This window comes from Loxodonta africana, unplaced genomic scaffold (genome assembly GCF_030014295.1).
Source record: "Loxodonta africana isolate mLoxAfr1 unplaced genomic scaffold, mLoxAfr1.hap2 scaffold_63, whole genome shotgun sequence".
In the NCBI taxonomy this organism is placed as follows: domain Eukaryota; kingdom Metazoa; phylum Chordata; class Mammalia; order Proboscidea; family Elephantidae; genus Loxodonta; species Loxodonta africana.
This window is the reverse complement of record NW_026975359.1, coordinates 999,852-1,071,940: the sequence shown is the minus strand read 5'-3', so window position 1 is coordinate 1,071,940 and position 72,089 is coordinate 999,852. Positions and strand designations below refer to the sequence as shown.

General features: G+C 41.5%; 1 long non-coding RNA gene across 1 annotated transcript; it reads left to right on the top strand.

The window, feature by feature from the left end:
- Positions 1-18,237: 18,237 nt before the first annotated feature.
- On the top strand, positions 18,238-58,177 carry LOC135229921 (uncharacterized). Its single transcript, XR_010320588.1, has 3 exons — positions 18,238-32,326; positions 49,440-49,940; positions 56,698-58,177. It is a non-coding gene; the product is annotated as an uncharacterized LOC135229921 (long non-coding RNA).
- The last annotated feature ends 13,912 nt before the right edge of the window (positions 58,178-72,089 follow it).

The following is a 72,089-nucleotide window of genomic DNA, read 5'->3' as shown; positions in this document are numbered from 1 at the left end:
ACAGCAATCAGAAATTCAGAAAATTAACAATAAAAATAAAGAAATAGACAACTCAATAGAAAGCCAGAGAAGCAGATTTGAGCAAATGGAAGGCAGAATTTCTGAACTTGAAGATAAAGCACTTGGCAGTCATATGTTTGAAGAAAAATCAGATAAAAGAATTTTTAAAAAATGAAGAAAGCTTAAGAATCATGGCAGACTGTATCAAGGGAAATAACCTACGAATGATTGGAGTATCAGAACAGGGAGGGATAACACAAAATACAGAGAAAATTGTTGAAGATTTTTTAGCAGAAAACTTCCTTGATATCATGAAAGAGGAGAAGATATCTATCCAAGATACTCATCTAACTGAACATGAGGCAGATGTCAAAAGAAAGTCTCTAAGACAGATTATACTTGAACTTGCCAAAACCAAAGATAAAGAAAGAATTTTAAGAGCAGCTAGGGATAAAGGAAAAGTCACCTAGAAAGGAGAGCCAATAAGAATAAGCTTGGACTACTAGGCAGAAACCACACAGGCAAGAAGGCAATGGGATGACATATAAAAAGTTGAAGGAAAAAATTGCCAGCCAAGAATCATATATCCAGCAAAAATGTCTCTCAATTATAAAGGTGAAATTAAGACATTTCCAGGTAAACAGAAGTTTAGAGAATTCATAAAAACCAACGCAAAACTACAAGAAACACTAAAGGGAGTTCTTTGGCTAGAAAATCGATAATATCAGGTATCAACCCAAGACTAGAACACTGGGCAGAGCAACCAGAAGTCAACCCAGATAGGGAAATCCAAAAAAACAAAGCAAGATTATTAAAAAAAAAAAAAACCCTCAAAACAGGGTAACAGCAATGTTATCATAGAAAAGAAGACAACATTAGAATAATAAAGAGGGAGTAAGAAATGTTATCATACACCTTCCATATGGAGTGGAAAATACGGCAATACAAAGAAATAAAAGTTACATTTAAATTTAGAAAATTAGGGGTAAATAATAAGGTAACCACAAAGGAGACAAGCTACCCTACTCATTAAAAAAAAAAAAATAGAGACTCAGCAGAAACAAAATCAACAACAACAGATATGAGGAAAGGACAATATATAAAGAAAATCTACTCAGCACATAAAATCAAGTGAGAAAAAGAAACTGTCAATACACAAAAAAAGACATCAAAACGATAGCACTAAATTCACACCTATCCATAATTACTCTGAATGTAAATGGACTAAATGCACCAATAAAGAGTCAGAGAGTCTCAGACTGGATAAAGAAACACGATCTGTCTATATGCTGCCTACAAGAGACACACCTTAGACTTAGAGACACAAACTAAAACTCAAAGGATGGAAAAAAATATATCAAGCAAACAATAAGCAAAAAAGAGCAGGAGTAGCAATATTAATTTCTGACAAAATAGGCTTTAAAGTTAAATCCATCAGAAAAGATAAGGAAGGACACTATATAATGATTAAAGGGACAATACACCAAGAAGCTATAACCATATTAAATATTTACACACCCAATGACAGGGCTGCAAGATACATAAAACAAACTCTATCAGCATTGAATAGTGAGATAGATAGCTCCACAATAATACTGGGATACTTCAACACACCACTTTCGCTGAAGAACAGGATATCCAGAAAGAAGCTCAGTAAAGACGCGGAAGATCTAAATGCCACAATCAACTAACATGACCTCATAGACATATACAGAACACTCCACCCAACAGCAACCAACTAAACTTTCTTTTCTAGTGCACATGGAACATTCTATAGAATAGACCACATATTAGGTCATAAAGCAAGCCTTAGCAGAATCCAAAACACTGAAATATTACAAAGCATTTTCTCTGACCAGAAGGCCATAAAAGTGGAAATCAATAACAGGAAAAGCAGGAAAAAGAAATCAAACACTAACTAAACAATACCCTGCTCAAAAAAGATTGGATTATAGAAGACATTAAAAAAAAAAATAAGGATGGAATAAAGAAATTCATAGAATCCAATAAGATGAAAACACTTCCTAACAGAACCCTTGGGACACAGCAAAAGCGGTGCTCAGAGGCCAATTTATATCAATAAATGCACACATACAAAAAGAAAAAATGGCCAAAATGAAAGAATTATCTCTACAACTTGAAGAAATAGAAACAGAGCAACAAAAAAAAACTCACAGACACTAGAAGAAAACAAATAATAAAAATTAGAGCAGAACTAAATGAAATAGAAAACAGAAAAACAATTGAAAGAATTAATAAGACCAAAAGCTAGTTTTTTTGAAAAAAATCAACAAAATTGATAAACTACTGGCCAAACTGACAAAAGAAAAACAGGAGAGGAAGCAAATAACCCGAATAAGAAATGAGATGGGCGATATTACAACACACCCAACTGAAATTAAAAGAATCATATCAGATTACTCTGAAAAATTGTACTCTAACAATTTGAAAACCTAGAAGAAATGGATGAATTCCTAGAAACACATTACCTACTTAAACTAACACAAACAGAGGTAGTACAACTAAATAGAGCCATAACAAAAGACGAAGCGAAAAGGGTAATCAAAAAACTGTCCCCCCCCCAAAAAAGCTCTGGCCCGGAGAGTTTCACTGAAGAGTTCTACCAAACTTTCAGAGAAGGGATAACACCACTACTACTACAGGTATTTCAGAGAACAGAAAAGGACAGAATACTCCCAAACTCATTCTATGAAGCCACCATATCCCTGATACCAAAACCACATAAAGACATCACACACACACAAAAAATTACAGACCTATATCCCTCATGAACTTAGATGCCAAAATCCTCAACAAAACTCTAGCCAATAGAGTTCAACAACATATCAAAAAAAAATAATTCACCATGACCAAGTGGGATTCATACCACGTATACAGGAATGTTTCAACATTAGAAAAACCATTAATGTAATCCATCATATAAATAAAACAAAAGACAAGAATCACATGATTTCATCAATTGATGCAGAAAAGGCATTTGACAAAGTTCAACACCATTCATGACAAAAACTCTCAGCAAAATAGGAATACAAGGAAAATTCCTCAACATAATAAAGGGCATTGATACAAAACCGACAGCCAACATCATCCTAAATGGAGAGAGCCTGAAAGTATTCCCCTTGAGATAGGGAACCAGACAAGGATGCCCTTTATCACCACTCTTATTGAACACTGTGCTGGAGGTCCTATGCATAGCAATTAGGCTAAATAAAGACATAAAGGGCATCCAGATTGGCAAGGAAAAAGTAAAAGTATCTCTATTTGCAGATGACATGATCTTATACACAGAAAACCCTAAGGAATCCTCCAGAAAACTACTGAAACTAATAGAAGAGTTCAGCAGAGTATCAGGATACAAGACAAACATACAAAAATCAGTTGGATTCCTCTACACCAACAAAAAGAACATCGAAGAGGAAATCACCAAATCAATGCCATTTACAATAGCCCCGAAGAAGATAAAATACTTAGGAATACATCTTACCAGAGATGTAAAATACCTAAACATAGAAAACTAGAAGACACTACTGCAAGAAACCAAAAGAGACCTACCTATGTGGAAAAACATACGTTGCTCATGGATAGGAAGACTTAACATTATAAAAATGTCTATTCTACCAAAGGCAATCTATAGATTTAATGCAATTCCGAGCCAAATTCCAACTTTTTAAAAATAATTTGTATTGTGCTTTAAGTGAAAGTTTACAAATCAAGTCAGTCTCTCACATATAAACTTATAATACACGCCTTACTACACAATGAGACAGCCCGCTCCCTCCTTCCAGTCTCTTTTTTGGTGACCATTTTGTAAGCTTCTAACCGTCCCATCTTCCCTCCAAACAGGAGATGCCAACATAGTCTCAGGTGTCCACCTGATACAAGTAGCTCACTCCTCATCATCTCTCTCTCCAATCCATTGTCCAGTCCAATCCATGTCTAATGAGTCCAATGACATTTTTTAATGATAAGTAAAGCATTACTGGAAAAGAAGAATAAAGTGGGAGGCCTCACTCTACCTGATTTTAGAACATATTATACTGCCACAGTAGTCAAAACAGCCTGGTACTCCTACAATAACAGATTCATAGACCACTGGAACAGATTTGAGAATCCAGACATAAATCCATCCACATATGAGCAGTTGATATTTGACTAAGGCACCAGAACAGTTAAATAGGGAAAAGACAGTTTTTTTTTTTTAACAAATGATGCTGGCATAACTGGATATCCATCTGCAAAAAAAATCAAACAAGACCCATACCTCACCCCATGCACAAAAACAAACTCAAAATGGATCAAAGACCTAAATATAAAATCTAAAATGATAAAGATCATGGAAGAAAAAATAGGGACACTGTTCGGAGCCCTAATACATGGCATAAAGAGTATATGAAACATTATTAATAATGCAGAAGAAAAACCAGGTAACTGGGAGCTCCTAAAAATCAAACACCTATGCTCATCCAAAGACTTCACCAAAAGAGTTAAAAGATTACCCAGACTGAGGAAAAGTTTTTAGGTATGACATTTCCAATCAGTGCCTGAGCCCTAGAATCTACATGATACTGCAAAAATTCAACTACAAAAAGACAAATAACACAATTAAAAAATTGTCAAAAGATATGAACAGACACCTCACTAAAGAAGACATTCAGGTAGCTAACAGATACATGAGGAAATATTCATGGTCGTTAGCCATTAGAGAAATGCAGATCAAAACTACAATGACATTTCATCTCACTCCAACAAGGCTGGCATTAATCCAAAAAACACAAAACAAGAAATGTTGGGGAAGTTGTGGAGAGATTGGAACACTTACACACGGTTGGTGGGAATGTAAAATGGTACAACCACTTTTGAAATCAATTTGGCGTTTCCTTAAAAAGCTACAAATAGAACTACCATAAGATCCAGCAATCCCACTCCTTGGAATATATCCTAGAGAAATAAGAACTTTTACAGGAACAGATATATGCACCCTTATGTTCATTGCAGCACTGTTTAGAATAGCAAAAAGATGGAAGCAACCAAGGTGCCCATCAATGAATGAATGAATAAATAAACTATGGTATATTCACATGACAGAATACTGCGCATTGATAAAGAACAGTGATGAATCTGTGAAACATTTCATAACATGGAGGAACCTGGAAGGCATTATGTTGAGTGAAATTAGTTACAACAGAATAAGTATTGTATAAGACCACTACTATAAGAACTAAGAAATAGTTTAAACAGAGAAGAAAATATTCTTTGATGGTTAAGAGAGATGGGAGGGAGGGAAGGAGAGGGATATTCACTAATTAGGTAGTAGATAAGAACTACTTTAGGTGATGGGAAAGACAACACACAATACAGGGGAGGTCAGCACAACTGGACTAAACCAAAAGCAAAGAAGTTTCCTGAATAAACTGAACGCTTCGAAAGCCAGAGTAGCCGGGGCAGGGGTTTGGGGACCATGGTTTCAAGGGAAATCTAAGTCAATTGGCATTATAAAATCTATTAAGAAAGCATTCTGCATCCCACTTTGGAGATTGGCATCTGGAGTCTTCGGCCCTAGCAAGCGGCCATCTAAGATGCATCAACTGGTCTCAGTCCACCTGGATCAAAGGAGAATGTAGAACACCAAGGACACAAGGTCATTAAGAGCCCAAGAGACAGAAAGGGCCACATAAACCAGAGACTACATCAGCCTGAGACCAGAAGAACTAGATGGTGCCCAGCTACAACTGATGACTGCCCTGACAGGGAACACAGAGAACCCCTGAGGGAGCAGGAGAGCAGTGGGATGCAGACTCCAAATTCTCGTAAAAAGACCAGACTTAATGGTCTGACTGAGACTAGAAGGACCCTGGTGGTCATGGCCCCCAGACTTTCTGTTGGCCCAGGACAAGAACCAACTCTTCAGACAGGGATTAGACTGGACAATAGGTTGGAGAGGGATGCTGGTGAGGAGTGAGCTTCTTGGATCAGGTGGACACTTGAGACTGTGTTGGCATCTCCTGTCTGGAGGGAAGAGGAGAGGGTAGAGAGGGTTAGAAGCTGGAGGAATGGACATGAAAAGAGAGAGTGGAGGGAGGGAGTAGGCTGTCTCATTCGGGGAAGAGCAATTGGGAGTATGTAACAAGGTGTATATAAGTTTTTGTGTGAGAGACTGACTTGATTTGTAAACTTTTGCTTAAAGCACAACAAAAATTAAAAAAAAAAAAAGAAAGAAATCAAAAGACACATTGCATTGGGCAAATCTGCTGCAAAGGACTTCTTTAAAGTGTTGAAAAGCAACTACGTCACCTTGAAGACTAAGGTGTGCCTGACCCAAGGCATTGTGTTTTCAATCGCCCAATATGCATGTGAAAACTGGACAATGAATAAGGAAGACCAAAAAAGAATTGACGCCTTTGAATTGTGGCGTTGGCAAAGAATATTGAATGCACTGCCAAGAGAAGGAACAAATCTGTCTTGGAAGAAGTACAACCAGAATGCTCCTTAGAAGCAAGGATGGCGAGACTGTGTCTTACATACTTTGGACATGTTGTCAGGAAAGATCAGCTCCTGGAGAAGGACATCATGCATGGTAAAGTACAGGATCAGTGGAAAAAAAGGAAGACCCTCAAAGAGAGAGATTGACACAGTGGGTGCGACAATGGGCTCCAGGACAGTAACGATTTTAAGAATGGTACAGGACCAGGCAGTGTTTTGTCCTGTGATACATAGGTTGGCTATGAGTCAGAACAGACTTGATGGCACCTAACAACAATCAATTTGAAAATGATACCTTCAGTTCTTTTTTACTCCAATTTACTGAACGCTCTGTAATTCTGGTTGACTCATAGTGCCACAGTATTTCAAATTTATTTTCCTAACTTTTTTCAGATTCTTCGAAATCATCCTACTGAGTGATTTGGATAACTTTTATATACAACTTCCATCAACCTAGTTGCATGGTACATTCAAATATTAACAAAAAAAAAATTAGTCAACCCATTTATTTAAGTCTGATTAGAGCCACTTCATTTCTCACAAAAAGATTTAATAAATATAGAATTATTTTACAAATAGTTGTGTTGACATTTGTAAACATATTCCATTTTCTCATGCTGTACTTGAGTCATATTAAGCCCTGAGAGTGGAGAGGCAATTAAGAATAATCCACAGCTGGCTCCAGTCAGGCATCTCCTTTCCATGAACCCTTTCTTTATGATAAAAATCTCACATGAGATGATTCTAGATGATGTAATTATCAAGGAAGAGTAAAATTCCCATGTTTCCATATGAGGTTTCATTTCACTGAGAATTAAGTTACCTTGATTAGTGTTTATTTTCCTCGTGCCACACACAAGCAGTTGCACCTAGAAGATATTGCTTGTTTAAGATATTTCTGTTCATTTGTTTAACTTTAAGAGTCTTCTTTGGGACCCAGTCAAGACAGCCAAATTGCATTTGGTTCTTTTTCTGGTCTTTAGGAGCCAATGATGTAACCACCAGGAAGGTAAGTAGCTATAAAAATGAATGTTTCTGCACAAATGAGTTCAAATGCATGACTGCAGGACATCCGGAATGTTCTGGATGAAATATGATGAATATGTTGTTGCTTCTAAGATTTTGTGGAAACTCTGGTGACACAGTGGTTAAGTGCTATGGCTGCTAACCAAAGGGTCAGCAGTTTGAATCTGCCAGGCGCTCCTTGGAAACTCTATGGGGCAGTTCTACTCTGTCCTTTAGAGTCGCCATGAGTAGGAATCACCTCGACGGCACTGGGTTCGGTTTGGTTTTTTGGTTCTAAGATTTTGCAGGTAAGGATAAATTTTCTTAATCTTTTTATTCCCATAAATGATTGTCTAATCAAATATACATTATTCTATTTTAAACACCATTGTAGAAGCAACCTTCTGTATGTTCCTGCTATGAACATATTTTACATTTTGTTTGATTATTACTGTTCTAGTCCTACCCTTCTGAGAACCAATCCTTTTGAAATCCTCACCTGCTCTTCATATTAGGTTTCTAACTTACTCTTCTTACATTAATAACAAAATATTAATATCTATATTTATAAATTTATCACTTCAACATGACAGTTAAATTATCTAGCCTGATGTATGGATTCAATAGATAATAAGTAACATATTTATATTTTCTTACTATTTTAAATAACTTTCGCATGCCATGTGAGGCAGGCAGTGCAGGAATTATCTATATTTTAATTTCAGGAAGGTAAATTGCTTACTTAGATGCATACCCCCAATAGCATATAAACACTGAAATTCAACCTAGCGTTTGTGAATTCACAATGAAACTGAAAGGGAAACAAAAAGAGGTAGCATAGAAAGAAAGAAGACGGGAAGGAAGGAAACGTATCTGAGCAAACTGTCTAGAAGCTTGGAGTGAGTAAAGAAGGCAGGTAGAAGAAATAGCAATATTTGTTAGTATTGGCTTTGTTTCATCCATTGTCAGAAGTAAGTTTCATACGTATGTATATATATATATATATATACACACATATATATATGTGTGTATATATATATATGTATATTCTTTCCAGATGAGGGTCATCATCCCATTTTGTGGGAGAGTAAATCAAGGCTACGGAAAGTAAAGAAGCATACTTAAAGTCATCAGCCAATTAAGGGCAGAGTGGGATTACAAATACAAATCTGCGTAATTAAAAAGCCAACATTGTATCAATGATATTTCCCTTAACGTTATAATGGCTCCCACTTTATACTTACAATGTAAGCATTGCTGGACAGTATAAAATACCTATTTGATTCCTGAGTTTCCTATACAAAAAAGTAATGATGAAAGTGGTGAGAAATTTAAAGTATTGAACACTACAAACACTCTGGGCTGTACCATACATAATACGACATGAACAATTGACTTCGTTCTCCAAAAGTAAAAGATAAGAAATATTAGACAGTAAAGATAATTTAAATCTATTAGCCAGCAAAACATGTGAAAATAGTAGCCCAACCACTCCTGACTGTCTACTGTGTTAGTATCATAATCACTATTCAGAGACTGATGCTGAGTTTGTGCCATTGAGAATGGGTGAAAACAGGAGCACCAACTGGTCTCAAAGGCATTTAAACCCCTACTGAGAACTGGAGCTAATCACTTTATCTTACTTATTTGGAATTTATTATAATTTTTGATCAATTCACATTTAAAATTTTAAACATTACATAATTCTCTTTGACATATTTCATGCACTAAATACATAGCTGGAATATAAGCTTATCAATTTATCTGACTTATTACAAGAAAGGAATCCTGGTGATGTAGCGGATTCCAACCTGGCTGCTAACCAAAAGGCCTACAGTTCAAATCCACCAGCCACTCCTTGGAAGCCCTTATGGGGCAGCTCTCCTCTGTCCTACAGAGTCGGTATGAGTTGGAATCAACTTGATGACAACAGGTTTGGTTTAGTTTTTTTTAACACAAGTAAAATCTAAATGTTAACATCATTTTTGGTGAATTTATATTTTGAAATTAAAAAGAAATGTATATATCTAAAAAAAGCATAGATAGATTGTAACCTGTTTTACAAATGTTGAAATTAAGTTTTATAGTCAGTAAGTATTGCCGATATACAGCTAGTCAATGAAGGAAGTAAAACCCAGGTAATTGAAACTTGATTCTAAATCCCATTCTGTCTCCACAAAAATGTAATTACTTTTTAATCATGCCTGAACTCTGAGTGGACAAGAATATAATAAAAGAAAAAAACAACAGCAAATAAAATGAAACACTGTTTTAAGTGTTAAGGTAGAGAAATAAGAAAGACATTTAAAAGTAAATAACAAGGCTTCAACAACAGGTAAAGAGCGCAATAAGGCAGTAAACATGTTGAGTCGACAATAGTGACCATAGTGCTATAAAAAAAATATATATATATACGATGTTAAAAAAAAAAAAAAAGACTTCACAGGGACACACAGTGATCAGTATCACATAAAATGGTGGTGGGACTAGAACTTGGGTTTACAGCACTGTGAAGATTTTCACAGCTATTTAGGAAGTGGTAAAGCATTCAGAATGGGAAGAGTTGTGAGCAAAGCTATGTTTATGTAATGATTTAAGCATTTTTTCTACAGCATGGGACTTGTAAAATGATTTATTGCATTAAAATAATACTTGAATGACATGGACAACTAGTTTAATTCCAATAAATCAGAAATTGCAACACCTGCTAAAGGGAAAAGCTGCTGGATGCACATTTTGAAGCATCTAGCTATTTTATTTCCGTGTCAAGATGCTCCTCTCTTTTACATAACGCTGGTAACCTCTGCTGCACTTATTTTTTATTCTTTGTTTTCTGTTTGTATCTGTCATGACAATAGGTATCTATTGACTTATTCTGCTGTTTAATGTGTTTTTATTTGTTTTTGTCTTTTTTAACCATCCGAATTATTACATTAAACATTTACCTACAAGTACACCTATAGTTATGGAACATATTTGTTGTTGAAACTTTCATGTCAAAATATTTTTTGATTCAGTATTCTGTAGCCACAATAGTCCCTCCAACTCTTTAAACCATTGGAACATCACTTTATAATTTGAAATGTAATGATATACACATTATTACACACCTGATTGTTGTCTTAAGCCACATAAAAAAAAAAACATAGTGGTGAAAAATTTATATAGAGACGATGATTTGATGAAATAGTGGTTTGCCTAATAATAAAACTTAACATTTTTATAAGATTTTTCACTGTACTTTTCAAGGAGAGATTTGGAGCCAATTCTTGAACAATGCTCTTGGCAGGCTGAAGAATTTTTACCTTAGTAGAAGGTGAAGAGCAGTGGCAAATATTGAGACAAAGCTGTCTGTCTTTCTTCCTGTGCTGAGATGAAGGTCCGTGTTGCTGTGTGGAACTGCATCAGGTAGAGAATTTCTAAAGGGAGCCAAGACCCACTATGCAATTTCTTCATCCTTAGAGTTAAATAACCGTAAGAATATTTCCTATACTTCAATTTATTCTTGAACATTGAGTGAATGGTCAAAAAAATGAATGATATTGGGTAATATTTGTGAGAAACCTACGTGTAGAATGTTCGTTATATGTACACAGAGCTCTGGGTATATGGAGCAAGAAAAATATCTACAAAAAATATGAATTAATCAAGAGAATTAGATTCCGGCAACCAACACAGAACCAATATGCACTTATGTCTTTAGTGATGTTCAATAGCCAATGCCTTTATTTTTAATTGACTTGCTTACAGAGCTGTGTTTTGTTCTAGAGATCAGTGTTATGAAGGCAAGTGGGACTTGCTGAGGCACCGCAAATGCAGTCAGTGTGATTGTGTGTATCCAACTGGGGATCCGTCACCAACACTGCTGGGAAACTGCTGGTAAGGAAGCACTTTTATTCAACCTGTTTCTGACTAAAAGAGCCAGTCCCCAAAATATACTAAAAGGTGGATGTCATGGATTGTATTATGTCCCCCTCGAAAAATGTGTGTATCAAGTTGGTGAGGCCATGATTCCCAGTGTTCTGTAGCTGTCCTCCATTTTGTGATTGTAATTTTATGTTAAAGAGGATTAGGGTGGGATTGTAACAAAAACATTACTAACAATGTACAAGTACCCAAAGAGAAATTAGATAACTCCTAAAAATCAAACACTTATGCTCATCCAAAGTCTTCACCAGGAGAGTAAACTGATTACCGACAGACTGGGAAACAGTTTTTAGCTATAACATTTCTGATCAGCAACTGAACTCTAAAATCTACATGATATTGCAAAAACTCAATAACAAAAAGACAAATAATCCATTTAAAAAATGGGCAAAGGATAGGAATAGGCACTTCAACGAAGAAGACATTCAGGCAGGTAACAGATACATGAGGAAATGCTCACAATCATTAGCCATTAGAGAAATGTAAATCAAAACTACAATGAGATACCATCTCACTCCAACAAGGCTGCCATTAATCCCAAATCACAAAATAATAAATGTTGGAGAGGTTGTAGAGAGACTGGAACACTTATTCACTGCTGGTGGGAATTTAAAATGGTGCAGCCACTTTGAAAATCAATCTGGCACTTCCTTAAAAAGGCAGAAATAGAACTACCATAGGATATGGCAATCCCACTCCTTGGAATATATCTTAGAGAAATAAGAGCCTTTATACGAACAGATATATGCAAAACCATGTTCATTGCCGCACTGTTTACAATAGCAGAAAGATGGAAGTAACCAAGGTGCCCACCAACAGATGAATGGATAAATAAATTGTGGTACATTCACACGATGGAATACTTCACACAGATCAAGAACAATGATGAATCCGTGAAATATTTCATAGCTTGGAGGAATCTGGAGGGCATTATGCTGAGTGAAATTAGTCAGTTGCAAAAGGACAAATATTGTATGAGACCACTATTATAAGAACTCAAGAAATAGTTTAAACAGAGAAGAAAATATTCTTTGATGGTTATGAGGGTGGGGAGAAAGGGAGGGACAAGGATATTTGCAAATCTAGATAGTAGACAAGAACTATTTTAGGTGAAGCGAAAGACAACATACAATAAAGGAGAGGTCAGCGTAACTGGACTAAATCAAAAGCAGTTTCCTGAATAAACCAAATGCTCCGAAGGCCAGAGTAGCAGGGGCAGCAGTTGGGGGACCATGTTTTCAGGGGACATCTAGGTCAATTGGCATAATAAAATCTATTAAGAAAACATTCTGCATCCCACTTTGGTGAGTGGCGTCTGCAGTCTTAAAAACACTATCAAGCGGCCATCTAAGATGCATCCATTGGTCTCAACCTACCTGGAGCAAAGGAGAATGAAGAACACCAAAGATACAAGGTAATTATGGGTCCAAAAGACAGAAATGGCCACATAAATCCAAGACTACATCAGCCTGAGACCGGAAGAACTAGATGGTGCCCGTCTACAACCGAAGACTGCCCCGACAGGGAACGAAACAGAGCATCCCTGACGGAGCACGAGAACAGTGAGATGCAGACCTCAAAGTCTCATAAAAAAATCAGACTTAATGATCTGACTGAGACTAGAGGAACCCTGGAGGTCACGGTCCCCAGACCTTCTGTTGGCCCAAGACTGGAACCATTCCCAAAGCCAACTCTTCAGACAGGGATTGGACTGGATTATAGGATAGAATATGATAGTGGTGAGGAGTGACCTTCTGGTCTCAAGTGGACACATAAGACTATGTGGGCAGCTCCCGTTTGGAGGGGAGATGAGAAGGAAGAGAGGGACAGAAAGTGGCTGAATGGACACAGGGAATTCAGGGCTGAGAGAAGGAGTGTGCTGTCTCATTAGTGGGAGAGGAACTAGGAGCACATAGCAAGCTGTATACAAATTTTTGTATGAGAGATTGACTTGATTTGTAAAGTTTCACTTAAAGCACACACACACAAAAGATGCAAAGAATACACAGAGTCACAGTACCAAAAGAAATGGTCGACTCTCAGTTGCTTCATGAGGTGGCATATGATGAAGAACTGGTAGTAGTGAAGCAAGAAGTCCAAGCTACACTGAAGGCACTGGCGAAAAACAAGGCTCCAGGAGCTGACAGAATACCCACTGAGTTGTTTCAACAAACAGATGCAGCCCTGTACATGCCCACTCCACTATGCAAAGAAATTTGGAAGCTAGGTACCTGGCCAACAGACTGCAAGAGATGCATGTTTGTGTCCATTCCAAAGAAAAGCGATCCAACTGATTGTGGAAGTTATCAAATGTAAATCATAGTATTAGTAAATATGGTAAACAAACAGACAAACTATCTACTCCACAGTGAATATGACATTCTATCCCCAGGAGATCTAGTGAGTTTATGATGTTGTTGTTAGGTGCTGTTGAGTCAGTTCCAACACATAGTGACCCTGTGTACAACAGAATGGAACAGTGCCCAGCCCTGGGCCTTTCTCATTGCTATGTCTGAGCCCACTGGTGCAGCCACTGTCTCAATCTGTCTCACTGAGGATCTTTGTCTTTTTCACTGACCCTCTACTTTACCAAGCACGATGTCTTTTTCCAGGGACTGATTCCTCCTGATAATATGTCCAGAGGACGTGAGACCAAGTCTTGCCACCCACCTTTCTAAGGAGCATTCTGGCTGTACTTCTTCCAAGACAGGTGTGTTCATTCTTCTAGCAGTCCATGGTATATTCATTATTCTTCACCAACAACATAATTCAAGTTTCAGTTCTTTTGTCTCCCTTATTCATTGTCCAGCTTTAGCTGCACATGAGGCGACTGAAAATATCATGGCTTGGTTCAGGCACACCTTAGTCCTCAAAGTGACATCTTCGATTTTTAACACTTTAAAGAGGTCTTTTGTAGCAGATTTGCCCAATAAAATATGTCATTTGATTTCTCGAAGTCTGCTTCCATGGGTGTTGATTGTGGATCCAAGTAAAATGAAATCCTTGGCGACTTCAGTATTTTCTCTGTTTATTGTGATTTTTTTATTGTTCCAGTTGTGAGGATTTTTGTTTTCTTTATGTTGAAGTGTAATCCATACTGAAGGCTGAAGTCTTTGATCCTCATCAGTAAGTGCTTCAAGTCCTCTTCACTTTCAGTAAGCAAGGTTGTGTCATCTGCATGTCTAGGCTGTTAATGAGTCTTCCTCCAATCATGGTGCCCCTTCTTCTTCATAGAGTCCAGCTTCTTGGACTGTATGGATTATATGTTTTTTTAAAGACACTGAGTTTTTGGTAATTTACTATGGCAGCCCTAGAAAATGAATACAGAGCCCTTCACCAAGGACAAGTCAAGTTAGCACCAAAAATGCTCCTGTAAGGGTAGCCACGTAACATGAGACATGGCAGTTTTTAAAAAGTATGAAGTAAAACTTTCAGCTTTGACAAAGAAAGGGCTCCTCTAAGTCCAAGTTCTAAGTCCATTGCTGTTGGGTCAATTCTATCTCACAGCGACCCTAAAGGACAGAGTAGAATTGACCCATAGGGTTTCCAAGGAGTGGCTGGTAGATTCGAACTGCTTGAATAAGTATTGTGAAAAAATACAATCCTGACACACAACTTTTCTGAGCTTAGTATTAAAACAAAACAAAAAAAAAGTCGCTATTGAGTGGATTCTCACTCATAGGGACCCTATAGGACAGAGTAGAGCTTCCCCACAGGGTTTCCAAGGAGCGACTGGTAGATTCAAACTGCAGACCTTTTGGTAGCAGCCAAATGCATAACCACTGCACCACCAGTGGCTTTCAAATCAGCTATAGGCTGATGATCTTCAAATTCTTAGAACCCAGAAAACTACTCTACCTCAGAGTGGTAGCCACAGCTGGGAACTGTTCTCCACACTTGGATGACCTCAGACATCCAAATCTAACATGTCCAGAAAAAAATCTTTTGGTTATTTTCTCAAGTTTGTTCCTCCATGGTTTTCCACATGGTAGAGAATGGCTCTGGTGACCATGCGCTCATGGTAGCCTGAATTCTAGAAGTCTCCTTTGATTCTCCATTCCCCTCATCCCATACGTCTGATTGACCAGCAATTCTTGGCAGCTCAAGCTCCAAAGTACACCTCAAGCCTGCCCACTGTTCCCACCTGCACTACCACCATCACTGCTCACCCTGACCACTGCAGAAGCATCCTGACCGGTCCTCTGTATTTGCTGTCTTCAAGTTCTCCTGGGCTACAGTTAATTCCTGGGACACATTCTTTCTCAAGACCATTGAACAATAGAAGTAGAAGGGCATTTAGTTGTATGCTACCTCCTCCGCTTGAGCTGCACGCCCCTCAGAAATCACTTTTCAGTGTGCAGTCTATAATGTCTCTATCCCAATTTCCTGTCTTTGGCCGCACTGCTTTGATAGCGTGCATGCATATGTGCTTCAGGGGTCATGTAGGCAGATGCTTGGAGGAATTTTTCTTAGTACAATCATGGTTGTGTGCCATCAAGAGATTCTGACTCATATCAACCCTGTATGACAACTTAGAACTGCCTCACAAGGTTTCCTAGGTTGCAGTCTTTATGGCGCAGCCCTGGTGGCACCATGGTTAAGAGCTCGGCTGCTAACCAAAGGGTGGACAGTTCAAATCCACCAGTTGGTTATTTGCAGAAAGACATGGCAGTCTGCTTCTGTAAAGACTTATAGTCTTAGAAACCCTATGGGGCAGTTCTACTCTGCCCTGTAGGGTCACTATGAGTCGGAATTGATTCAATAGCAACTGGTTTGGATTTTGTTTGGTTAGAATCTTTATGGGAGCCCATCTCCAGATCTTTTCAACCCCTGAGCTGGTGGGTTCCAACGGCCCACCTTTCAGTTAGCCAAGCACTTAACCGTTGCACCTCCAATACTTAACTCTGCACGCGAGGGGGCCCTCTCCTGACGTCTCCCGTCTCCTCACCCCGCACACCTTGGCCTTGTCCTTGCTTCTAGACCCCACTCTCCCCTCTGGAGGCCCAACCCCCCCACGCCCGCCCCACACCCGGGCCGCTGGGCGGGGCCGGCAGCCATGTTCCTCGCCGTCCAGCCAGTTACTCCCGGAAGCGCCCGGACGGGTGGTGAGGGGCCCGGGCCGGATGGCGCGCCTTAGAGCGGACGGTGTTCGTGCTGTTTTCTGTGCAGTGGTTTCTGAAAGGTAGGAAACTCCGGCAGGTGGGTGGAGGGACCCGCTCCCAGACTGAACAAGCCCGGCCCCTCGAAGGTGTGGAGGGAAGGCGCCAGGAGGGTGGTTTCCAGTGCCAGCATCCCCTGGGCTCCAGAGGTTGGGGAGTCCGGACGTTGGGTTAGCAGCTGGCATCGCCCCCTCCGGCGTACCCCGTCCCGAGTGATCCCCTGGGGCGGACGCGGCGCGGGGCCGGGCGGACGCAGCCACTCTAGGGGCTGCGAGAGGGAGCCTCTGGCCCGGGGGACGCAGCTGGTCCGCGAAATTTGCATCCCCATGGATTTGCGCGGAGGGGGGGTCCAGCCGCGGGATCCGGCTGCGGAGTGCCCTCGGGCCTGGGGGCTTGAAGGGCTTGGGGAGAAAGGCCGTGTCCAGGGCTGCGCCAAGGTCCCTCCTCTGCCCGGGGCGGGTTTGCGGGCCAAGCTGGGTGATGGGCTCCTGCCCCCCCGCCCCCCACCTGCTCCCTCTGCCAGGGGGGGAAACCAAGGCCCAGAGTTCGCCCAGGGGGGTGAGACTCCAGACTGAGGACGGGGCACTCGCCCCCGTTCGTCGTCCCACCCCCACCAGACTCCGTAGGGTGCCAGGGGCGGGGAGAGAGCGATCCCCCGCCCAAGGCCCCGCTGCCCCTTACTGTTTTGGGCGCTGTGCCTGGGAGGCTGAGGCACCCCGCGCCCTCGCCCGCGCCGGCTGGTCTACTCTCGGGGCTGGGGCGTCGGCGCGGCCCCGGCCCCACCTGGAAAGGAAGGGGTCCTGGGAATCTGTGGAGCAGCGCGGGGATCCTACTCCTTGTGGAAGCAGCAGCGATTCAGTGTCTGTTAACAGTGTGGATGCCGGGTCCCGCTCCCCTCTGGGTGGCGGGGTGGGGGTAGCAGGAAGGGGTCCTGAGCGCCCATGTTGTTCGTTAACTTAAACGTTTGTGCGGCGCTGTGTAGCGGTAGCTGTGGACGCGGTCTCTGGTGCTGAGGGGATTTGAGGGTTCCTCAAACTGGTGGGATTTGGAGCCTCTACCCTGGTGGCAGTGGGTTCAGTGGGTTACCCTGGTGGCGTAGTGGTTAAGTGCTAAGGCTGCTAGCCAAAAGGTTGGCAGTTTGAATCCACCAGGCGCTCCTTGGAAACTCTGTGGGGCAGTTCTACTCTGTCCTATAGGGTCGCTATGAGTCAGAATTGATTCGATGGCAACAGGTGTGGTTTTTTTTTTTAGGTTGGAGATTAGGTGTCTCTTGGGCTGACATTTGAAGGTCTGGAGCTGACGGTTTATGAGGGTTTGTTAGGTTTTTAAGCGCTCCGGCCATGGGCACCAACCCGATCTTCCAGCCCCTGCGGACGGACCGCCCCCCCCCCGGGGGGGATTGGCTGCTCTGGGACCCTGAGCCCCGAGGGCGGTGAGAAGCTGACAAACGTGAGTGATGCCCTGCAGGCTCCAGTCGGCGGGGCAGCCCTGCTCACACGGTCTCAATACGGGTAGTCGGCTTCGTGCCTGGGGGGTGGTTTCCGAATGTTTCCTCGTGGCCCCCCCCCCCCGTGCGGGGCGACAACTCTCCCCTGGGCGGGGACCTAGTAGAGGCCTGCAGGGCATCAGGGTATGGAGGGGCAGAGCTTGGGCGGGGAGGGCGCGGCCCTGCAGGTTCCTGTACATGACCACGGCAGGGGGCTGCGGGTCCTGAAGGCTGGGCCTGGTCGAGGACCCACTAGGTCTCGCAGAAGGAGTGGGTTAGGATAATCATAGCATTAATGGGAGTATTGAGAGAGCACCCTGGGGCGTTGGGTCCCTCGGGAAGAAAAGCCTCTGCTGTCGCCACTGGAGTGGTACCCAGGTCGTCCCGGCTTAGGTCCAGGAGGTTCCCATGCTCGGAGGGTCTGGTGGGCAGAACAGAACCGGCGGTGCGCACGCCCTCTCGCGGCCTTGCGCCGAATCGCTGAGGTTCAGTGTCAGGTGATTCTAAGCCATGGTTTTGGAACTCAATAGTGAAGCAGAGCAAATAAATGATGCAGTGCCTTGATGGGACCGGTGGAGACAACAAGAAGCAAAGCACAGCTGAAACTTCAAAATTCCGCTGAGTGTTAGTAGGATTTGGAGGGAGAAAATAGACGGAGAGTCGAGAGGCCCAGAGATGCAGAAGGGTTAGAGGATTAGGGGTTAGGGTTTGGTGTTAGGGGTTCAGGTTGGGGGGTTAGAGGTTTGGGAGTTAGGTTTAGGGGTATAGGTTTTAGGTGGCTGGGGGTTGGGGTTAGGGCTGGGGTTACTAGGCTAGGGCACAAGTGGTTTAGGGTTATGGTTAGGGTTAGAGTGAGGCTGAGGTTGATTCCCAGTCTTGTGTACCGTCTCTTCCTTCACCAGAGTTACCACATATCTGTCGTTTGGTTGGAAACCCTGATGGCATAGTGGTTAAGACCCACCAGTGCTAACCAAAGGTCTGCAGTTCGAATCCACCAAGCGCTCCTTGGAAACTCTATGGGGCAGTTCTAATCTGTCCTATAGGGTCTCTATGAGCTGGAATCGACTCGACGGCGGTGGGTTTGTTTTTTTTGGTTATTGTTTAGTTAGCTTTTCTCTACCCACTCTCCGTCTGCCTGGTGAACATCAAGGATTGTTTCTGTGTGTAAATGTTTTCATGAGTTTTTATGATAGTGGTCTCTTAGTGTATATGTCGTTTTGTGATTGACTTAGTCAGCATGATGCGCTCCAGATTCATCCATGGTGTGAGATGTTTCGGAGATTCATCATTGGTCTTCATTGTCGTGTAGTGTTCCACTGTGTGTATGTACCGTAGTTTGTTTATCCATTCCTCTGTGGACGAGCACTGAGGTTGTTTCCATCTTTTTGCTACTGTGAATAATATCTCAGTGAACACGGGTGTGCATATGTCTATTCCTGTGACTGCTCATGGAAACCCTGGTGGCTAGTGGTTAAGTGCTACAGCTGCTAACAAAAAGGGTTAGGGTTTGAGGTTCGGGATGTTAGGGTTAGGGTTGTTAGAGTTCTGGTTGTTAGGGTTTGGGTTTAGGGGTTGGGGTTAGGGTTTTGGGGTTAGGGATGTTAGGGTTAGGGTTGTTAGGGTTTGGGTTAGGGTTTTTCGGTTGGGGTTAGGTGTTAGGCTTAGGTTTAGGGTTTGAGGTTAGAGTTTGGATTTACAGGTTAGGTGTTAGGGGTTGCAGTTTGGGGTTTACAGTTTTGGGGGTTTAGGGTTTTGGGGTTTAGTCATTAGGGTTTGGGTTAGGTTTTAGGGGTCAGGATTTAGATTTAGGGTTGGGGTTGGTGTTGGGTTTGTTTGGGATATGTGGTTTGGGGTAAGAGGGTGGGTGTTAGAGGTTTGGGGGTTAGAGATTGAGGGAGTTAGAGGGTGAGGGGTTAGAGGGTGAGGGGGTTAGAGGTTGAGAAGATTATAGAGTGAGGGAGTGAGAAGGTGAGGGTGTGAGGGGGTGAAGGTTAGGGTTTAGGGTTAGAGGGTTTAGGCTTAGGGTTCAGAGGCTTAGGGTTGGGGGTTAGGGTTTCAGAGTTCAGAGGTTGGGGTTGGTGTTGTGGTTAGGGTTAGAGAGTTAGGGTTAGAGGGTTAGGGTTGGAGGTTTAGGGTTAGAAGATTAGGGGTATGGTTTAGAGGTTTAGGGTTAGGGGTTAGGGCTAGGGTTTAGGGGTTCAGGTTTAGGGGTGTGGGATGGGTCTGGGGTAAGGTTTTAGAGTTTAGGGTTAGAGGGTTATGTTTAGGGCTTAAGGCTTAGAGTTTAGGGTTTTAGGACTTAAGGTTTAGGGCTTAGGGCTTAGAGCCTAGGGTTTAGGACTTAAGGTTTAGGGTTTAAGGCTTAGAGTGAGGGTTAGGGCTGGGGGCTGGGGTTAGGGTTTAGGGTTTAGTGTTAGGGTATTAGGGTTAGAGGGTTAGATGGTTTAGCGTTTAAGTTTAGGGTTTAGGGGTTGGGGTTAAGGGTGTTAGTGTTTAGGGTTTTGGCATTTAGGATGTTAGGGTTGAATGTGTTAGGGCTAAGGGTGTTAGGGTTTTGTGTGTTAGGGTTTTAAGTGTTAGGGTTTACAGTTTAGGATTAGGCTTAGACCCATTCTTAGGTTTAGGGCTAGGGATTTGAGGTTTAGGGTTTGGCGTTGGGTTTGGGGGTTGGGGTTAGGTTTAGGGCTAGGATTAGAGGGCTAGGGTTAGAGGGTTAGAGTTTCAGGTTAGCGTTAGAGGGTTAGGGTTCGAGTGTTAGGGTTAGGGTTAGGGTTAGGGTTGTTAAGGTTAGGGTGGTTAGGGGTTAGGTGTTAGGATTTAGGGTTTAGGGTATAGGGGTTAGAGTTTGGGTTAGGGTTAGAGTTTAGGGCCTTGGGGGTTAGGACCTAAGGGCTTAGGGCCTTAGGGGCTTTGGGGCTTAGGGCTTAGGGGCTAGAGTTAGAGGGCTAAGGCCAGAGGGCCAGGGTTATGGTTTGATTCCTGGTTGGCAATTTTTTTCCTTCAATATTTTGTATAAGTCATCCCATTGCCTTCTTGCCTCCATGATTTCTGCTGAGTAGTCCAAGTTTATTATTATTTACTCTCCTTTTTTGGTGACTTCCTTTATCCCTAGCCTCTCTTAAAATTCTCTTTATGTTTGATTTTGGCAAGTTTGATTATTATATGTCTCGGTCACTTTCTTTTGAGATCACCTTATGTGGAATTTGATGAGCATCTTTCATGATATCAGGGAAGTTTTCTGCCAACAAATCTTCAACAGTTCCCTGTGTATTTTCTGTTAGCCCTCCCTGTTCTGGTACTGCAATCACTCATAGTTATTTCTCTTGATAAAGTCCCACATGATTCTTTGGATTTCTTCATTTAAAATTCTTTTATCTGGTTTCTTTTCAAATATATTGGTCCCAATAGTTTTATCTTCTATCTCAGTAATTCTGCCTTCCAGTTCTTCAGTTGTGCTCTTCTTACTTTCTATCGAGTTTTCTAACTCTGTAATTTTATTGTTAATCTTCTGAATTTCTGATTGCAATCTCTCTATGGTTTCTTGCAGCTTATTAAATTTTTAATTATGTGCTTGAGTAACCTTTTTAATTTCTTCAGCTGCTTTATCTTTGTGTTCCTTGGCTTGTTCTGTATTTTGCCTCATTTCCTTCCTGATATCTTTGAGAGCTCTGTATATTAATCTTTTGTATTCTGTATCCGGTAATTCCAGGATTACACCTTCATCGAGAAGATTCCTTGAGTCTTAGTTCTGAGAGCTTGTTGAAGCAATCATGGGTCAGCTTCTTTTTTTTTTATTTTAATAATTTTTATTGTATTTTAAGTGAAAGTTTACAAATCAAGCCAGTCTCTCACATAAAAACTTATACACAACTTGTTACATATTCCCAATTACTTTCCCCCCAATGGGACAGCCCACTCCCTCCTTCCACTCTTTCTTTCCGTGACCATTTTGCCAGTTTCTAAGCCCCTCTACCCACCCATCTCCCTTCCAGGCAGGAGATGCCAACATTGTCTCAAGTGTCCACCCAAACCAAGTAGCTCATGCCTCACCAGCATCCCTCTCCAACCCGTTGTCTAGTCCAACCCATGTCTGATGAACTGGCTTTGGGGATGGTTCCCGTAGTGGGTAAACGGAAGGTGTGGGGGCCATGATCACTGGGGTCCTTCCAGTCTCAGTCAGACCATTAAGTCTGGTCTTTTTATGAGAATTTGGGGTCTGCATCCCACTGTTCTGCTCCCTCAAGGGATCTCTGTTATGTTCCCCGTCAGGGCAGTCATTGGTTGTGGCCCGGCACTGTCTAGTTCTTCTGATCTCAGGATGATGTAGTCTCTAGTTCATGTAGTCCTTTCTGTCTCTTGGGCTCGTTATTATCTTATGTTCTTGGTGTTCTCCATTCTCCCTTGATCCAGGTGGGTTGAGAATCATTGATGCATCTGAGATGGCTGCTTGCTAGCATTTAAGATCCCAGATGCCACTCTTCAAAGTGGGATGCAGAATGTTTTCTTAATAGATTTTATTATGCCAGTTGACTTAGATGTCCCCTAAAACCATGGTCCCCAAACCCCTGCCCCTGCTTTGCTGACCTTCGAAGCATTCAGTTTATTCAGGAAACTTCTTTGCTTTGGTTTAGTCCAGTTGTGCTGACCTCCACTGTGTTGAGTGTTGTTCTTCCATTCACCGAAAGTAGTTCTTGTCTATCTCTTTAGTAAATACCCCTCTCCTACCCTCCCTCCCTCCCCCCCTCATAACAACAAAGGAATATGTTCTTCTCAGTTTAAACTATTTCTCAAGATCTTATAATAGTGGTCTTATACAATATTTGACCTTTTGCTACTAATTTCACTCAGCATAATGCCTTCCAGGTTTCTCCACGTTATGAAGTGTTTCACAGATTCGTCACTGTTCTTTGTTGATGTGCAGTGTTCCATTGTGTGAATATACCATAATTTATTTATCCATTCATCCATTGATGGGCACCTTGGTTGGTTCCATCTTTTTGCTATTGTAAACAGTGCTGCAGTAAACATAGATGTGCATATATCTATTTGTGTAAAGGCTCTTATTTCTCTAGGATATATTCCGAGGAGTGGGATTGCTGGGTTGTATGGTAGTTCTATTTCTAGCTTTTTAAGGAAGCACCAAATTGATTTCCAACGTGGTTGTATACCATTTTACATTCCCACCAGCAGAGTATAAGTGTTCCAGTCTCTCCACAGCCTCTCCAACATTTATTATTTTGTGTGTTTTGGATTAATGCCAGCCTTGTTGGAGTGAGATGGAATCTCATTGTAGTTTTGATTTGCATTTCTCTAATGGCTAATGATCGAGAGCATTTCCTTATGTATCTGTTAGCTGCCTGAATGTCTTCTTTAGTGAAGTGTCTGTTCATATCCTTTGCCCATTTTTTAATTGGGGTGTTTGTCTTTTTGTGGTTGAGTTTTAGCAGAGTCATGTAGGTTTTAGAGATCAGGCACCGGGTGGAGATGTCTTAGCTGAAAACTTTTTCCCAGTCTGTAGGTGGTCTTTTTACTCTTTTGGTGAAGTCTTTAGATGAGCATAGGTGTTTGATTTTTAGGAGCTCCCAGTTATCTGGTTTCTCTTCATCATTTTTGGTAATGTTTTGTATTCTGTTTATGCCATGTATTAGGTCTCCTGATGTCCCTATTTTTTCTTCCATGATCTTTATCGTTTTAGATTTTATGTTTAGGTCTTTGATCCATTTGGAGTTAGTTTTTGTGCATGGTGTGTGGTAGGGGTCCTGTTTCATTTTTTGGAGGTGGCTATACAGTTACGCCAGCACCTTTTGTTAAAAAGACTATCTTCTCCCCAATTAACTGACACTGGGCCTTTGGCAAATATCAGCTGCTCATATGTGGATGGATTTATATCTGGATTCTCAATATTGTTCCATTGGTCTATGTGTCTGTTGCTGTACCAGTACCAGGCTGTTTTGACTACTGTGACAGTATAATTTGTTCTAATATCAGGCAGAGTGAGTCCTCCCACTTTGTTCTTTTTTAGTAATGCTTTACTTATCCGCGACTTCTTTCCCTTCCATATGAAGTTGGTGATTTGTTTCTCCATCTGTTTAAAAAGTGTCATTGGAATTTGGATCGGAAGTGCATTGTATCTATAGATGGCTTTTGATAGAATGGACAATTTTACAATGTTGTCTTCCTATCCACGAGCAAGATATGTTTTTCCAATTACGTAGGTCCCTTTTGGTTTTTTTGCAGTAGTACCTTGTAGTTTTCTTGGTATAGCTCTTTTACATTTTTGGTAAGGTTTATTCCTAAGTATTTTATCTTCTTGGGGGCTGCTGTGAATGGTATTCATTTGATGATTTCCTCTTCAATGTTCTTTTTGTTGATATAGAGGAATCCAACTGATTTTGTGTGTTTGTATTGTAATCTGAAACTTTGCTGAACCCTTCTATTAGTTTTCTTGAGGATTCCTCAGGGTTTTCTGTGTATAAGATAATGTCTTTGGAAATAGAGATAATTTTATTTCTTCCTTACCAATCTGGATGCCCTTTATTTCTTTGTCTAGCCCAGTTGCTCTGGCTAGGACCTCTAGCACAATGCTGAATAAGAGCAGTGATAAAGGGGATCCTTGTCTGTTTCCCGTTCTCAAGGGAAATGCTTTCAGGCTCTCTCCATTTAGGATGATGCTGGGTATTGGCTTTGTATCAATACCCGTTATTACGTTGAGGAATTTTCCTTCTATTCCTATTTTGCTGAGAGTTTTTATCATGAGTGGGTGTTGGACTTTGTCAAATGCCTTTTCTGTATCAATTGATAAAATTATGTGGTTCTTGTCCTTTTTTTATGTGGTGGATTACATCAATTGTTTTTCTAATATTGAACCAACCTTGCATACCTGGTATAAATCCTACTTGGTTATGGTGGATTATTTTTTTGATATGTTGTTGAATTCTACTGGCTCGAATTTTGTTGAGGATTTTTGCATCTATGTTCATGAGGGATATAGGTCTGTAATTTTCTTTTTTTGTGTTGTCTTTAGCTGGTTTTGGTATCAGGGTTATGCTGGCTTCATAGAAGGAGTTAGGTAGTATTCCGTCCTTTTCTATGCTTTGAAATACCTTCAGTAGTAGTGGTAAGTCTTCCCTGAAAGTTTGGTAGAACTTTGCAGTGAAGCCATCAGGGCCAGGGCTTTTTTTTTGTTGGGAGTGTTTTGATTACCTTTTCAATCTCTTTTTTTGTTATGGGTCTATTTAGTTGTTCTACTTCAGTTTGTGTTAGTTTAGGTAGGTAGTGTGTTTCTAGAAATTCATCCATTTTTTCTAGGTTTTCAAATTTGTTAGAATACAATTTTTTGTAGTAATCTGATATGATTGTTTTAATTTCAGTTGGATCTGTTGTGATATGGCCCATCCCATTTCTTATTCAGATTATTGGTTTCTTTTCCTGTATTTCTTTAGTCAGTCTGGCCAATGGTTTATCAATTTTGTTAATTTTTTCAAAGAAGCAGTTTTTGGCCTTGTTAACTCTTTCAATTGTTTTTCTATTCTCTAATTCATTTAATTTTGATGTAGTTTTTATTTTTTGCTTTCTTTTGGTGCCTGACAGTTCCTTTTGTTGCTCTCTTTCTGTTTGTTCAAGTTGTAGGGAGAGTTCTTTCATTTTGGCTCTTCTTTAATATGTGTGCCTTTATTGATATAAATTGACCTCTGAGCACTGCTTTCACCATGTCCCAAAGGTTTTCATAGGAAGTGTTTTCAGTCTTGTTGAATTCTGTGAATTTCTTTATTCCCTCCTTAAGGTCTTCCATAACCCAGTCTTTTTTGAGCAGGGTATTGTGCAGTTTCCAAGCATTTGATTTCTTTTCCCTGGTTTTTCTGTTATTGATTTTTACTTTTATGGTCTTTCATTCAGAGAAGATGTTTTGTAATATTTCAATGTTTTGGGTTCTGCAAAGGCTTGTTTTATGACCTAATATGTGATCTATTCTAGAGAATGTTTCATGTGCACTAGAAAAGAAATTATAGTTTGCAGCTGTTGTGTGGAGTGTTCTGTATAAGTCTATGAAGTGAAGTTGTTTAATTGTAGCAATTAGATCTTCCGTGTCTCTATTGAGCTTCTTACTGCATTTCCTATCCTTCACCGAGAGTGTTGTGTTGAAGTCTCCTGCTATAATTGTGGAGGTGTCTATCTCACTTTTTAATTCTGTTAACATTTGTTTTATGAATGTTGCGGCCCTATCATCATTGGGTGCATAAATATTTAATACAGTTATATGTACCTGGTAAATTGTCCCTTTAATCTTTATGTAGTGTCCTTCTTTATCCTTTGTGGTGGATTTAAATTGAAACTCTATTTTGTGGGAAATTAATATTGCCTCTCCTGCTCTTTTTTGATTGTTGTTTGCTTGATATATTTTTATCCATCCTTTCAGTTTTGGTTTATTTGTGTCTCTTAACTCTAAAGCGTGTCTCTTTTAGGAAGCATACAGACTGATCGTGTTTTTTTATCCAGTCTGCAACTTTCTGTCTCTTTATTGGTGAATTTAGTCCATTTACATTAAGTGTAATTATAGACAAGTATGAGTTTAGTGCTGTCATTTTGATGCCTGTTTTTGACAATTTCATTTTCCATTTACTTTTTTGTGCTGAGTTTTTCTTTGTAGAATGTGTGTTCCTCCTTTTTATAGTAGTTGAATTTATTTTGGTGAGTCGTTATGTTTATCTTGGTTTTTATTTTGAAGTATGGAATTGTTAGACCTTGTTGTGGTTATCTTAATATTTACCCTGGTTTGAGTAAGTAAAAACCTAAGTTGTTTCGCCCTGTATCGCCTTGGTTTCCTCTCCATATGTAATTTCTAAGCCTCCTGTATTTAGTCCCTCTTTTTTCACTATCGTAATCTTTTACATAATCACATCAATGATTCCCTGTTTTGAGCAATTTTTTAATTAATCTTATTTTGTTTTTGTGATTTCCCTATCTGGGTTGATATCAGGATGTTTTGTTCTGTGACCTTGTGTTGTGTTGGTATCTGATATTATTGATTTTCTGACCAAAGAATTTCCTTTAGTAATTCTTGCAGTTTTGGTTTGGTTTTTGCAAATTCTCTAAGCTTGTGTTTATCTGTAAATATCTTAATTTCACCTTCATGTTTTACAGTTTTGCTGGATATATGATTGTTCGCTGACAGTTTTTCCTCTTTCAGTGCTCTATATATGTTATCCCATTGTCTTCTTGCCTGCATGATTTCTGCCGAGTAGTGCAAACTTATTGATTCTCCTTTGTAGGTAACTTTTCGTTTATCCTTGGGTGCTTTTGAAATTTCTCTTTATCTTAGGTTTTGGCAGGTTTGATGATATGTCTTCGTGATTTTCTTTTGGGATCTATTTTGTATGAGGTTCGATGAGCATCTTGGGTAGATATCTTTTCATCTTTTACAATGCCAGGGAATTTTTCTGCCATCAGATCTTCCACTGTTCTCTCTGTATTTTCTGTTATCCCTCCCTGTTCTGGAACTCGAATCACACGCAAATTATTCTTGATAGAGTCCCCCATGATTCTTAGGGTTTCTTCATAGTTTTAAATTCTATTTGATTTTTCTTCAACTATATTTGTGTCAATTGCCTTATCCTCCAGCTCCCCCACTCTGCATTCCAGTTCCTTGATTCTGCTCCTGTGACTTCCTATTGAGTTGTCTGAATCTGTGACTTTATTGTTAATCTTTTGGATTTCTGAATGCTGTCTCTCTATGGATTCTTACAGCTTATTAATTTTTTCACTATGTTGTTGAATAATCTTTTGGATATCTTCAACTGCTTTATCCGCGTATTCCTTGGTGTTTTCTGTAGATTGCCTTATTTCATTTGTGAGGTCATTCCTGATGTCTTGAAGCATTCTGTATATAATTTTTTTATATTCTACATTTGGCAATTCTAGGAATGTATCTACATCTGGGAATGATTTTGATTCTTTGATTTGGGGGTTTGTAGAAGGAATCATGGTCTGCTTCTTCATGTGATTTGATGTCGACTGCTGTCTCTGAGCCATTTATAAGATATTGTAATATTTTATATTTGCTCACTGAGTCTTATCTTCTTATTTTGTTTTGTTACAATACACCCAGATGGGCTACTAGATTGTGGTATCGTGATTGATGTAGCTTTTGAATCACTTACGTCCTGTTACCAGCTTGCCTGAGCTGTTACCAGGTATATAAGTGTATGAGTCCATTCACTATTCTTGAATACAATCAGCTCAGGTGTCCTGATAGCTGGTCACCTAGTGTGTGGTGTAGGCTCTCACCTATTATCTTAGAGGAGTAGTGGTGATGGTTGTATGCACCAGTTTCTATTAGTGGCAGGGGGTCACATTTCAAGGAGGGCAGGATGCTGACAGCCTTCCTTCAAGTGTCAGTGAGGTAGGTGTGGCTCTATTCTCTAGAGCACTCTGGTGGGTGGGCTTTGCAGCTGTATCTTAGGCACCCAATGCTTGGGTAGGCGTCACTATTCTCAGACCCCTCTAGCAGGTGGCTAGGTGATGTGGGTGGAGTCTCAGCCCTCAGTTCGCTGGTGTGGATCAGCGAGGGCTCTGTTTAATAGGTAGAGAGGTATCTGACCTCCAAAACTTGCCTTTCCACTGCTGAGCTAAAACAATTATGGTCAGATCTCTATCAGAATTGCCTTTACATTGTAATAGCCACCTAGTTACCTGTAGGGTGAAAGCCAAAGACTATGGGTCTGTTAATGCCTGGATGGAGCTGATTCTGTACTGTTATTTCAGTTTAGGGAAGTCAGGGAAGGATTTTTTCTTTGATTGTTAAATGCTGCTTTTCTCAGGCCAGGAGAATGGGTTAGAAAAGAAAGAAGAAAAAAAATTCAGCAGTGCACTTCACTCTCTGGCACAGAGGATTCCAATGTTAATGAAGCTGGCTGGGGCAATGAGGGGTGGAATCAGATATATAGAAGAGAGTAGCCTGGCAAAATATACAAAGTTACTTATGTTGTTTGGTGAGAACTGTTTTTTCTGAGATTCCAGAGCATTGTGTCGCTCGTGTGTGCTGGCTGGATCCCTGCTGAGACTGTCCCAGAGGGTTAGGGCTGCATCCATGCTCACACTGTCTCAGGAAGCCACAATCGGCTCCCCCACACTTAGTCCAAAGCCCAGCACCAAGGTTTCCTTTCTGGGACGCTGCACTCCAGGCTCCAAAACCAGTCGCTGCTTCCCTATAGTTTTTCGTTTCCCTGTCAGCCGCGTCTGTGTGGAGCCTGCGTGTGCTGCCTGGGTCCCCTCTGAGGTTGGTCCTGAGGGTTAGGCCTATATCTGTTCTTCCCTGTCTCAGTAAACCACAATCAGCCCCACCACTCTGACACCAGGAAACCGCGAGGGCTCAAGGCTGCGGCGTGGGACACTGGCTCTGGAAGCGGTCCCTGCTGCAGCGTGGCTTTCGCTCCCCCGTCACTCAGGTCAACTCCTTAGTTCTGTGTTTGATGGTCAGGGTTTGTAGATTGTCCTTTATGTAATCAGTTCACTTGTTTTTTCGAGTCTTTGTTTCAAGAAGTATAAGCGGAATCTTCTACCTAGTCAGCCATCTTGGTCCTGCCCCCGTGTCTGCCTCTTTATGTGATTTGGTATTGACTGTTGTCTCTGAGCAATCTATAAGTTATTGTATTAGTTTATTTTATGCTTGCTTTTTGTATCCTAGCTTCTTGCTTTGTTTAGTTTTGGTATTCCCAAATAAGCTGCTTGAGTGCGCTAGGTTGATTATTTTCACCTTTGAAGCTCTAATGTACTATCACCAGATGGCTAGCACTGTTACCAGGTATATGAGCCTAGGAGTTCATTTACTTTTCTTGTATGCATTCAACTCAGGTGCCCAGGTAGTTGGTCATAAAGTGTGTGGTACAGGCTCTGTCCTACCGTCTTAGAGGGGCAGGGGTTATTGGTGTAGGCAGAAGTATCTGGCTGCAGTAGGGGGTCAGGCTCTGATCAAGGCAGGGGTCTGACAGCTGTCCTCTGAGTGTCTGTGAGGAAAGTGCATCCCTGTTCTGTAGAGCACACGGGTGGGTTCTGCAGAAGGGCGATGGGTACCCAATGCTTTTGGTTGTAAGTTCTGGGAGGTACTACTTACCCTTGGAGCCCTGTCACAGGAGGCTAGGTATTGTGGGTGGAGCCACCAGTCCTTAGGCCCCTGATGTGGGTAGGTGAAGACGCCGTTTAATAGGCAAAGCAGTGTCAAACATCAAACACCCATCTTTCCACCGTTCAGCTGAAACAGTTGCAGTCTGGCGACAAGGGCCTATTCTCCTGAAATGGGCCCACACAGGTCCATGCTGGGGTGAAAGGTATTCAAAGCCCATGGACTGTTTGTGCCTGAACAAGAGCTGCTTCTGTCCTGAGCTCCCCAGCTTAATTGAGCTGGCAGATTATCTTTCCCCCAGTTGTGAACTTATACCTTCTTCAAGGATGGAAAAATGGCTCAGAGTGGTACCAGGGCCTATCTCAGGCCCAGGGAAGTTGACAGCCACTGAAGCCGGCTTGGGGGCTGGGGGCGTGGTAAAATAAACACAAGTAATTAGCTTTTGCTGAGAGTGCCGTTCTTCTCTTGTTCTGGAGGTGTGAGTAGTCTGTGCAACTTGCTGTCCTTCCCTGAGCTAAACGCCTCTGGAACACTACTGCCAGCCCCGCTGCAGTCGCTCCAGGGAACGGTGCCTGAGGGTTCCTGGCTGTTCAGGTCCAGTAACTCCTCTCCACTTCTGAATAGTCTCTCCCTCCCCCTGCCGCTGAGTCCATTTTCTAACTTTACCTTTGATGTTCAGGGCTCCTAGCTTGTCATAAATATAATCGCTTCACTTGTTTTTTCTGGTCTTTTTTGTAAGAGGGATCACTGGTGGCGTCTCAATACTCAAAACTTCATCATTTCTTCCTTTCACTTTAGCTACTCGACATTCAAGAGCAACGTTCAGAGTCTCTTCCGACATCCGTTTTGGTCTTTTCTTTCTTTCCTGTCTTTTAAAGGATCTCTTGCTTTCCTCATGTGTGATGTCCTTGATGTCATTCCACAACTCGTCTGGTCTTCAGTCGTTAGTGTTCAACACGTAAAATGTGTTCTTGAGGTGGTCTCTAAATACAGGTGAGATATACTCAAGGTCATATTTTGGCCCCTTTTGACTTATTCTAATTTTCTTCCGTTTCAACTTGAACTCCCATATGAGCAATTGACAGTCTGTTTCACAATCGATCCCTGGCCTTGTTCTGACTGATGATATGAGTTTTCCCATCTTCTCTTTCCACAGATGTAGTCAGTTTGATTCCTGTGTATTCCATCTGGTAAAGTCCACGTGTATAGCTGCCGTTTATGTTGGTGAAAAAAAATATTTGCAGTGGATGAGTCACTGGTCTTGCAAAATTCTTTCATGAGATTTCTGGCGTCATTTATTTCAGTGATGCTGTATTTTCCAACTACTTTTCCTTCTTTGTTTCCAACTTTAACATTCTAATGACCAGTAATTATCAATGCATCTTGATTGCATCTTTGATCAATTTCAGGCTGCAGAAGTTGTTTAAAATCTTCAATTTCTTTATCTTTGGCATTAGTGGTTGGTGCATAAATTTGAATAGTCATATAAACTAGTCTTCCTTGTAAGTGTATGGATTTTAGCCTATCAGTGACAACATTGTACTTCAGGCTAGATCTTGAAATGTTCTCTTTGATGATATGTAACGTCATTCTTTTGACTCTGGTGGAATATCCATGTTTGTAAGACTGCTCACAGACTGTTTTACCAGAGAGTTTTCTGGTACTGCAACATCTACCACTAATCTCTGTGATCCCTTTGAATTGGCAAAATAAGAATAGTGCTATAGATTTCTTCCAAATACAGAAAACATAAGTATGAAAATGTTCTTGCTGTTGATTATATTCTTTACCAATCTGTTTGTATGGGATTTTTGGTACTTCACTTGAAAAATGAGTCCAAGGTACTGTGATGTGATTGTTTACTTTGTGTGGCCTTTCTAGCCATGGTCTTATAACATCCACCCTGGTGCTTGGGCAGGACTGTGTGATAGGGTAATTGTGGCTCACCAAGAGGATTGTTTATTTTGCCTTCAAAGAGAACCAGTTCCAGAGCAAAGAGGAGGATTCAACTCCCATCAAGGAAGAACAGCCAAGAGCCGAGCGTATATTATGGACCTGAGATCCCTGCACTGAGAAGCTCCTAGAAGCAGGAGACTGAGATAGAGAGAGGAAGCTGTAACCCTGAAGATGGTAAGATGCCATGGCAGGAGAGACCGAGCAACAGGGACCTGGCTATAGGAGATGATGGCCCAGGGAGAAGGAAAGCTGAGTGCCTTTGGAGAGAGGCCGGCCCAAGGCCAGGCAGAGGCACGCCTATGAGCACAGGAGGGAAGAGGCTGTCCTGATAGAAAAACTGTGTTCTGAGTGTCTTTGAGCCTGAGCTATAACTGTTACTTCCCTAATAAACCCCATAATCGTGAATATGGACTATGAGTTCTGTGTGGCCATTGCAATGAGTTATTGAACCCGGCAGAGAAGTAGGGAGTGCTGTGTGAGGGACAGTTGGTGTCAGAGTTAGTGAAGATGGTGGAGAGAGGGTAGTTTTTTCACCAATGCCTTCAATGCAGCTTCGATTCCTTCCTTTTATACCATCAGTTCTTGATCTTATGCTACCTATTGAAATGGTTGAAAATTATCCAGTTCTACTGCAGTGGCTGTATTAATATCAGACAAATTATACTTCAGAAAAAGGAGTATTATTGGGAATAAGTAGGGACATAACATAATAAAGGTTCAATTCTCCAAAAAGATACAACACTCCTAAATGTGTACGTGTCTAACAACAGCGCTCCAAAATACAAAAACTAATAAATCTGAAAGGGGAAATGGACAAATACGCATTTATAACTGGTATCAGTACTTTTCTATCAATAATTAATAGAGCCCTGCTAGTTGAAGTCCAAAGCATCTGTATGAACCACTCATGGATGTCTATGTGTGTGTGTATGTATGTGTGTGTATGTGTGTATGTATGTATATAGTATAAAGAGAAGTAATACAGAAATAAACATAGATACATGTTGTAGTCCTTGGGAGGTACAAACGGTTAATGCATTCAGCTGCTAACCAAAATGTTGGAGGTTTGAGTCCACCCAGAGGCACTTTGGAAGAAAGGCTTGGTGATCTACTTTTGAAAAATTAGCCATTGAACTGACACACTTGTGTGTCAGTACTACTCTGACACACATGAGGGGAGGGGTCACCATGAGTCACATCAGCTTAACAGCAATCGAATGATTTTTTTATGCATTCTGCCAATGTTTGTCTTTTAATTGGTATCTTAGGCTGGGTTCTCTAGAGAAACAAAACCAGTGAGGTGTATATATATATATTTATATATAAATAGCTTTATATCAAGAAAATGGCTCACGAGGCTGTAGAGGCTGGTAAGTCTCAAGTCCATGGGTCAGGCTTGTGGCTTCTCCTGACTCACATAGATGCAGGGACTGCAGAACTCAAGATCTGCAGGTCATACAACAGGTCTGTGGCTCACAGGCTGCAAAGGCTGACAGATCTCAAGATCGGCAGGTAAGCTGGCAGGCCGTGCCTCACAGACTGCGGAGGCTGGTGAATCCCCAAATTGGAAGGTAAGCTGAGAGTTCAAGTCCCAAAAACTTGAGATCAGATGAAGAGGAGCCAGCTGCAGGATTCAGAGTGAGCAAAAGCTCAAGAGCCTTGCCAGAAAGTCCACCTATATTGGATGCAGTCCACACCTCCGAGGAAACTACCTTAGATCTGATTGGCTACTCACAGCAGATTCCATCATGGAGGTAATCACATTATATCACATCTCATCATGGAAATGATTGCATCGTTATTCGACTGCTAAACTACATCATAACTGCCAAAGCACTGAGAATCATGGTCCAACAAAGTTGACACACAACTTTAATGATCCCAATTGTGAATTTAATCTATTTAAATTTAAAGCAATTAATGATAAGGAAGGACTTATGTCTTCTACTTTGTAGTAGGTCATATATGTATTTTGTTTCTCATTTTCTTCACTACCGTCCACTTTTGTGTTTGACTGATTTTTTTCAAGTGTACAATTTTGATCCTCTCCTTATTTCCTTTCCTTATATTTTTTAACTTCTTAGTGGTGACCATGAGGATTACAATTAATATCTTATGTTTATAACAATCTTCTTTTAATGAATACAAATTTAGCTTCAACAGTATACAACATTCTGCTTTTATTCAGCTCAGTTACCTCCCCTACTTACGTTGCTGTTACAAAAATTGCATCTTTATACATTGTGTGTCCATTAAGAGAGATGTGTAAGTATTTTTATGCATTTGTGCTTTAAATCATATATGAAAAAAAGAGTCGTGATATAAAAATATTACTGACTTTGTTTTATCTAAGTAGTTACCTTTACGGAGTCTTCGTTTCTTTTTATGGCTTCAAGTTACTGTCTAGTGTCCTTCCGTGCCAGCCAGGATGATTCCCTGTAGCATTTCTCATAAGGCAGTTCTGCTGCTAACATACTCCCTCAGGTTTTGTGTATCTGGGCATGTCTTAATTTCACCTTCATTTTTGAAAGATAGTTTTGCTAGATATTGACATCTTGGTTCATAGTTTTGTTTCTGTATTTTTTTTCCAGTACCTTAAATACATCATCCGACTATTTTCTTGTCTCAATGGTTTCTGATGAAAAATCAACAGTTAAACTTGTTGAGACTCTCTTGTACATTAGGGGTCACTTATCTGTTGCTGCTTTCAAGTTTCTGTCTTCGTCTTTTGACATTTTGATTATGTCTGTCTGTGGATATCTATGTATTTACTGTCCTTTGAGTTTATTGAGCTTCTTGGATATCTAGATGACATTTGGGAAACTTCCAGTCATTACGTTTTTAAATATTCTTTCTGTCCTTTCATCTTTCTTTCCTTTCTGGGACTCCCTTAATGAGTATATTGGTATGCTTGATGTTGTCCCGCAGGTCCCTTAGGCTCTATTCATTTTCTTCATTCTTTTTCCTTTATGCTCCTCAGTTAGAACAATTTCAGTTGTGCTTTTTCAAGCTTACATTTTCCTGCTTTCTTGCTCAAATCTGCTGTTGAGCTCCTCTAATGAAATTTTTATTTCAGCTATTCAACTTTTCAGCTCTATAATTTCTATTTGGTTCTTTTGTATAATATTTCTTTATTAATGTTTTCTACTTGTTCATACATTCTTCTCTTGGTTTCCTTTTTTTGTGTGTGTGTCTATGGTTTGTTTAGCTCTTTGAGGAAATTTAAGACAGTTGGTTTAAAATCTTTGTCTAGTAATCCCAATATCTGTGTTTCCTTAGGGATGCTTTCTGTTCATTTCTCTTCTTTCTTTCTTCTTAACAAATGAACCATCCTTTTCTTTTTTCTTTTTATGACTTAGAATAGTGTGTTGCAAACTGGATATCTTAGATATTATAATGTGACTCTGGAAATAAGATTCCCTCCTGTCATTAGGGTTTGCTTTTTTTTTTTTTTTTAATTGTTGAGGGCCAGTCATCCATTTGCTTAGTGATGTTTCCAAACTATTTCTGCAAAGATTGTATGTCTTCTCATGTGTGGACACTGAAGTTCTGTTCTGTTATCTCAGCAGTCAGTTCATGACCTGACAGTGCTTTCTTTAAATGCTTGTAGCCAAAAAGAAAAAGTAACATTATCCCAGTCTTTGCAGATTGGCTCTGAACTGGCACGTTCTTTCAATGCTAAGCAAGAGTGCCTAAAACTCTGCCCTAGCCTTCACTTCCTGCCCCCATGGAGCCCAAAGATCAGCCAGAGATGCAAGCCTAAAGCTTTGTCAGGATCTTTATGAGCATGTCTTCATCCTTAGGCAAGAACATTGCACTTCAGATTCCTCAGTATATATGGTAGCCCTTCAAAGCCCTTAAACCACCAACCATTGTCCTTTCAGCCCTTTTTCCAAGCTTTTGGATGTCTCTGCTGTTTTCTCTGTCCTTCATCCTTTGACCCTGGAGGTAGGACCAATTCTTTTTAGCTTCGTACTTCTGAGTTTCCATCACATCATACATTTTTTCTTGTGTGCTGTTGAGTCAATTCTGACTCATAGTGACTATAGGATGGAGTAGAACTTCTCCAAAGGTTTCTAAGGCTGTAATCTTTATGGAAGGGAACGGTCATATCTTTCTCCTGTGGAGTAGTTGGTGGATCAAATCAAACCGTTTAACAGCTGAGTGCTTAACCACTGCACTACTGGGGCTCCTTTTGACATCATGCATCATAATAGATTCTTAACACACCCCTCAGAAACATAGAAGTCCATAAATTATCAAGGATACAGAAGATTTAACATGTAAAAAAATACCAAATTGCTATATGTGTATTTGTGTGTATTATCTAACCATGAAAGAATATACATTCATCTCATGCACATACATAACATAGTGTGTATAAAAATTAACTGTATACTGTGTTATAAAGCAAGTCTCAACAAATTTCAAGAGTCTGTAATAATATAGAGGATACTATGTAAGTACACCATAATTAAAAAAAAAACCATCTTAGAAAATGAAAATACAAAATCTCCATTTTTTTTTTTATGTAAGTACACCATAATTAAAAAAAAAAAAAAAACCATCTTAGAAAATGAAAATACAAAATCTCCATGTGCTTGGATATTTTAAAATACTATGAGTCAAAAAAGACATCATAATGAAAATTAGAATACATTTTGAAGTAAACAATTATGGAGATAGTGCATACAAAAATTTGTGCAGTACAGACAATATAATATAGGAAACTTATAGCCTTAAAAATATAATTGGAAAGAACAAATCTTGAAAAATAAGTGAGTTAAACATCCATTCAAAATGTTGGGAAAAAACCAGAAACAAACATTCATAGGAATTTTTGTTTCTATTAATGATTGAATACATGCAACAGATGATCAACAAAGACTAAAGTTGATTCTTAGAAAATGCTAGTAAAATTGACAAACTTTAGGCAAGATTGATCAAGTGAAAAAGAATGAAGATATAAAAAACGAATATCAGGAATTAGAAAGAAAATGACTACAGATCTTGCAGAACATAAAGATAATGTGAGAATGTTATGAACCGTATTAGCCAATAAATTTGCAAATTTAGGTAAAGTAGGCAAACGTATCATACCATGTAAGTTAATAACAACGATTCAGGAAGAAACAGGAAGCAAAAGTAATTCCACAACTGTTAATACAATTGAATTAGAGCTCAAACTATTCTCAAAAAGAAAACTTCATATCAGATGGCTTTTCCTGCAAATTCTGCCAAATATTCAAGAAATATTTCACAAATTCTTCAATATAAAAGGAAATATATACCCAAACTCATTTTATAAAGCTTGTAGAATGAATATTGATACCAAAACCTGACAAGAGCAGCAGAAGATGGGAAAATTACAGGCCAATGTCACTGATGAACATAGATGCAAAATATAAAAAGAAATAGGCAAAACAAATCCAGCAATACTCTAAAGAAGAATATATTATGACCAAGTTGGGTCTATCCCAAGAATTCAAGGTTAGTTTAACATTCAAAAATGAATCAGTATAATTTGCCATATGTACAGGAAAAATAAATGTGATTATATTAATAGGTGTAATAAAATAAGTATTTGATAACCTTCAGCATCCACTCATGTTTTTTAAAAGAACATCTAGCATGCCATGAGACCAGAAGAACCAGAAGGTTCCCAGCTGCTGTCGCTGAACATTTTGATCAAAGAGTCCATAGAAAAGCCCTGATCAAAAGGGGGAAAATGCAGAACAGAATTTCAAATGAACCCTAGACTTTTTGGAGCCACTGAGGGTGAATGAACTCCTGAAACTATTGCCGTGAGATAATCTTTAAACATTACACCAAAAGCATTCCCTTGAATCGTCTTAAAACCGAAGTATGAAAAAGAAAAAACCAAACTGTTGCTGTTGATTCCAACTCAGAGACTCTGTAAGACAGAATAGCACTGCCCCATAGAGTTTCAAAGGTGCAGGTGGTGGATTCAAACTGCTCTTCTTTTGCTTGGCTACCGTATCACTTAACCACTGTGCCATGAGGGCTCCAGAACATTAGCTTACTTAACCAATAAAAATGGTCTACCTTGAGCATATGCTCTTTTAAGAACTGTCTACATGGCATCAGATTGACAACAGCTACTGAAAAGATTAGATAGGAACCTTAAGGAGCAGTGGGTTTATGTTAATGACAGAGGAACAACTCAGAAAAGGAGGGTAAGAATGGTTGCACAACTTCAAGAATGTAGCCAGTGTTATTAAATTGTACAGGTAGAAACTGTTGAGTTGGTGTATGTTTTGCTGCATATATTCTCAACCAGAAAAAATACAGGTAATAATTAACAAAAAATGTCAAGGAGAGCTAAATATTTTGAAAATAAGACAGAGTTGCGTGTGAGGGAATGAGTGGGGTGAGCTGTTTTAGATTAATAGTAAAGGCTTATGGGAGCAGGATATTTGAGGAGATAACTGACCTATATCAAAGGAGAGAATAGGTTTATGAAGTTCTGAAGGGAGGGATATTGCCAATAAAGGAAAGAGTTGTTTCTGAGGCCCTTAAATAACCAAGTGTTTTGGCACATTTGAGGAAGCTCAGGAAATAAGTCATGGCTAGTGTGGAGTGAACCGAGGGAAGACTGTTAGGAAATGAGGTTAGTATGGTGAGCAAGCCCCGCATCATGAAAGACCATGGGAAGGATTTGGGAATTTTTCCTAATTGCTATGAGAAGCCACTGAAATGATGCTGTTATGTAGATTGTAAGAGGGAAGATCGGTGCATGGAGTCCAGTTTTAACCAAGAGATGATGGTGGATGTAAGGTGGAGGTAGTGAGAAGTGGATAGAGTCAGGATTTATGTTAAGGTAGTGCCAAGAGTCCAGAATATGTCAATGGATTGGATGCAAGATTTGAATAAAGGAGAGAAATGAAGGATGATTTCTAGGTTTTTGTCCTGAACAACCCAGAGGATAGTGAGAACATTTGCTGAGATAAGGAAGACTGGGAGGTAGATAAGACACTTGGACGAAGAATTTTATTTGAACCACATTAAGTTTGAGATGCCTAGTAGACATTCCAGTGGAGATGTGAGGTCAGCCATTGGTGAAGGAACAGGGCAGAGTATGTAAATGAGGGTATCCTAGGGCTCAGGTGGAATTGACTGCCATGAATTGGCTCAGATAACCTAGACAGTGAGAAGTGATGAGTGATGTTACTTAAACAGGGCATGGAAATCAATGAAAAAGGTGTGGGAGTGGCAGGGAAGCTAAGGTAGAGAAGTTTCTCTCTCCCTAAACCTGATTAGCTGGATTTGAAGACATCATAAGTTCCTGTATGAGAAATATCCAGCAAATTACCAGTTGATTTAATAAATTGATAACAAAGTCCACCTTTCAGCCAAAGATTGAAAAGCAAACAAACCAATTGTCATCCAGTGAATTCTAACTCTTATCAACCCTATAGGACTGAGTAGAACTACCCCATAGGGTTTCTAAGGAGCAGCTGGTGAATTCAAACAGCAGACCTTTTGGTTAGCAGCTTAGCTCTTACCCACTGCACCACCAGGACTCAGACCAAGAATAACACATGTGAGGAACTTACTCCTTAGTTCAATCAAGTATGTAGAAATTGAAATTTGTAATTTTGGAGATTCCTCTCTTTTTTTTTCGAAATGGGGGGCATTGAGATGGAGGATTTTCCTATGCCCACCATCCTAAGGGATTTAATTAACCCATAGTTGAGACATTGTAAACATCTCAAGAAATTATTACCTTTGAGAAATTTGAGGGTGAGTAGGCATATCACCTGGCTCCTCTTAAACTCCTTATAAAAACCTGACTTGAAGACTCACCTGCCTTTTTGAATAAGTGCCAGCTTGAATAGGCAGGGTTCAGGGAATTGCCAACCAAAGGTATGGTTTCTCCAGAGGCCTCCAAGGGATGTAAAAGAAGAGTGGAGCCAGACCCCGTGCTTGGGACACACCCTTGGTAGGAAATATTTGAGTGTGTGTGTGGTGGGAGTGCACTGGGTGTGGGAGAGTGGGGTGGGTGGGTAATAGGGAAATGCCTGTTTTGTTTTTTTTTTTTTTTTAAGAAACAGTTTTTTACTTTTTTTTTTTTTTTTTTTTTAATTACAATGAACAGTTCAGTGGAGACACATTCCTTATCTGCAGGGGCTAGTGGAAGTGCTGATAGCTGAGAATGTAGCCTGCTCCCCAAGTGCCAGTTGGCATTTTGGAGAGAAAACTTGATGTTTGGAACACTGACTGGCCCTGCCTTTTCTAAATAATTAAGGGTGGTGGGGTGGTGGTGCGAGAAAGAGGATGGTCTATGAACACTGACCCTGGAAAATTAACTCCCGAGTGTGTGGGTTGTGGATAGCAGGAAAAGAACATCACCCGCAAATGACAGCAGTGCCTTTATTTATTTATTCATGCTTCTTTTTAGTTCTGAGTTGTTTTTAAGCCATAAATTAATGGGGCCACCATGAATTTTCAGAGAATGAGTTTTACAAAAATCTAAGTGTTTTAAATATTGCCAGGATTTACTTATATACGCTGTATATGAGAAAAGTCCTTCCAGTTATAGGGAGGAGAAAGAAAGTATATTCAGGAATTAAATTTTCACAGTTCTCTGAATTCTTATATTTCTCCTGTTGTCCATTTTTCTTTTTTTGTCCTTCATCCACCCCTTCCACCTTGACCCACTGTCTTCATCATCTAGTGCTGCCATAACAGAAATACCATGAGTGGATGGCTTTAACCAAGAGAAATGTAATACCTCACACTAAAGTAGGCTAATAGTCCAAATTCAAGGCATCAGCTCTAGGGGAAAGCTTTCTCTCTCTTTCGGCTCTGGAAGAAGGTCCTTGTCCTTAGCCTTCCCATGGTCAAGGAGCTTCTCAGGTGCAGGGACCTTGGGTCCAGAGGACATGCTCTGCTCCTGGTGCTGCTTTCTTGATAGTCTGAGGCCCCCAACTCTCTGCTTGCTTCCCTTTCGTTTTATCTCTGGAGAGATAAAAGGTGGTGCAGGCCACACCCCAGGGAAAGGTGACCTGAGTGAGGGTGGTGTTACAATCAATCCCACCCTAATCCTCTTAAAGTAAAATTACAATCACAAAATGGAGGACAACTACACAATAGTGGGAATCATGGCCTAACCAAGTTGAGACACACATTTTTTAGGGTCATAATTCAATCCATGACACCCACCAAACCAAACTTGTCACCATCAAGTTGATTCCAACTCATAGAGACCCTAGTTGATTCGAACTCATAGAGACCCTATAGCATAGAATAGAACTATTCCATAGAGTTTCCAAGGACTAGTTGGTGGATTCGAACTGCTGACCTTTTGGTTAGCAGCTGAGCTCTTAACCACTATGCCACCAGGGCTCCTCTTGATCCACAGTCCACCCTAATTCACCACTGTGTTAGAAACTAAGGTTTTGCTACTCTGAAATAAGAACCTTTTACTATACTTTTGTGTTAGTGGTTGCTTTTGGTACGTCTTTAAGCACTGAACAGTTACCTCACACCCGTTAAAAACCCATTGCCACTGAGTCTATTCCAACTCATAGCGGCCCTATAGGGCAGAGCAGAACTGTGCCATAGACTTTCCAAGGAGCGCCTGGTGGATTTGAACTGATGACCTTTTGGTTAGCAGCCATAGCTCTTAAACAGTACACCACCAGTGTGGGAGGGGTTTAATTGATAACATGATGTCTGGGCTCCAAGGGAGATGGAATGGATGTGCAGGAGAAGGGCATGCAGAGTCTGCCTGTATAGTCACCAGAACTCTGTTCAAGATCATAACACACCTCAGTAATCACTTGAATCTAAACATACAACTTTAACAGTTGATGTAAATGACTTTACACATGAATTTTGGAACTCAACTCTTTCTCAATGGAAGTTCCTTCAACCTAGCCGTTTGTTTGTATTCCCTTAATAATTATGAAAGCTAACAATTATTGTGTTCATTCTGTGTGTAAGGCCTTTTTCTAAGTGCCTTGTGTGTTTTCTTTAACCTGCGTAACAACCTTTTGAATAAGACCCATTTTAGAAATGGGAAACTGAGGCAGTGAGAGGTAAAGTAACGTGCCCAGATCACCCAGCTGATAAATTGAGTTAGGATTTAAACCCAGGCAGTTTGTTTCAGAATTTGCTTATGTAATCACTGTAGATGACAGCAGTGAGCCCTAGTGGCTCTGTGGTTAAAGAACTTGGCTGCTAACTGAAAGGTCAGTGGTTCGAACCCACCAGCCTCTCTGTAGGAGACAGATGTGGCAGTCTGCTTCAGTGAAAACCCTATGGGGCAGTTTTACTCTGTCCTTTGGGGTCACTGTGAGTTAGAATCGACTTGATGACAGTGGGTTTTGGCACATAATACTAATGTGCAGTGTATTCTGTATGCCGTGTATATGTTCAGAAACTAATTTTCCGAACATTTATGCCATATATAGATTACCAATCCAGTTGCCATTGAGTAGATTTTCACTCATGACGACCCCGTGAGTTTTCAGAGTAGGACTGCCCTCCATACGGTTTTCAATAGCTGTGACTATTTGGAGGTAGATTGCCAGGCCTTTCTTCCAAGGCAACTCTGAGTGTATTTAAACTGCCAACCTTTCAGTTAGTAGCTGAGCACTTAACTCTTTGTGCCACCTAATACATATATATACTAGGAGGTTTTCCTCCTTATTTGTACTTTAACGTTTTTTAGACTCTTACGAATACTTGTTCCTGGCAGTGAACTGGATGCTAAAGAACAGAATAGGCACATGTAACCCTCTCTCACCTTCTCCCTCCCCTCTTTCACAGAGATGAAATAAAAAGGAATTAATGAAGACAGATCATTGGATTAGGGCCCATACTCAGGGCTCTAACAGCATGGGGGGTTTCTCCTGTCACTTCAGTTCTTGTTCAGGAATTGGTACCTGCTTTTTGTGAATCACAAAGACCAGTGCTGTATATCAAGCCATTTAGATTTGGGGTATGGAGCAGTGATTTAAAAAAATTAAATTTTATTTTCAGAGATTTTTTCTAATAATTGTTTACATTTATTTATTTATTTTTAAAGTTAGACCCTGCTTTATTTTAGAGAGGAACAAACTTTCAAAGTTTTTAAGCAAACATTGGTCAGGGCTGGGCTTTTTTTTTATATTAACTTTTATTGAGCTTCAAGTGAACGTTTACAAATGAAGTCAGTCTGTCACATATAAGTTTGTATACACCTTACTCCGTACTCCCACTTGCTCTCCCCCTAATGAGTCAGCCCTTCCAGTCTCTCCTTTCGTGACAATTTTGCCAGCTTCCAACTCTCTCTATCCTCCCATCCCCCCTCCAGGAATTGGCACCTCCTTTTTGTGAATCACAAAGACCAGTGCTTTATATCAAGCCATTTAGATCTGGGGTATGGAGCAGTGATTTAAAAAAATTAAATTTTATTTTCAGAGATTTTTTCTATTAATTGTTTACATTTATTTTAATTGTATATTCTAAAACCCCTACAAAAAGGCATGAAATAATTGTTTAAATTTTAATTCATATGGGTCAAAATGTATGTTAAACTACCTATCGTCACCTTCACAGTCGTCGTTATGTTTGAGCCAATTGTTGTGGCCACTTGTTACCAAGTATGACCTGCTTCTCCAGGGACTGATCTCTCCTGACAACATGTCCAAAATATGTGAGATGAAGCCTCGCCATTCTTGCTTCTAAGGAATATTCTGGCTGTACTTCTTTCAAGACAGATTTGTTCATTCTTTTGGCAGTCCATGGTATATTCAATATTCTTTGCAAACACCGTAATTCAATGCCTTCAATTTTTCTGTGGTCTTCCTTATTCATTGCCCACCTTTCGTATGCGTATGAGGCGACTGAAAGCACCATGGCTTGAGTCAGGCGCACATTAGTTTTCAAGGTGACATCTGTACTTTTGAACACTTTAAGAGGCCTCTGGCAGCAGATTTGCCCAATGCAATGTGTCGTTTGATTTCTTGACTGCTGCTTCCATGGGTGTTTATTGTGGATCCAAGTAAAAATGAAGCCCTTAATGACGTGAACATTTTCTCCGTTTATCATGATGTTGCTTATTGGTCCAGTTGTTAGGCTGTTAGTCTGTAGTCTTTGATCTTCAGCAGTAAATGCTTTAAGGCCTCTTCACTTTCAGCAAGCAAGATTGTATCATCTGCATATCTCAGGTTATTAATGAGTCTTGCTCCAATCCTGATGCCTTATTCTTCTTCAGACCAGCTTCTCAGATTATTTGCTCAGCATACAGGTTGAATACATATGGTGAAAGGATACAACGGTGATGCACACCTTTCTTGACTTTAAACCATGCTGTATTCCTTGTTCTGTTTAGATGACTGCCTCTTGTTCTATGTACAGGTTTCTCATAAAAACAGTTAAGTGTCCTGGAAATCTCATTCTTCCCCATGTTATCCATAATTTGTTATGAGCTGGAGTAGGTCTCAGAAATAATGTACCATTTCTTCCAGTTGGTTGTGCATGGCTGCCTACTTCCCTAGGTGGTAGCAGCTAAGGCCTGTCTCAGAAACACTCTCCTCCCCACTTAGCATGAGTTTTCACACTGGTCCATCTTCTTTCCCTTGTGTGTCTCCTGCCCTCCTCAGTGGCTGGGGAAAATGATAGTAGTCCACTGATGAGATTTATTCTTTTATTATACTTTATTTTATTATTTGTTTTTATAACATAGTTCTGTTAAAATCAAGGGTAATAAAAATGTTTGTATGATGGAAGTGGATAATCCCACCCACTGTGTCCATCTAAAGTTTCATGAGAAAACTGTGCCCACAACAGAGGGCTCCCACTCCTCTGGCTCACTGTATTTTCTCCTTGTTTATTTGCTCTTCCCTCTTTCCTGATGGATGCATGGAACCACTGAGCTTCAGGACTCCACAATTCTGCTTTTCATACCAGTGTTACTGTAATCTTGGGTTCATGGGCTGCCTTGCCACAGATTTACTCATTCTGTTTCTGTTAATTATTTCATTACTTAAAAATCTCTCATGAATTTTTCCAGAAGTACATTCTATTCCTCAAAAACTTGGAAGCAATGGGAAAGTATGCAAAAAAAAAAAAAAGCAAGAAAACATACGTAATGCATAGAATAAATTATTAACGTTCCGATATGTCTATTTTCTTGCTTATATTGGCATGTATGTGTATTAGAGTCTCTGGTTGATGCAAATGGTTAATATCTTGAGCTGCTGACAGAAAGTTGGAGTTCAGGTCCACCCAGAATTGCTGTGAAAGAGAGGTCTGGCAGCCTACTTCCGAAAACTCAGCCATTGGAACCCCTATGGGGTACAGTTCTACTCTGGCACACTGGTGTCATCATGAATCAGAACTGACTCAGTGGCAACTGGTTTTATGTGTGTATTAGCACACACATTTATGTATATTAACACAGATATTACATCCTGATATTTTCATTCAACATTAGTCTTTTCATGGTAATTTTTTTTTGTTTTTTTTTAATGAGGGCATTAAATTACTTTGTAATATTCTGTGTGCATGTAGTACATGGTTTTTAGCGATTTGACTATAGTTGCAATAATGTACATGTTTCTAGTAATCTTCAACCTATACTTACCTCTTTTTAACATACATCTCTGCCATTAAATCTCTTTGTTTAAGTGTTGTTTAACACTCATTACGCCTAAGGGATGGTCTCAGAAGCAGCCCTGATCAATTTTTCTCCCTCTTACTCATGAAGCCCCTTAATGTATTTCAAGGTATCAACTACGAAGGATTTTACATACTTATCCTTTGTTTATTTTTCATTCAGTCAGTATATTCCATGGGCCAGAAGTAGTCTATGTTATGCAGATACAGTGGTGAAAGGTACACACTGTCCCTGTCGTCATGAAGGGGACAACCCAGTGCAGGTGGGAGGAGCACTGGGGAAATGCAGCTGAGAGAAAGGACAGACAACCCTCCAGGAACCACACTGGACTTCAGAGAGGCTTGTTGGCTGCTGTTCACCTGGCAGGCTTCTAGATACCAGAGTACCCTTGGGCTTGGTGCCTGCTCCTCTCTCTATTGACACCCTCCCTCTAGGATGCCTCAGTGAGTTTACTGCTGTCTATTTGTAGCTATGGACCTGAGGTTTATACCTCCATCCATTCAAACTCCTCCTGGGTCCAGACTCATATATTCAAATGTCAGCCTAACTCTCTGTATTGACCTCTTTATGCATTATAATGATACATTCCTCATATGGCCATCATGAAAAGCAAACATGAAAGGAAAAGCACAGGAGTGCCTGGCACCAGTGTAGGTACTCAATGAGCATTAGCTGTTGGTATTATTCTTGACATCTCCGTGTGGGGTGAAGTTTTATTACCGGACATCTCCATGTGGATATCTAACAGCTGCACCATGTTATCTAGGCTATGAAACAATTCTTGGTTCCAACCACCATTCCGTTCTTATCGATGAATTTCTCAGGACTTCGGTGATGGGAGTGTGTGTTTTTCCACACAATGGACATGATTAGGAATGGTAGGCCAGGTCCTGCACAATAAATTGCTCCAACATTCCTATGGGTGACCATTGAGACAAGTTTCAGCCACTGAATGTAGCAAAGAATTGGAACTACTCTCAGCTGTTCATGTGAGTACTCTCAATCCAGAATATCTGGTAAATCAACTGTTAGGGATTGAATTGTGTCCCTCCAAAATGTATGTGGAAATCCTAACCCCTGTACCTGTAATTCTGACCTTGTTTGGAAACAAGGGGCCTGCTTTTATTATGTGAATGAGGTCATACCAATGTAGGGTGGGTCCTAAGCCTAACTCTTCTTAGTTATAAAAGGAGCAGAATACACACAGACACAAACAGGTGAAAAGGAAGACAGACAAAGAAGACAGATGCTTCTAGAAGGCCAGGAACACAAATGATTGCTGGCATCTACTAGAAGCTGAGGTAGACAAGGAAGGACCTCCCACTACAGCCATGCCCTGAATTCGAACTACTACCTGCTAAACTGTGAGAAAATAAATTTCTGTCCTTTAAAAGCCATCCAGTTGTGTTATTTTTTGTTATGGAGGGACTAGGTAACTAACACACATACCCGTTCTTATAAGTTCAGCCCAGTGCAGAATAATTTTCTTCCCTCCTTGGTCTAGCCCACCCGAACCTCCTCTTTCCCTATCAGTGTCCTTTGCTTTCACCTAAGAGCTATGACAGAGTCCGCTTGATGCTGACGCATTGAAATTTCAATTTATTTTTTATTTATGATTACTATTAATTCCAATATTTTCTACAGTTTTCAATGGAGACAGTCCTATAATCTATGAATAGCAGTTATACTTTTTTTGTACTAGCTTACACTTCCAGTGTTAAATGTTTAATAAAAATAATGATAGAAGCATCCTTATTTTATTTTTTATTAATTTTAAAGAGAATGTCCCACACGTCACCATGAACTATCATGCTAGTTGTAGTTTTCCACGTTCGGGAACTCCTTTTCTGTTCCATGTTTGCACCTAGTCCTTATCTGTCCGTGTGATTGGATTTTATCAACCTGCTTTGCCCCCATCTCTTGAGGTGAGCATATGTCTTCTCTTCTTTCACCTATGCATGTGGTGAATGAAATTACTAAATCTTTAATGTTCACTCAAATTTGTATGCCTACAATAAACCGCCTTGATCATGGCATGTTACGTGGTTTACCCTTTGCTGGATTTCCTTTGCTGGCATCTTATGTAGGGTTTTGCATCTCAGTTACTGAGTGTGCTTGTCCTCTAACTCTTCTTCTACCTTCCTTCTCTAATTTGTTATCATTTTTAAACTAGCCATAAGGATCAAGTTAGGGGAGTGTCTCATGGTTTTCTAATCTCTGTTGACTGCGTACAAGATTAAAATGACTGTTTCTTGCATGTTTGCTGGAACCTGACTGGAAACGATCTAGGTCTGCCATTTTCTTTGTAGGGAGATCTTGAACTACTGACCCATTTTATTTAGTGGTTAAAGGCCTCTTCTGGTGCTAATTTACTTGTAAAAAATTCTGATGCATGTTCTAGATTGCTCGAATCTCATCTTTAAATATTGATTATCAGGGCTTGTAGCCTCATGCAAGCCAATTAATCAATCCCAGATTTCCCCAAAGTCAGGCTCTGCAACTATTCCCGGTACCAAATTCCCTCATCTAAGACTTATTTGCAAAGAAAGATACAACAGTATGCTATCTACGCGGTTGTGTATCCGCAGCCTTCTTGAGTCCATAACGTGAGGTTACAGTCTTCTAATACTTTTTTTGTAATTGTTCTCTTTCTTTTTTTTTTTTTTTTCCTTTTTTCACTGCCAATACCGCCCCCCACCCCAGTCTAGTAGTTTTAAAGTTGTGCGTTTCAGGTTCAAGTCTGTAATCCAGCTGGGATTCTGTGTGTGCTGCATGTGTGCATCAAAAGAACACGCTTCTAGAAGCAGAAAGCAGGCAGTGCGACTGTTCGGTGGTTGGCGGGGCGGGGGGAGGGGAGCTGCTGCCCAGAGAGGGCGCCCGAGGGAGGCAGGAGATGCCGGGCTGCCCACCGCAAGCCCGCAGACTCCAAGGAGGCGGAACCTGCGTGCACCATGAGCCTTTTGAGACAGGCCCAAGCCCGCCCAGCCGGGTGCTAACCTCGCACCCGCCAGGCTTGCGGGTTCCCCCAGGACTAGGGGAAGCCTGAGGCCAAGGAGGACAAGACCTAGGGTCTGGACCTGGGAACTGGTTCTGCCACGTGTGATCGCAGCACTTACGCCGGGAAGGAGGGCAGGAAGCATATCGCAACGTGCGTCCGGACGATGACCCAGAAGGGCAGGAGTTGTGGTCACCCACGGACTCTGCGTCTGCATATGGACGCCCCCAGGGTGCAATTCCAGGAGCAGAAGGCAAAGCCACAGAGGCCACAGTGCACCTCGCTGATGCTCCCCAGGGGCATTTCCCTAAATTTGGGGAACAGTCCCTCCTCTGGGCTAGGGACTTTGTTTCCTCCATTGTCATCACTGACTGTGAGCAGACTCTTGTCTAGGCAGACTAACGAGGAGTTATCAAAATGAGCTCCAAACTCCGGATTTGAGTTAAGGATCATAAATTAACACAGAGAAATACGACTTTAGCAATAAGTGCCTGCTTGAAGCCCAAGTTGCCTGAAAACACGGAATTTCAGTCTTTCAGCTCCTCTGCTAATCTAGGGACTAAGAACAGGATCTCACTGGAGCTCAAAGATGTGGGGCACTGGGAATACTCTGGGTCTGTCTGCTCATGGCTGATTGCCTGATTCCCAGTTTTATTATACAGCTTAAATACAGACCAGAAGAGGAGTTTGGGGCTTGACACCTGACATCTTAACACCAGTTCCTGTTTCTTGAGGAAGGAAGAGGTAAAATAAATCAGCGTTTGCTGTTTCCTTCTCCATCCCCGGAAGTCCTGATGAAGACCCTCTCAGGTAAGGATTGACAGGGAGTGGCTTGGTTTACTATTCAACTTTGTCCTTCAGTAACTTTGTTTATGTCCTGCATGTAAACTGTTGTGCATTGAGAAGCATTCTAATTCTTGTGCAGAAGGACTAGACCTCCTGCAGAATGACTATATTGTGCCTCCCTCGGGCACCCCTGTCTGCGCAGCACCCCCCAACGCCAACTGCCCAACCGCCTCTCTCCTGGCATTCTGCTTCTAGAAGCATGTTCTTTTGATGCAGAGATGCAGCACACACAGAATCCCAGCTGGATTACAGACTTGAACCTGAAGACCTTATGCAGAATGACAATTTATGAACCACTAAGCTCAGTACTAAAGCAGGTACTTACCCCTCAGAGAAGGCCCTGGGGGAGGTTGACACCTGCATTCCCCAGCGCTCCTGCTGCTCTAGAAGTGCCTGAAATGCCTCTCTGGGAAAGGCCTTCAGAGTAGTAGGCTCATGGCCCACGTGGGAATTCAGGCCTATTTTTCTGTTAGAACATCTCATTTCGCTCTGAAAATATTATTATCCAGTTTATCCACCAGGCATGAGTACAGACATCTCATATTTTCAAAATTAACCCCATTCTCTAATACTAATGTGCCACCAAGAGTATATTCCAAAGTTTTTCCAATAGGCTAGAAAGTCTTTGCAAAGAGGGGAGTCCTGCGCCATGTTGTGCAGTGACAACAGGGTTGGCATAATATGTTTACCGAGATACCTACCACTTTTTTTAATTTTTTATTGTGCTTCATTTGAAACTTTACAGAGCAAATTACTTTCTTGTTCAACCATTTATACACAATTGTTTTGTGACATTGGTTGCAATATTCATGATGTGTCAATATTGTCCTCTCCTATGCTCCAGTTCCCCGTTTCCATCCGCCATGATTCCTGTTCTGTCCTGCCCTCTTTTCAGTGCTTTTGGGCTGGTTTTGTACTTTTGGTCTCATACACATGATTGAACTAAGAAACACTTTCTTCACGTGTGTTGTTGTTTGTTTTATAGACCTGTCTAATCTTTGGTGGAGGGCGAACTTCCGAAGATACTTTCCACTTTGTTGCTTTCCATAATTCCTGAAATTCCAAGCCTGCCACCTGAAGAACTTCCTTTAGTGTTTCATTTAGAGCAAGTCTGGTGGCGATGAATTCTCTTAAGCGTCTTTCACCTGAGAATGTCAATATTTTTCCTTTACTCATGAAGGAAATAACAGCCTATAGAACACCGGGTTAATGTTTCTTTTCTTTCAGTGTTGAAAAAATGTTGTTTTCACAGCCTTTTCGCCTCCATGGCTTCTGATGATGAATACAGAGTCATTCCAATTGTTTCTCCTGTGTGAGATGAGTTGTTTTCTCTCTAGCTTCTTTGAAGATATTTTCTTGGTCCTTGTTATTCCACAATTGACAATGAGGCATTTGGGCATAAAATTATGTGAGTTTAACTTGTTGGAGTTTGCATAGCTTCTTGAATCTGTAAGTTTGTGTCTTTCAACAAATTGGGAAAGTGTTGAGCCAGTATTTCTTCAGATACTTTTTTCTACACCACATATTTTTTCTACACCGTATGGAATTCCAATAAATAAATGTTAGATATTTTTGAATTTTTTTGAGGCTCTGTTCATTTTTTTTCAATATTTGTTCTCTGTTTTCAGATTGGATATTTTCAATTGAACTGTTTTCATCTCATTGATCCTTTTGTCTGTCAACAGCATTCCGCTGTAGAGCTGATCAAGTGAATTTTTTATCCTATTTTTCTGTTTTTCCTGTCTAAAATTTTCATTTGTGAATGGTTTCTATGTATTTTTCTATTTTTCTAAGTTGTGCCTGTTACTTCTTTGAGCATGGTTAAAGTAGCTTTTTAAAGTTTTTGTCTGTGATTCCAAGACTGTGTCTTACTTCAATCTTACAGAAAATGTCGATGTTGTTTGTTTTAGGAATCACTTGACCCAGTTATGTTCAGGCTGCAGGTTCTTTCCCAACTTCTGTGTGCTGTGGCTCAGATGTCAGTTCAGATTTTGAAGACTTTGCAGTGATATTTGGATGTAATCTATGGGAGTGTCACTCAGTCTGGGACCTTGTTGGTGTTCTAACCCATAATGCAGTTCTCAAAGGATTGATCTACTTCTTAGGGTCAGAGCAAAGCATATGCAACTGTGGGAGTGGGGAGGGGTATGAAAAACAACTTTATGGTATCCCCCTCTTGAGCCGCCTGGTCTCTGTCTCTCTGAGGCTCTCTGATGTCTGAGCAGCTACCTTCCTGGTCCACTGGCAAGAATGTTGGGGCTTTAATCTCTTCATTCTGCTGCACAATTAAGTGACTGGGTCTGCGTATGAGGCCAAATAATGGTAAGATGGAGAAAATGTAACAGAGATTCCTGTACATTATTTGGTCCTTATATACTTAGGTCAGAGAGAAGGCACACTGTTTCGGGTGATACTTTGAAACAGGTATGGAGAAAAAGGCATTAACAGGTCGATAGCTGCATACTAGGTGTTACGGATTAAATTCTGTCTTCCCAAAATGTATATATCAGCTTGACTAGGCCATGCTTCTCAGTATTGTGCGATTATCCACCATTTTGTCAGCTGATGTGATTTTCCAATGTATTGTAAATCATACCTCTATGATGTTAATGATCGAGGATTTGAAGCAGTTATGTTAAGGAGGCAGGGCTCAGTCTACAAGATTAAGTTGTGTTTTAAGTCAATCTCTTTTAAGATATAAAAGAGAAAAGAGCAGAGAGACAGGGGGACCTCAGTAGCACCAAGAAAGAAGTGTCAGGAGCAGTGCATCCTTTGGACCTAGGATCCCTGTGCTGAGAACCTTCTTGTCCAGGGGAAGATTGGTGACAAAGACCTTCTCGTAGGAGTGACAGAGAGAAAAAGCCTTCCCCTGGAGTTGGCACCCTGAATTTGGACTTATAGCCTCCTAGACTGTGAGGGAATAATTTTCTTTGTTAAAGTCATCCATTTGTGGTATTTCTGTTACAGGAGCACTAGATATCTAAGACGCTAGGTACCAGGAGATGTACATTTCCCAGCTCTTTCGCTCCCAGGGACACTATGACTAAGTAGCCAATGCCATAAATCCATGCGAGCAGACTGTTCTGATTACTGCTTTGACTCTACTGTCTGTTATGGTAACCACACCCACCTTGTCTTTGTTGATTGAGTGCCACCACTTGGATGCTACCACCATGGGGTCCAGTCAACTGCATTGTAGTCAGGTGTCTTCATTCAGTTAGGGCAGTTCTCACTGTGGACTCTTACTTACATAAAATAGCAACCACAGAAGTCTTCAATAATGCTGGGGCTTGCTTCCCAAATTTGTACCTCACTGCTATGGTAAAAAGAGAGCCCTCTGGGCACTCCGTGTGTGGGTCTGTGGGTCCAGCCTAATAAATCCATTCTAACATTCCAATTTCCCTCAGCCTTTGGATACCTTCTCCTACAGTATACAATGGCAGATCTGCCATTTCCACTTGATTTATTTTAGGCCACCACTTAATCCATGCTTCAGTAAACCAGCCAAATAAACTATGAGATCCTTTTCTAACCTCTCAAGCTGAAACACTGAATGAAGAATCTATGCTTCCTGGGCCTATATCAATAAACTCAGACTAATCCACCTTTATGTTGCTTGCACCGTTATCCCACACCCAAAATAGCCATTCCCACACATATTCACCAGGTTTCTGTATGTATATATTAGAAAAATCAAGCAGTTCTTTTGGAGTTTAGCATAGCTTATCCTGGGTCACACTTCATAGCTCACCTTTTGGGGCTTGTTGGGACTGAAGTCTAGGTATAGGTCTAGAAGCAAAAATGGGCAGAGGCAGTGGGATGTTCAGCCGTGTCTTATAAGGCATCTGCCTAAGGTGATGCCCCAGGCAATGCCCCAGACACCACCCCAGGAGACAACTCAAACAAGACACTTCAGGCACAGCTGGGGTAATCTCATCAGATGGAGGTGGAAGGGATAATTGTTTTACTGGGAAGGGTGGCTTAGCCGGCAAAGTTAGAGAATCTCTTTAGATGGGAGTAAGAGGTCTGGTTCTGTTAGGAAGAGCGATTCAACAGAAATTGGAGGTTCATTGTCCCCCGCTTCCTGACTATCTGCCCATATGTCCTCATCCCAAGTTTCAGGATCCCATTTCTTCCCAATCAGTGCCCTTACTTTAACTTCAGAAACCATTTGAGGTTGGATATTCAACTGGTGCTTTAATTCAGTCACTCTTATGATAAGAATCTGAGTTTATTTTTGGCAGCATTAGCCTTGTTAGTATAAGAAATATGGTTTTCTTTCTGGGCAAAAGTGGCAGCTTTCAGATCTTGTATGTGGTGCTTGAGCTTTGAGTCCATTTCTTTCATTCACCAGTGTGGCTAGCAAAAGCAGGACCAACCAAGCAGCTTCCTTATTATTCTTATTCTGACAAAATTATAGAAAAGTATCAAATATGTAATCAGGCAGAGCCTTGTCTCTCACAAATATTTGATCCAGTTGTAGTAGTATTTTGCGTATTTCTATTGTCACCTCCCACCATGGATTAGCAATAGCCTATTTACTACTGGAGACAGTCATCAGTGCCTTTAAGATTAGCCAGACTTGAGAATCAATTCAGAAAACTCATCCTTAAGATTTGGTTCCTCTGGAACCAGTGTAGGTACCAAATGTCTTAGCCTGGGATCTCTAGAGATGCAAAACTGGTGAACAGAATATATATATACACACATATATATATAAAAAAAAAGAGTGTGTGTATATATACGTGTGTGTATGTGTGTGTATATATATATATATATATATATATAAAAAAATTTTTTTTTTTATATGGAAACCCTAGTCGCATAATGGTTAATAGCTATAGCTGCTAACCAAAAGGTTAGCATTTCGAATCCACCAGGCGCTCCTTGGGAACTCTGTGGGGCAGTTCTGCTCTGTCCTGTAGGGTCACTATGAGTTGGAACCGACTCGACGGCAATGGGTACACACACACACACCCACCCACCCATATATGCTTACATATGTTAGTTGTGGCTGTTAGAGGCCATCGATCCTGTGTAAAACAGAATGAAACACTGCCTGATCCTGAACCATCCTCACAATCATTGCTATGTTTGAGCCCATTCTTGCAGCCATTGTGTCAGTTCATGTTGTTGAGCGCCTTCCTCTTTTTTTCTGACCCTCAGCTTTTCCAAGCATGATGAGCCTTTCCTGGGACAGGTCCCTCCTGAAAATATGTCCAAGGCACGTGAGACGAAGTCTCGCCATCCTTGCTTCTAAGGTGCATTCTTGGTGTACTTCTTCCCAGATGGATTTGTTTATTCTTCTGGCAGTCCATGGTATATTCAGTATTCTTTGCCAACACCATATTTTAAATGAATCAGTTCTTCGGTTTTCCGTATTCATTGTCTAACTTGCTCAAGCATGTGAGGTGATAGAAAATATCATGGCTTTGCTCAGGCACACCTTAGTCCTCAAAGTGACATCTTTCCTTCACAACACTTTAAGGAGGTCTTTTGCAATAGATTTGCCCAATGCAATACATTGTTTGAATTCTTGACTGCTGCTTCTGTGGGCATTGATTATGGATTCAAGTTAAATGAAATGCTTGATGACTTCAGTATTTTCTCTATCATGGTGTTGCTTACTGGTCCAGTTGTGAGAATTTTTGTTTTCTTTATGTTGAGGTGTAATCCATACTGAAGGCTGTAGTGGTTGCTCTTCATCAGTAACTGCTTCAAGTCCTCTTTACTTTCAGCAAGCAAGGTCGTATCAGCTGCATATCATAGGTTGTTAGTGAATCTTTCTCCAAAACTGATGCCATGTTCTTCTTCTTACAGACCAGCTTCTCAGATTATTTGCTCAGCATACAGATTGAGTAAGTATGGTGAAAGGATACCACCATGACACATAACTTTCTGATTTTAAACCACACGGTATCCCCTTGCCCTACTCAAATGACTGCCTCTTGGTCTACATAGATATTCCGCATGACTACAGTTAAGTGTTCTGGAATTCCCATTCTTTGGTAAGCTATCCATAATTTGTCATGAGCCACACAGTTGAGTGTGCTTGTATAGTAAACAAAAATAGGTAAACATCTTAGTGATAGTCTCTACTTTCAGCCAAGATCCATCAGACATCAGAAATGATATCCCATGTTCCATGTCTTCCTCTGAATCCAGCTTGAATTTTTGGTAGTTTCCTGTCTGTGTACTGCTGCAACTGTTTTTAAATTAAATTCAGCAAAATTTTTCTTGCATGTAATGTTAATGACATTGCTCGATAATTTCCGCATTGCGTTGGACCACCTCTCTTTGGAATGGGCACACATATAGATCTCTTTCAGTCATTTGGTCAGGTAGCTGTCTTCCAAATATATTGGAATAGACAAGTGAGCACCTCCAGCACTGCGTCCCTGTGTTGAAACATCTCATTTGGTACGCCATCAATTCCTGGAGCCATGTTTTTTGCCAATGCCTTCAGTGCAGCTTGGAGTTCTTCCTTCAGTACCATCAGCTCTTGATCCTATGCTACCTCCTGATATGGTTGAACGTCGACCAATTGTTTTTGGTGTATTGAGTCTTTGTATTCCTTCCATCTACTTTTGATGTTTCCTCTGTTGTTCGATATTTTGCCCATAGAATCCTTCAGTATTGCGCCTAGAGGCTTGAATATTTCCTTCAGTTCTTTCAGCTTGAGAAATGCCAGGTGTTTTCTTCCCTTTTGGTTTTCTAACTCCAGATCTGTTCACATTATATTATCATACTTTGTCTTCTCCAGCTTCCCTTTCAGGTATTCTGTTGAGCTCTTTTACATTATTTTTCCTTCCATTCTCTTTAGCTACTGTACATTCAAGAGCAAGATTCAGAGTCTCTTGTGACATCCTCTTTGGTCTTTGCTTTCTTTCCTGTCTTTCTAATGACTTTTTGTTTTTTTCATATATGATGTCCTTGCTATCATCCCACAACTAATCTGGTCTTCGATCATTAGTGTGCAGTGCATCAAATCTATTCTTGAGATGGTCTCTAAATTCAGGTTTGATATACTCAAGGGCATACTTTGACTCATGGACTTGTTTTAATTTTCTTCAGCTTCAACTTGAACGTGAATATGAGCAACTGATCATCTGTTCTGCAGTCAGCCCCTGCCCTGATTCTGACTCATGATATTGACCAAGTGAAGAGTGATTCAGAGAAAAACATGGATAGAGTGTGACCTAATTTCCATAAAAACAAACAAATGAATGTACTTACATGTGTCCCGGCAAAAAGAAGTGTGTAAAAGGGTACATATGTATCTTTGGACACTGGACACTTCAGGGGAGCAGGTATAATATACTTATGTGGGGATGGCTCTTATTATAACTTCTATATACAAATCTCTATTGTTAAATGTGTTATAAGAATGTAAAAGCTTTTAAAGTTTAATAACATCATACGTGTATGTGTGTGTATTTGAAACTTTTTTTCTTTTGACTATTTTATATATGTGTTTTTTAGTTATCTAGTTTTTTTTTAGTGTGGCTATAGCAGAGATACCAAAAGTGGATGGCTTTAACAAACAGAAACTTATTCTCTCACAGTTTAAGAAGCAACAAGTTTGAAGTCAGGGCACCAGGTCTAGGAGAAAGCTCTCTCTCTTTGTGGCTCTGGGGGAAGGTCCTTGTCATCTATCTTCCCCTGGCCTAGGAAATTCTCAGCGCGTGGACACTGGGTCAAAAAGACGTGCTCCACTCCAGGCACTTCTTCCTTGGTGGTATGAGGTCCCTCTCATTTCCGCTCACTCTTCTCTTTGTATCTCAAAAGAGACTGACTCAAGACTCACCCTAATCCTGTAGATTGTGTCCTCCCTCATTAACCTAACTGCCTCTAATCCCGCCTTATTTACATCACAGAGGTTAGAATTTACAACACATAAGTAATCACATCAGATCACAAAATGCAGGACAACCACACAATACTGGGAATCATGGTCTGGCCAGGTTGGCACACGTTTTGGGGGACACTATTCAATCCATAACAACAGAGAAAACACTGTCTTCAATGCCAGATTCAGAGACTTTTATCAATCTATGAAGGGCAAACACAGAAATTGAACAAAATTCAGACCAGCGAATTATTGCTTGCTCTTGTAACTAATGACTTCTTCTGGTCTCTGTACCTGGAAATGGCCAAAAAGAATTCTGTGAGGATTAATTCAGTTATTGCTAAAACATCTACTGCATTTACATGTCTACAGATAAGGAATAATGCTGGACACCATGTGTGATTCATTAAGTAACACAGGGACTATTAGACTGTTGTTCTCCTTCTCTGATATGCCACTATCACCTTCTCCCCTTGTTGCTCTCCTGAAAAACCCACACTTGTATATTCTAGGCTTTTTTCCAGGATTGAATTTGCAGGAAGTTGAAGATACATCTTTGAAAGATAAAGAAGACTTTGGCCACATTGTCTTTAGACAGTCGAACTTCCCAGCCAGCCTCTGTGCAGGATGGGAATTCACAATCCCTCCTACTCAGTACCTCTGAGCAGGACGGGATTTCTGTTTCATTATCAGGAGACTGTGGAATTCACCCCTCTTCAGAAAACTTACTTTCCTTTGCCTCAAACTGTCCCTCTCAGGATCTGTCATGGTCACTCTGAGAAATTCACATGGGCAGCCTGTATGGAAGTGCCCATCCTAGAGTCCCTGCCCTCCCTTCCTTGCTCCGTAGGGCTTCCTCCGACACTTGGGGTCACATCTCCCAGGGAGTACACACCTCTGGCACTTCCAGGGATTCCCAGGCCCTGGGATACTGTGGATGGGACTTGGAACTCAATCTGTTTCTTCCCATCCTCACCTTTGGTTATTTGTGTTCTGTCTTCACCAGATTTAGGAGGCCTTGTCTTCTCTTTGCTCATTTCATTTCAGTCAGGCTTTTCTATTCCAACTCTCTGATCTCAGGACACATCAGGTTAGACCACAGAAAAGAGAAAGACCAAGCAAACATCACTGATCTGTGCAGAAGCTGCTGGGAAGGGATTCGATTCTCATTGGTTTAGGGTTTTAAGCCCACTGCTCACCGGCAGGCAGGTTCCCCCCAGAGTCTGGCTTCTGTCTGCTACCTTGTACTACAAAGAACTCAGTGACCAGCCCACCTTCACAATCACACCTCCCTTAGAGCTATCTTTGCAGAGGCTCTTTCTCAGACTTCCATGTCCCACTGAAATCCCATTTCTCTTTCCTTACAAACATTGTGCTCATTCTCAGGGCCCTGAGACCTCATCTGCAGGTGAGTCTTGTCCTCTTCTCTCCTTGGCGGGGGGAGCTTTGGAGTGGACCTCATGTCTTTGGACAGCTATCCTGGGGCTTCTTCCACCCTGGTGCTCTAGGGCTGGATCTCTCCATGTACTTGAGGGGTCGTGGAAGGGGCACAAGGCTAAAAGAGTGGATCTTCCAGGTGAGGTGGGTTTAAGAAGCCTGAATGAAGTTCTTCCCTGAAGGGTGCATATTTTGCAGTCCAGACATCCTGCTCCTCTCAGTCTAAGTGTCCTAGCACGTCTTCAGGTGCTTTCTCCTTTGACCTTGAGGCCATGCCTGCACCCTCTGCAGCCAGGTCTCCGACATGTGTAGCAGCACCAGTAGGTGTGGTAGCCTCTTCAGCCCCTGTCTCCTCCTCCAGATGCTCCTGGAGGTGCCTGGCTCTTCTTGCCAGGACTCCAGGATGCTGACCAGGGACTCAGTGTTGGTTAGACTGAGGGCAGACCTGATGGCACTCACTTTCTTCAAAAACTCGGCCTCAAGACCAGGGGCCTTTTGCCGACAGGGGTGTGAGATGTTTTGGTCTGGTCTGCCAGACCATGGCTAACCCCTTGACCTTACACACTTGGGTAGAATACTCATACTTGACCTATGGATCTCTGGAGTAATTTGATGAGTGGGAATTCTGCCTAGTGGAAGCTGATGCAAAAGGCCTCGCTGATACTTGGGGAATCCTCCTGGGCTTGGAACTTGGGCTTTTTGTTCTCATGTTCTACCCTGAGTGACACTTTCCTCTTGGGTTGAGACTTGCAATAATGGAGAGTTAATTTACATGAGCCCTCTGGGCTCTGGTGTCTCAACTGTGACCTAAGTCTCTGGTCTAGGCATCCCTGGAGGCCTCTCCATCACCACCATCCTCCACTTCCACAGTCCCCATGGTTTCTTTCTTCTTCCCCAGGCACAGACCATACTTTAGGGAATTTACTCTGGGCAATAATGTCTCCTCCAGAAAATTTCAGCGATGGTACTACCTTATAGCAAAAGTCTATCGTTTTTCCAAAAATTATAATACATTGATTTAAAAATAAAACTCCCAGTTTTCTTTTAGTAGATTCCAATTCATAGCAACCCTATAGGACAGAGTAGAACTCCCCTTAGGGTTTCCAAGGAGCAGCTGGTGGATTCCAACTGCCAGACCTTTTAGTTAGCAGCCGAAGGTTTATCCTGTGATAGTTTATAATATAAACAGAGGATCGCCACATTAAAAAAAATTTTTTTTTTTTTTGCGTTTGTTGGATGGAAGTGAATTTGCTCCTGTGGAATATGGAAGTTACCTCATCCTCTGCACCTTCATGATAATACATGGTTTCTCTAAAAACTGTTTTCTATGAAAGTTATTTTTTTTAGTAAATTTAGAGTGTAAACATTGAAACAGGAGAATCGGTCTCCTCTTTGTAACTTGTTTTCATACTCCTTTTAAGGGAAGGATTTTCACAGAAGGAATTATACTTAAAGAGACAGCGTAATTTGTACTTTTATGTGTGATTTAAAACTTCTCCTCGTACCCTTAACTAGCCTACACCAGGAGATTAAGATTGCCTTTCTCTGAACAGAAGCCCATTACCATGTCCTTCAGCGTGAGGCAGAAACAGATGTCCGTATTTGAGAGTCTGATGGCACAAACCTTAGTAGCTGAATCACAACCATGCCTCCTGTGTGGGCGAGCGGGGCTTGTATATGTCAGCTTAAGGGTCAGTTTTTTTCTGAGTTTGAGGGAAGGATTGGCGAGTTAAGGAAGAAAGAGAAGGAGTTTGGGAGGGGAGTGTAAGCTCCAGTGACAGACAGAAGATGGGGTGGGGGATCTCTCAAAGGGTATTAGAGGCCAGTCAGAAAAGCAGGAAGCAGCAGGAAGCAGGGCCAGTGGAGGGCAGCACTGGGTGGAGGAGGACAGCAGAGGTAATAGTAGTAGGGAGGGCAACAAAACTGGCCTGAAAAGAGTGATACATGACTGATCCTAGATGAAGCTCAGGTTGAGAAAAGTAGGAAAATAAAAAATTCTATCCTGTAGCCATGTTTGTGGTTAGGGGTTGTTAGGCTCTTGAGGGAGGTGGGCAGGAGACACAGGAGGGGAAGGGGAGTTCCTGGATCTAGGAAGGAGTCTACAGCCCTTCTTCTGCCCTCAATGATGTGGGTTCTGGCCTCTTCAACCTACCACTCCCAGAACCTCCTGAGAAATTTCCTTAGTTCTTCACATGGTATATTAATTCCATCTCATTAGAAAATATAATAATGAAGTACGCTTCTTGCAACCCACCCTTTCCACCATCCTATACTCTCTGCCCCAGTTGCCCACTGGCTTCCTTCCCTTCCACCATGTTCAGATCCAGAACAAAAGAGTGCCTTTTCTGCAGCTATTCTGGAAAGCTCTCAAACTTACAATTGAATTCTTTCATTTCATCCCTCATTTATTCCTACATTTCTTATTGACAAAATAAACTTTGGTTAATTATCCACTAAATGACAGAATGTGCTTTCTCAGGAGAATCTTCCTTATGACCTTATCCATTCGTTCCAAATCCTTCATCTTGTCCTACCATGGCTCTCTTTTCTGGTGGAAGTCAGACCTTTTGTTCTGTAGCACTCATCAATCGGGGACAACTTTTCCTCACCTTTATCTGGAGTCTTAGAGAAAGGCCTTTTCCTCGTGTATCACTGTTTCATCCTGCTTGGGTGAAGATGTCCAAACATAATGGTCTGAAGGACCTTTATCCCTTCTCCCAGCAGGAAGCTTTAATAACCTGGGGACTCTGGCTTGCTCCTGAATTTCCTTGATTCAGTAGCTACAGTTTCTCTCCCACAAGACCTGAGGTTGGCACCCTTTTCAAAAAGCAGCTGAGATCTGAGTTAGCACCAAGGCTTCCGTAATCCTGTGTGACATCATTGCTGACACTGCTGAGTTCCATGGGCCCAGTTTGAAGCTAAACACGGCAACCAGAAAAACATGAAACTGTCAGGTAGGCGCTTGAGAAGTGCTAGTGCCAATGTGGGAAGAAGGAGATTAGATACTAAAAATGAATTGAAACTTTTCGGTGCCGTGTAAGGAGTTACTATCCCTTGGTGGGTAAAGAGAGCACAGGGAATGATAACAGTATCATGGGCAGCTGCTTTCTCCCAGTCCTCTCATTTGACTCTGTTGGAATCATGTCTCTCCAGCTCTGGTTATAAAATGTCCACTCTGAGCCCCTCTTAGGTCTCCTTAGTCTCTGAGTCTTCACACAGGCTCTGCTCTCTGACTAGGAGATGTTCTCTCCCTTCCCATCTGCTGGCCTACTCTCCCTGGTGAAGCGTGGAGGTGAAGAAAACTGACCCCACTGGAACAGATGAGGTTTATGACTTACCAAAAAGCCCTAAGACTCAGGAATTTTGTGGTCAGCCAGAATGGGAAGTTTGGGAGTTGACTTGGGGAAAGCCCATGACAGACTCTGCTTTTGTTTAGGAGGCCATTTAGAAGAGAAACCAGCAAATGGGGAGACCATTTGAGGAAGAAATTAAGAAGGTTGGGGTGGTGATGAGGAAGGAGGAGACTTCTCCAAGGAAAATAAAAATTCCAACATGGGGATGGTAGGGGTTTGTTTTGTGTGACCGAAAAGGACAGAAGAGGCAGGAATGGTAGGGAAACAATAGAAGAAAAGATAATCTGTGCCTGTTCACAAATGTAACAAATCCCCCAGTGCTTTTACCCTGTTTCCTCAGACTTTTCTCATCAAGCCATCCTTCCCCTTTTACTGAAGCCTGTGGAAAATACCTGGGGCTTCCTGGATGCTCGGCCTTTTTTCATCCCTTAACTATTCAGTCATATTCCCAACTTGGTTCAGGCATGACTTCCTGGTTGTAGTCTTCCCTGAATCTTCTCCTGGTAGATGAGTCCACTTCTTGCTCTGTACTCCATTGTACCCAGGAAACCCTTTACCACAGCATAAAACACAATTGCATTTACTACACATTCTTCCCCTCTCTGTGCCCATGCCTTCTATGAGACTCCAGAACACCTTTCATTAGCAGTAGGAGTCTTCTTCTACCTGTTGAAGGCCGACCTTACGGTTGCTTCAGCCATTGAAATAGTAGCAGAGATGATAGAAGGAGAGAATTGAAAAGATTTTACATTGAGTCTTGCCCTTTTGTTGCTCTTAAACCCTGAGAACCTGTGGGAATGACCCCAGGCCAGCCTGCTGAATGATGAGGGACCATTGGAAACAGGATCCAGCGGTTTCACTGAGTTGATTTTATGAAACTGGCTCGCAGGTGACCTGGAATCAAATTGTAGACACATGAGTAAGCCCTGCTGCGAGCCACTGTGGCTGGCCCAGATCAGAAGAACCCCAAAGTGACAACCTGAAAAATTGTGAGCTTAGTAAATGGTTGTTTTTTTAAGACACTACCTTTTGGAGTCATTTGTTACACAGCAATACGTGACTGATACACCTGTTGACTTTGCCGTTTCTCTTACCAGGCAGTGAGGCAACTTCTCTAAGTCATTTCATCACCAAGAGCATCTGGCCTAGGGTCTGACATGTAGCTGTTTATACAGGAAATCTTTGTTGACTTACTGCATGAATTAGTAATACGAATTTTATGTGCGAGTCTGCACAAAATCATGTATGAAAAAAAGCATGATTTTTTAAAAAATAAAATGAATTGAGGTTCAGAACTACCTGCTTACAAAATTGAGGGGAGTTTTTAACCTCACTTACTTTTAGGGTACTCCCTCATCCAGATATGCAGTAATTCCCAGGGTCTAATGAAGGACCAGTGCTTGGAGAAGACCTTCAACACACCCATTGCCTCAGCCTATGTGGGTGGTCTCTCTAGAAGCATTCGTTCTGCTGTTTCCATTCTCAGCTGGAGCATGAGAACCTTGGTGGGGCTGTCAACAGCATAACAGGGTTTGTCTACTTATGTGCCTGCATCAGCCTTTGAGGTGCTGTAACCTACCCCAGGGCACTATCAAGAAGGAGCTCCTACTCCTCCCAATGTCTAGGACACTACTATCTGACTGTCACTCTTCCCCTGGGCTCCAGTTCACTCAGTGTGATCACCTCAGTGAGCTGAGGCTTTTACCACAGACTCTTCAGAGTCTTGAAGTTTCAGAACTTCAACACTGTGAGTCCAGCTATCTCCTTGAAATGAGGTAGGGAAGGAGGAAAAATGTAGGAAGACTTTATTTTCCATTTAATGTTGCAATAAAATTTCTTGCCCTGCATTTTTGAAGGGTCCTGCCTAACAATTCCCTCTGTTCTCTTCCAAGATGTAGGACGATGAAGAGTGAATGTTTGTTGTGTCATAATCTGCAGAAGGCTGCAAAGTGCACATGGGGTCCATTCCCCCGATGCTCACACTAGAGCACCCCACCCACGTGGAAATCTCTGCAAGTGTTACTGAGTCCCTCCCACATCCACAGTGAACAGCTTTCAGATTCTTATAAGAGGGAATTGTGTCCTAACACCAGCTGCTCCCTGGAAACCCTATGGGGCAGTTCTACTCTGTCGTATAGGGTCTCTGAGTCAGAATTGACTAGATGGCTACAGGTTTGGTTTTTTCTTTCAGCCAAGTGGTGAGAGTTTGATGTCAGCTCCATAATCGTGTTATTAAAAAATGATGACAAAGTACCAGGTGAAAGTAACAAAACAAAACTGAAATGTAATGGCTTTTTCACATTTATTGGCCCCACAGAGTTCCTTCGAGGTGTTTACTTTTCACTAGATTCGGAGAAATCTTTGTGAGAGAGACAACAGCTTGAGATAGCTCCAAAATTACGTTTCCCTCCTTAATGTTAGGTTACATTAAGAGCTGGTTGGCTGGTTTATGATCTGCCTGCTTCACAAAAATAGAAGGCCCATGCAGGCAGGAACTTGTCTGTTGTGTTTGTCAGAGTATCCTGGTACCTGGTGCCTAAGAAGTGCTAAAAAATTATTTGAGTGAATGTGGATGGGTTTTTATAAAAAAACACTGTGTTGCTGTCTTTATTTAGTTAAATAGTGAAAACAGGGATAAGGAAAATGGAGACAATTATTTGTATAATTTAGAGTTACATAAGGTGAGAATAGAAGTTGAATAATGAAGAGATAAAAAAATAAGCTGTGTGGATGGAATGTACCCCCTTCCCTTTGCTTTGGAGGGAGACATTTTAAAATTGGATCGTTTTTTCCCTACTGATTTATAGGTTCTATATGTTAATTGAAAAGTTAGTCTTTTAGGAATCACAAATACTTCTATTGAGATACAATTCACCTGCCGTAACACTGCCTTTGAAAATATGCACAATACCGTGGCTTTTAGTATATGGGCAGACTTGGCACAACAGTCACCACTGTCTAGCTTCAGAATATTTTCAGTGCCCAGTAAATAAAGGCCCTTGTTAATGAAGGCGTATTAACAGTCATCCTCATTACTCCTTTCCTCCACGCCGTAGCAACCACTAATCTACTTCTGTCTGTGTTGGTTTGTTCTGGACATTTCATGTAAATGGAATCATGCACGTTGCGGTCATTTGTGTTTGGCTTCTTTCATTTAGCGTAATGTTCTCAAGGTTCGTCCATGTTGTGGCATGTATCAGTACTTGGTGCCTTTTTGTGGCTGAGTAATATTCCAGTCTATGAATATACCACATCCTGTCTATCAGGTCATGACATTTGGGTTCTCTCCACATTTTGGCTGTTATGAATAACACTACTAGGAATCCTCTGTGTGAGTTTGTATGTGAATATGCTTTTGATTCTCCGGGGTGCAGACCTAGGAGTGCAATTGCAGTGTTGTGTGGTAATTCTATGTTTAACTGTCTGCAGAATTTCCAAACCGTTTTCCAAAACAATTGGATCATTTTACATTTCCACCAGCGGTATTCCAGCTTCTGCACATCGTCGCCGACACTTGTCCATCCTGTTGAGTTTAGCCATCTTACTGCTTTTGAAATAGTAGTGCACTTTAGTTTAGATTTGCATTTCCCTGATGACTAATGAGGTTACGCTTCTTTTCCTGTGCTTGTTGACAGTTTCTGTATCTGCTTTTGAGAAATCTCTATTCAAATCCTTAGCCTGCAAACCTTTTTTCAGCTTTTTGCCTGTATTTTTACTCCCTTCATATACTTTTTGATATGCCAAAGATCTATAGATCTTAACAGTTTTAGCCTTCATATTTTGGGATTTTTAAAAAGTCTTTCTCTTTTATCAATAAAAAGAAAATAAAAACTTCTAAAATTTTTATGGTTGCATATTTTAATTTTAAATATTCTATCCATCTGGAATTTCGTTTTGTGTAAGGTATGAGAAAAAGGATGAAAACATTTTTACAGGTGGTCTGAGTGATTACCAGATTGCTACAAACGCTCCTTTTCCCATGACCCATATCTTCACTGCATTTTCCCGTAGTCCGTACAGAGACGCCTTTTTATAAAGGGAGGCCACCATTCCCAGCCATTTCATTTTAAGGTTTGTTTTCTGCAATTAAATCCCTTGTGTATCTTATCTACACACCTTTTCTTTTAAGCTAATACAAATTTTGTGTGAGTAGGACCTTGGCGAGTGCAAGATGGGCTTGAATTTCATAACTGGTTCCGTGTGGTGCAGCCCAGCAGATGGACAGACAGAAGCAGGGGCTGCAGAGGCGACAGAAGCTATGAGAACGTCAGCCTCTAGAGATTTGCTGTGGAATTTCAGATAAAGATTCCATGTGCCAGGAATAGTCTACATCATGTGGACGCAATGGTGAAAGTACCCATTGTCCCTGCCATTGTGAAGGGGACACCCAGTGCGGGTGGGAGGGGAACTGGTAAAATGCAGTCAAGAGAAAGGACAGACCATGCTCCAGGAACCACACTGGACTTCAGAGAGCTTTGTTGGCTGCCGTTCATCTGTCCGGCTTCTAGATGTCAGAGTGCCCCCAGGCTCAGTGCTTAGTCCTCTCTCTCTATTGACACCCTCTCTCTAGGATGCCTCAGGGAGTCGGTTGCTGTCTGTCTGTAGCTGAGGATGTGATGTTTACACCTCCATCCATTTCAACTCCTCCTGGTTCATGACTTCTATTCAAATGTCAGCGTAACTCTCTGTACTGAGTTCTTCATCTGTAAAATGTGCCTTATAATGATACATTCCTCACATGGGTATCATGCAGAGCAAGTATCTTAAGAAAGGAGAAGCCCTCACAAGAGTCCTGGCACCAGTAAGTGTTAGCTGTCAGTATTATTACCTGACATCTTTACGTAGATGTCTGACAGCTATGCCATGTTACCAACGCCATGAAACAATTCTTGGTCCCAACCCCGTTCCACCCTTATCGATGAATTTCTCAGGGCTTCACTGATGGGAATGTGTGTGTTTTTCCACATAATGGACATGGCTAATAAAGGTTGGCCTGGTCCTTCATAATAAGTTGCTCCAAAGTTTATATGGGTGGACTCAGACAAGTGATAGCCAACTAATATAGACAAAAAATAGAACTCTCAGCTGCTCATATTTGTACTCTCAGCCTAGAATATCTGGTGAGGGTACTATATGGACTGAATTGTGTAACCCCAAAGGTACGTTGAAATCCTAACTACTGTACCTATAAATGTGACCTGATTTGGAAATAGGGGATTTTTAAAATTATTTTAATGAGGCCATACCAGTGTAGGGTGGGTCCTAAACCTAATCCCTTCTGAGTTACAAAAAGAGCAGAATAGACACAGACACAAACAGGGGAAGAGGGAGACAGACAAAGGGGAAGATAATCTACAAGGCCAGGAACGGAAAGGGTGGCTGGAAGCTGCTAGAAGCTGAAGTAGACATGAGCCATGCCCTGAATTCCTACTTCTAGCCTCCCGAACTGTGAGAAAATAAATATCTGTTCTTTAAAGCCACCCAATTGTGTTATTTTTTTCTCATGGCAGTACTAGATGACTAACAAATACCCATGGTTATACATGAAGCCTGGTGTAAAATAGTGTTCTCCCCTCCTTGTCTAGCCCACCCAAATCCTGCTATTTCCCTATCAGTGTCCTCTGCTTTCACTAAGAGCTACAACAGAGTCGGCTTGATGCTGATGCATAGAAATGCAGTTTATTTTTTAGTTTATATTTACGATTGACTGGCATTAATTTCAATGGTTTGTAAATTTTTCTGTGGAGGCATTTCTGTAATCTATGAATAATAGCAGTTGCAGCTTTTCCTTCTTTTTGTTGTCATTTTGTTCTAGCTTGGACCTCCAGTGTTAAATATTTAATATAAATAATGATAGAAAGCATCCTTATTTTTTTAATATTTTTTTGTGTGCTTTAAGTGAAAGTTTTCAAATCAAGTCAGTCTCTCACACAAAAACGCATATACACCTTGCTACACACGCCCAATTACTCTCCCCCTAATGAGGCAGCCTGCTCTCTCCCTGCACTCTCTCTTTTCGTGTCCTTTTCGCCAGCTTCTAGACCCCCTCCACCCTCTCATCTCCCTTCCAGGCAGGAGATGCCAACATAGTCTCAAGTGTCCACCTGATCCAAAAAGCTCACTCCTCACCAGCATCCCTCTCCAACCCATTGTCCAGTCCAATCCATGTCTGAAGAGTTGGCTTCGGGAATGGTTCCTTTCCTGGGGCAACGGAAGGTCTGGGGGCCATGACCACTGGGACCCTTCCAGTCTCAGTAATACCATTAAGTATGAATTTATGAGAATTTGGGGTGTGCATCCCACTGTTCTCCTGCTCCCTCAGGGTTTCTCTGTTGTGTTCCCTGTCAGGGCAGTCATTGGTAGTAGTCGGGCACCATCTAGTTCTTCTGGTCTCAGGATGATGTAGTAGCTGATTCACGTGGCCCTTTCTGTCTCTTGGGCTCGTAATCACCTCGTGTCCTTGGTGTTCTTCATTCTCCTTTGATCCAGGTGGGTTGAGACCAATGGATGCACCTTAGATGGCTGCTTTCTAATGTTTAAGACGCCAGACGCCAGTCTTCAAATTGGGAAAGCATCCTTATTTTAATGCTAATTAATTTTAAAGAGAATGTCCCACATTTCACCATGAACTATCATGCCAGTTGTATCTTTCCAACTTAAGGAACTCCTTTTCTGGTCCTTGATTGCTCAGAGTCCTTATCTCTCAGTGTGATTGGATTTTATCAACTGCTTTGTCCCCATCTCTTGAGGTGAGCATGTCTTTTCTTCTTCCATCTATGCTTATGGTGAATTAAATTATTAAATCTTTAATGTTCACTCAAGCTTGCATGCTGACGATAAACCCCCTTGATGATGGCGTATTACCTGGTTTATACTTTGCTGGATTTCCTTTGCCAGTATTTTATGTAGGTTTTTGCATCCCAGTTACTTGGTGTGCTTGCCCTGTAACTCTTCTTCTACCATCCCTGTCTAATTTGGTGTCAATATTAAACTAGCCTTAAGGATGAAGTAGAGGAGCATTTCATCTTTTTCTCTTCTTCTCTGACTTTGCACAAGATTAAAATGCTCTGTTTCTTGCCTGTTTGCTGTAACCTGAATGAAAGTGGTCTCGGCCTCCTATTTTCTTAGGGAGATCTTGAACTACTGATCCATTTTGTATAGTGATTAAAGGTCTTTTCTGGTGCTACTTAGAAAAATTTCCACTGCATGTTCTAGGCTGCTAGGATTTCATCTTTAAATGTTATGTTGTTATCACGATTTTCAGTCTCATCCACGTCAATTACTCAATCCCAGATTTTCCCTCATTTTTCCAAAGTCAGACTCTACATCTTTTCCTGGCACCAATTCCCTTATCTAAGACTTCTTTGCAAACAAAAATACAACCCAGCATCTTTGAGTCCATGATGTGAGAATACAGTCCCATATAACTTTTTTTGTAACTGTTGTTAAGTGTTTCTCCTCTTTTTTTTTTTTTTGTTCATTTCCCACCTATCTAGCAGTTTCAAAGTTGTGCACTTCAGGTTGAGGTCATTAGCTGGATTGACTCTGTGCAGGGCCATGGGGTGCCAGTTGCAAATGCGCATCAAAAGAGCACTCCTCTAGAACTAGGAGGCAGGAGGAGGTGGTTGGGCTGTTGGGGGGGGGAGGGAACTGGGCAGGGCTGTGTGGAGAGGGGCGCCTAGGGGAGGTGCCAGGTCGGAGGCTGCCCCACCACAATCTCACGTGCATCAGGAAGGAGCTGGCTGCAGGAGCCTTTCGCGAGAGTCCCAGCCCACCCAGCCTTGCCCTGAACTCAGACCCGCTAGGCTCACAGGTCCCACCAGAACTAGGGGAAGCCTGAGGCTACCGATGTCAAGTCCCAGGGTACACCCCTGAGCCCAGTCACAGTGCTTATGCTGGGATAGGAGGGCAGAGGAGGCGTATGGGGACTTGGGTCCAGAGGGTGACCCAGAAAGGGTGGGAGAGTTGTGGTCACCCTAGGACTCTGGCTCCGCACGTGAAGGGCCCCAGGTTGCACTTCCAGGAGGAGAAGGCGAAGCCACAGAGGCCACACTGCTCACACAAACAATCCCCCACCCCCCTCTGCCCTTTCTCCAGGCTGGACGCCCCTCCTGTGCTGTCCTCAGAAGGGCTCTTCAGGGACCGCACCCCTAGTTTGCGGAGCAGCAGAGCCTGCCCCAGTCTGGACTAGGGACTTTATTTCTTCCACTCTCACCACTGGCTGAAGGCAGACTCCTGTCTCTACAGACTAAAGAGGAATTATCAAAATGAGCTCGAAACTCTAGATTTGAGTTAAGGATCATAAATTAACACAGAGAAATACAACTTTAACAACAAAGACCTGTTTGGAGCCCCAGTTGCAATTAAAAAAAAAAAAAAAACTTGAACAGGGGGAGTGATAAAGTCTTCCTTCTTTTCCACCCTCTCTCGGTGGTCCCAAGCTTTCTCATCTCCCACCTCACAAGACTGTATCAACTGCTTTGAGACTTTTAGAATAAAGATCCCCAGGCATATCACTGCTGTTACCCTGTGAGGATTTCCCCAGTGCTGGGTTAGACTAAGACAGAATCCTTCCAAGGCTTCCAGGGCCTGTGTACTGGACGGTCAGCACACGGAGCCTCAGAGCCCACTTTGTTTTTCCTGCAGTTGGGCACGACCCCAGGGACATGACCCTTGAGAGTGCTGACACTTCCTGAAGCCAGTGACCCTCCCCCTGGGCTTCTCTCTGCCTGGGTCTCAGAATCTCTGAGGTCAACTTGTACCCTCGGAAGTGTTTCTGCTGAAGGACACGTAAACAGCACTGTGGATTTGTGTCCTGCAGTCTGCAAAACTGCCTCCCCTGAGTGGGGTGAGGAGCTAGTGAAATACTGAAATCATTGAAACTAGCAGAAGCCACAGCTCATGGTGCTGGGAGAGAACTGGGAAGGACGGAGAGGTGAAGAGGCTATAAAGGCCCAGTCGTGAAGGCGACCATGGGCCAGGATGTCCTGAAGTCGCAAAGCTGACCAATGCTGAGTGCCCTAAAACCTGCCACTCCTGTACCCATCTTTTCTTTCAATGGACAAAGTCTTCCCCTGCTCTTATGCGACTGGGCTGGAAGGGCCTTTGACTTATAACATGAAGCAGCCTCCAGAGCCTCTTGGGGCAAGTGATGGTCAAGGAGGCTCTGCCTAACCCCACCCTGCCCTTCCCAGTTGTCAGAGGACCAGGAATTTCAGTCTTCCAGCTCCTGGGCTGATCTAGTGACTTGTAACAGGATTTCGCTGGAACTGGAAGGTGTTGAAGACAGGAAGTACTCCTGGGTTTCTTCACCCAGCTGAATGCCTAGTTCCTGGTCTTATTACACGGCTTACATTCAGGATAAGAAGAGGCGTTTGGAGCTTTACGCATGACCTCTTAGCAGAGGTTTCTGTTCAGGAGCAAAGAGGTAAAAAGAAGCAGTGTCTACTAAGTCCTTTTCCAAGAGTCTCAGGAAATTCTCACGAAGACCCTCTCAGGTAAGGACTGACGGGAAATGCCTTGGTTTAATATTAAACTTTGCCCTTGACACATTTTGTTTATGGAGGGCATATACATATTGTCCGCTCAAGGAAGCACTGTAGTTCTTATCTAGACTTTATGTAGAATGAGTATATATAAAACCTAAACTTGGTCCTTAAGCAAGGGGTTACCTCTCAGAGAAGGCCTATGGGAAGGTTTCTACCAAATTCTGTGGTGCTGCCATTGCTCCAAGGAGCCCAGGTGGTGCCAAATTTGAGCACTCGGCTGTTAACCGAAGGTTAGTTTTTTGAACCCACCAAAAGGCTCTAAGGAGTAAAGACCTGGCG